General features: G+C 38.0%; 1 long non-coding RNA gene across 1 annotated transcript; it reads left to right on the forward strand.

Moving 5' to 3' along the window:
* The first annotated feature begins 307 nt into the window (after positions 1-307).
* On the forward strand, positions 308-44,670 carry LOC108405176 (uncharacterized). The gene is made up of 3 exons (XR_001855107.3): positions 308-349; positions 21,175-21,288; positions 44,344-44,670. It is a non-coding gene; the product is annotated as an uncharacterized lncRNA (long non-coding RNA).
* Positions 44,671-72,089: the final 27,419 nt, after the last annotated feature.

Consider the following 72,089-nt stretch of genomic DNA (forward strand, 5'->3'; position numbering starts at 1 on the left):
CCATCCCTGGCAACCATGGACAGGCTCTCCATCCTTATAATTTTGCCTTTTAAAGAATACCACATGAATGCAGTCATATAGTATGTAACCTTTGAGACTGGTTTCATTTAATAAGCATAATGTATTTGAGATTCATTCATGTTGTTGTAGTTATCAATAGGTTGTTCCTTTTTTTTTTGCTGACCACAATATGTTTATCCACTTACTTAATGAGGGATATTTGGGTTGTTTCCAGATCTTGGTAACTACAAATATTGCTGCTATAAATGTTCATATACAGGTTTTTGTGTGAGTGTAAGTTTCACTTCTCTAGGGTGAATACCTTGGAGTGGGACTGCTGCATCATATGGTAAGTGCATGCTTTAATTTATAAGAAATTGCCAAGGTGGTTTTCCGAGTGGCTGTGGCATTTTGCGTTCCCACCAGCAACATATGAGAGTTCCAGTTGCTTTGCAGGCTCACTGGCCTTAGGTATTATGAGTATTTTTTATTTTAGCCATTCTAGTAGGGGTATAATGGCATGTCATTGTAGTTTTAATTTGCATATTCTTGATAATTAATGATATTGATCATCTTTTCATGTGTCTGTTTGCTATCCATGTATCTGGTGAAATGTCTATTCAAATCTTTCACCCAGTTTTTAAAATCAGGTTGCTTATTTCCTTACAGAGTTTTGGGATATGTGTCTTTTGTTGGATATGTGACTCTCAGTTTGTGGCTTATGTTTTCATTTACTTTACAGTGTCCTTTACAGAGTGAAATTTTTAAATTTTGAAGAGTCCCGCTTCTTCAACTTTTTTCTTTTATGGATTGTGGTTTGGGGTATCATATCTAAGAAATCTTTGTGTAACCTAAGGTCACAAGGAGTTTCTCCTGTTTTCTTCCAAGAGTTTAGGGTTTTGATCCATTGTAAAGTTGTTTTGTTGTTGTTATTGTTATACAGTGTGAAGTACAGGTCAAAGCTCATTTTTGTATGGATGTGCAACTGGTCCAACACCATTTGTTGAAGACTCTCCTTTCCTCTACTGAATTACATTTTTATCTTTGTCAAAAGTTAACTGACACATTTATATGAGTCTATTTCAGGATTCACCATTCTTTACCATTGGTATATATGTCTGTCCTTTTGGTCAATATCAGTCTGTCTTGATTAATGTAGCTTTAGGCATCTTTTAATACTGAGTAGTGTGAGTCCAACATTGTTTTTTTTTTTTTCAAAATTGTTTTGGTTATTCTGTTTTGGCCATCCTATTTTTTTAAAGTTTTTCATAAAAATTTTTGAATCAGCTTGTCTATAGGTATAAAGAACCTTTGTGGGATCGTCATTAGGATTTCTTAAAATATATAGAACAGTCTGGGAGTATTGACATTTTAACTGTATTGACTCAGTGAATACAACAACATGGTAGGTCTCTCCATTGATTTAGATCTTCTTTGAGTTCTTTCATTTAGTGATTTGTAGTTTTCCACATAAAGATGGCATGACTTTTTTTTTTTACAGCTTTATACCTAAGTATTTAATGTTTTTTAGTGTTATAGCAAATGGTATCCTTTAAATTTCAAATTCCAGCTGCTCATTGCTGGCATATGGAACAGCAATTGTCTTTTGCATCTTCTATCCTGTGACTTTGCTATGCTTGGTTATTACCTCCAGGAGACCTTTTTGTAGCCTCTTTGGGATTTTATACATAATCAGTTCATATATTTAAAAGTCTTCCCTTTCAATCTGTGTACATTTATTTCTTATTTTGTATTATTGTATTACCTAGGAGTTCCAGTAGGATGTTGAGTATGAGTGGTGAGACAGGGCATCCTTGCCTTGCTCCTGATCTTGGGGGAAAGCATCCCTAGTACTTAAGTTCCATCTCAAATATGATGGTAGCTGGAGATATTTTTGTAAATAATCTTTATCAAGGTGACAAATTTCCCTTCTATTTATAGTTTGCTGAGAGTTTTTATGATAAATGAGTGCTAGATTTGTCAAATGCTGTTTCTGCATCTGTTCATATGATCATATGATCTTCCTTCTTTAGCCTACTGATGTGATGTACTATATTGATTGATTTTTGAGTGTTGAATCAGCTTTGTATACTTGGAATAAATCTCATTTGGTCATGGTGTATGTTTTTTTTATACACTGTTAGATTCAGTTTCTTAATATTATATTGAGGATTTTTGCCTCTATGTTCATGAGAGATACTGGTCTGTAGCTTTCCTTTCTTGTAGGGTCTTTATTTGCTTTGGCATTAAGGTAATGCTGGCTTCATAGAATGAATTAGGAAGTATTCCCTCTGCTTCAATTTTCTGGAAGATATTGTGGAGAGTTGATATCATTTCTTTCATAAATATTTGGTAGAATTTACTAGTGAAATTACCTGGGACTGATGTTTTCTTTTAAAAGGTAATTAATTATTTATTTCATTCTTAAAATAGGGTTATTCAGCATATTTATTTCTCCTTTTGTGAGTTTTGGTAGTTTACATCTTTCAAGGAGTTGGTCCATTTCATCTAACTTATCAAGTATGTGGGCATAGAGCTTTTCATAGTATTCCCTAATTGTCCTTTTAATGTCCATGGGATCAGTAATGCTGGTCCATCTTTATTCTTGATATTACCAATTTTTCTTTTCCCTTTTTATTCTTGGTTAACCTGGCTAGAGGTTTATCAATTTTATTGATCTTATTCAAGAACCAGCTTTTGGTTTTGTTGACTTCCCTATTAACTTGCTTTCAATTTTTGTTTCTAAGTTTTATTATTCCTTCCCTTTTCCTTGCTTTATTCTTTTTTTTTTTTTGAGAGGGCATCTCTCATATTTATTGATCAAATGGTTGTTAACAACAATAAAATTCTGTATAGGGGACTCAATGCACAATCATTAATCAACCCCAAGCCTAGTTCTCAACAGTCTCTAATCTTCTGAAGCATAACAAACAAATTCTTACATGGTGAACAAATTCTTGCTTTATTCTTAAGTTGCTCTTCTTTCTTTAGTTTCCTAACATGGATTCTTAGGCAATTGATTATAGGTCTCTATTCTTTTATAATATATGTATTTAATTTTACAAATTTCCCTCTACACAGTGCTTTTGCTGCATCCCACAAATTTTGATAAGTTGTATTTTTATTTTTATTTAGTTCTAATTCAGTTCCTAAACATATGCTTTTAGATTTATACCTAAGTATTTCATGGGGGGCCTATTGTAAATGGTATTCTTTTAAAATTTTGATTTCCAATTATTCATTGTTAGTTTATAGAAATCAGTTGAAGGTTGGTGTTGTACCTGTGATGACCTTGTCAAACTCACTTAGTAACTTTAAGTACTTTTAATATTAATGGAGACTTTCTTTGTAGACAATCATGTCATGAGAGAATATGGATTGTTTTATTTATTCCTTTCCAATCTGTATACCTTTCCTTTCTTTTTCTTGATTCATTGTACTTTCTAGTACTTCCAGTGTGACACTGAGTAGGAATGATGAGAGTGGGCATCCTTGCCTTGATCCTAATCATAGGGAGAAAGCATTCAATCTTTTGTCATTAGGTATGATGTTAGCTATAGGGTTTTTATAGATGCATTTTTATCAGATTGAGAATTTCCCTTCTGTCTTGCTTGCTGAGAGTTTTTGAATGGGTATTGAATTTTGTCAAATTATTTTCTGCATTTTTTAAATATAATTATGTTTTTTTTCCTTTAGTACCTTCAATCCACTGTTTCCAGTGGATTACACTGATTGACTTTCCAATGATGAACCATGCTTGTATTTCTGGGCATAAATCCCACTTGGTGATGATGTATTGTTCTTTTAATATATTGCTGGGTTGAATAGCTAAGATTCTGTTGAGGATCTTTATATCTATTTCATGAGGGATATCAGTCCACAGTTCTCTTCCTTGTCTGGTTCTGATAGAGTGATGGTGGTTCATCAAAAGAATTCTAAGTGTTCTCTTTTAAATCCTTAGTAGAATTCTACAGTGAAATTAGCTGGGTATGGAGTTTTCTTTTTTGGGAGAATTTTAACTATGCAATCAATTTCTTTAATGGATGTAAGGCCTATTCAAGTTATTTATTTTTTCATACAGTGAATTTTTATAAGTTTTTGTCTTTCAAGGAATTGGCCCATTTTATCTAACCTATCATATTTATGTGCATAGCATTATTTTTAGCATTCCTTCATTGTCCTTTAATATCTGTGAGTCAGTGGTATTTAATTCCTGATATTTATCATATGTGTCTTCTCTTTTTCACTTGATCATCAACCTAGAGATTTATCAGTTTTGTTTTGATTTTTTTCATAGTTTCAGTTTCTTGTTTAATTTATTTTTTTCTCTTTCATTGTCCCAATTTAATTAATTTCTTCTCTCTGTTATTTCCTTCCTTTTGCTTACTTTCAGTTTAGTTGTCTTCTTTTTTTGATTTCTGAATGTGGAAGCTTAAGTTGTTGATTTGAGACCTTTCTTTTCTAATATAAGCATTTAATGTGATAAAATTTTCTATTAGCACTATTTGGGGTACAGCTCACAAATTGTGAAACAGTTTTTTCTATTTTTATTCAGTTCAAAGTATTTTTTAACTTTCTTGAGACTTCCTCTTTGAACCATGGTTTATGTACCAGTGTGTTGTTTAATTTCCAAATATTTGGAGATTTTCCAGACATTCTTCTGTTATCAATTTCTAGTTTAATTGTATTATGGTCAGAAAATATGTTTCAAGTAATTTTAATTCTCTTAAGTTTTACAAAGTTTGTTCTATAGCCTAAGATGTGGTTTAACTTGGTGAATGTTTTCGAGTACTTGAAAAAGTATATTCTGCTGTTTGGGGATAGAGGATTGTATAAATGCCAATTAGATCCAGTTAGTTGATAATGTTCAGCCTTCAATATCCTTGCTGATTTTCTGACTCCTTGTTCTATCAATTGTTTAGAAAGGAATGTTGACAAGCCCAAATATAATTGTGAATTTATTTCTCCTTTTAGTTCTGTTTTTGCTTCACTTATTTTGAAGCTTTGTTGTCATTTGCATACACATTTAGAATATTTATGTCTCCTTGATGAATCATTGTGCAGTGTCCCACTTTGTCCCTGGTAAATTTCCTCGTTCTGAGGTCTACTTAGTCTAGTACTAATATGCCCATTCCAGCTTTTTTCTTTTGATGAGTATTTATATGTTAAATCTTTTTTTATCCCTTCATTTTTAATCTATTTGTATCATTATGTTTCAATTAGGTTTCTTATAGAAAGCATACTGTGTGCCTGTGTTTTGTTTGTTTTTAAATCCAACCTAAATATCACTATTTTTAATTTGTTTAATCCATTAACATTGAATGCAGTTACTAATATAATTGTATTTGAGTGTAGTATTTTACTTATAGCTCCTGCTTTACTTTTATGTTTTTCATTCCTCTGTTTTCCTTTACTTGCATTGTCTGAGTTATTCAAATAATTTTTTAGAATTCCATTAAAATCTCTCTACCGGGATTTTGACTATATCTCCTTGATTATTTCTTCAGTGATTGCTGAAGGGAATACAATACACACCAAACTTTACACAATATAATTAACATTAATACATTACCATGTCACAAAAAATAAAGAAAACTTATAAGTATACAGTCATTTTAGCCTTCTCCCTTCAGAAAGTTTTCTTTTATGATTTTTGCTTTTGACCAACATTATATTGTTAAACCAGGTTAAAGAACAAAAAGTGATCTGTTTTATTTACATAGATATCTACTATTTTTGTTGCTATTTAGTCATTGCTGATGTTCCAGGTTTCCTTTAGTTGTTATTTCCTTTTTACTTGAAGAATTTCTTTAAAGGATGTTTAGTAGTGATGCATTCCCTTAGGTTTCCTTCAACTGAGAATGTATTTATTTTCCCTTTATTGTTGAAGGGTGTTTTTACAGGACATGGAATTCTGGGTTTACAGGCCAGTCTTTTCTTTCAGTGTTTCAAAAATGTTGTTTCAAATTTTGTCTCCTAGTTATAATCAACTGGGGAGATAGGATAGATTATATTTACTCAATTTTACTAGACCCAAGATCACCTTCTTTGCTTTAAAGAAACACACAGTATTTATGGTATGAAAAAAAATCTGCGTGGGGGAGGGATTGATTTTTAAAATGCAGATTACCAGGCCATCTCCCTAGACAAAATAAACCAGAATATGTTGGAGGTGGGGACTAAGAATCTGTATTTGCAAAATATCCTCAGGGAATTCTGATGGGACAGTCAAGTAACAGATCTACTATTTCTTATCCGACTTGTAGATGAGATAATGGAAGTCTAGATGGTACTCTAGCTACAGTTCATCCTTTATTGCCTATGGTTTTCATCCTGTGTGTCATATTTTGTGCCAGTTGGGAATATTTTACCACTGCACTAGAGGCCAAGCTCGTGAGTGCAACCTTGGATGTTTAAACCACAAGGCAATGGAAGGGAAAAAAATGAGTAAAAATGGCTACTTGTGACAGTTGCATCTGGTTTCTTGAAAATATTTTCTACTGGAAAAGCTTCACAGACAATAAGCAGAGAAAAATAAGTTTATAGAAATGCACAGAATTGAAAACTTTGAGGGGAAATTGTCTAACTGAGGGAAGCCAAATTGAAAGAATGGACAGGGAAGGAGCTAGAAGAGAAATTTTCAGGTTTGGGCAGAGAAAATAAGGGAAAGATGGGTAAGAAGGACTGATAAAGCAATGCCTAAATATAGCCTAAGGATTAAGGATAGAATAGGACTGGCTGAACTACCTCTGAAGTTACTAACAAAGTAAAGGAAGACCATGATTAATAAGTGGAAGTTATGTCAATCTAGTTTAATTTAATGGGACTGTACTTGTTTGTTTCTTCAGATATATTGTCTTATACACCATGGATGGCTGTGCAGATTGCATACTGTACAACTCCACAGGGTACCTTCTCATGTATATATCCTCCCTGGTCCGTGTACAACTGTATGTGGTAGCCTTTCCTATACCCCTGAGATTTTTTCATTAAGCAGGAAAATGGCACCTCTTCTAGATGACTCAGCGTATACTATGCTTGAAGGTCAGTAGAGGAGGGCTAGTGGTGGAAAATAAAGTGCAAGGGCCTTAGTGTAAATTGATTTTAAGATGTATGGGGATCCAGAAATGGGGAGAACACAACTCTGGACTCTTGCAATTCTCTACTACCACAGCCAACTTTCCTCCCTTCATCATCAACCCCATCACCCCAGAGAACAGATTCCAAAGAGAAATATTTGACCAGAGGACAAGTCTCAGCAAACATATATTCTTTATTACTATGATTCCAAAATAACTTCTGGTGAGCCAAACTGAGTGAAATGGAAGATCCTTTTTTCTAGGCCAAACCCCTAAAACCATTTTTCTCATCTTTCTGTGCTAACACCTAAATCTTTCAAACCGTACCATGTCAGTTGCCTATTCTTGTAAAAAGTAGACTGAAAGCAGGAATGATGGATGGTGTATTGGAAATTAGGGATGCTGTGAAGTGGTGCAAAAAATCTTAAATAAAGCTTGTTTCTCAAAATGCAATCCTCTATAAGTATTATGGTCACCCCAGGATTTTGCCAAAAAGGGTATATGCTTAGCAAGTAGTGTCATTATATATCATGTTGCTACCTACCACAACAAAGGTATATTCTTGAGGGACTGTCTCTGTCTTGAAAAATAATTTAAAAGGATGTTTTGGTTTTGTCAAAAGAAACATTTGCAAGTTACTTGCGGGAACCCAGAACATTAATTCATATATTATGAAATACACTGCTATTTACCCTTTGACCTAGGAATTCCACTCTTAAGTATTTACCCAAGAGAAATGGAGCACATGTTCACACCAAAAATTTGTAAGAATGTTCATAGAAGACTTATTTATAATACCTAAAGACTTGAAACAGTTCAAGTGTCCAACTTTAACAGAGTAGATAAATAGATGTGGTGTATTCATACAATGGAATTCTAGTCGGAAAAAAAGAGGCATGAACTACTGGTATACACATCATCATGGAAATCTCACATATATCATACTGAGTGAAAAATCCCAGTCACAAAATGTAGTAAGAGCATATACTGCATGATTGTATTTATGAAGTTCTGTAATAGGCTAAACTAATCTGTGGTGTGAAAATAATGAATGTCTTTGGGTTGAGGGTGTAAATTGGCTGGGAAAGGACATCTCAGAACTTTCTGAGATGATGAAAATGTTCTATATCTGTATAGGGAATGTGGGTTACATGTACATATTGTCATATATATGTAGTAATATATATTTATCCAAATTAAACAGTTAAGATTTTTGCTTTCCAATATATGTAAATTTTACCTCTATAAAGAACTGTATATAAATAATAATTGAATGGGGAATAAAGAGAAGTGTAAAATGAACCAAGGATGGCGGAATGTTGTAGTTATGATGGCTACGTGAGGTTTGTTATACTATTTATTGAATCATTTGCATAATAAAAAGTTAAACACTGGTCTGGAAGTCTCAGAATCTGATCAGATATTTGTTTTTTTGTCTTCATGATTTTTCTGTTGGTCTGCTTAAAATGTTTCAATATGAGTTTGAGAACAAAAAGATATTAAATCATAAATACCGAAGTAATTGGTGCTCTGAGGTTTATAAGCTCCATCAATGTTAGGTTTATATACTAGCCTTCAGTTTTTATTAGTTACATGCTTATATAAAATTGATTTTAAGAACCAAATCAAGGAATGCTTAAAAGATTCTGAGGATGTTGTTAAAGTTTCCATTAGGAGTGGGTGGACAATTCTTGCTCTTAATAACAGCCAGACTCTTTAATATCTATGCTTTGCAACCAGTCGGGACTATTATGTTGATCACTCAGACAGTTAGACAATTATAGTCATCAGTTTGTATCAGGGTATAATGTCTTCAAGTTCACCATAATGTCTGCCCATTGTAGCCAATCAAATACTTGTTGACTAAATAGCTATTAGACAGGAGGAATGCTTAGACACTGTGTATAGTATAGTTCAATATATATGCATTAAAGAAGGCTTTTGTGATCTAACATAGTGATCTAACTAGTGCATATAATGTTGTATTTGTCAATAAATGCACCAAGGTCTAATAATTGGCTTATATAAAACACACAGAAACATAAAGTGTCAGATTCCTTGGGCTGCTGTGACAAGTACCACAGTCAATTTTACTGGTCAGAAATTGAGATGCCTGTAGGACTGGGCCTCTTCTGGAGGCTCTAGGGAGACTGCATTTCTTATCTGTTCCAGCTTCTGATGCCTGCTGGCCCTCCGTGGCTTGTGGCCTCATCACTCCCTACTCTGCCTTTGTGGTCCCACTGCCTTCTTCTCCATGTGTGTCAAATTCCCCTCTGGCTCTCTCTTACGAGGATACTTTAGGATCATCAGGGTAATCTCCCCTTCTCAAAGTCTATAACTCACTCACGTCTGCAGACTCTGTGCCATATAATGTAATGTTCAGTGGTCCCAGAGACTAGGATGTGGACTTACCTTTTGGAATAGTTATTTAGCCTACCACATGTAGCTGACTTAAATTAAGATTGGGTAATACATGTATCCCACTTGACTTTTCCTCATTAAAGGGAGCTCATGACACTAAGAATTAGTTACCATGTAAATATCAATTGACTGGACAATGTAAATGAAACATGAAATGTCATTATTCAATAAAATGATATTAATCACTCCACAACACGTTTCTGAGACAGATCAGTGTGATCAGTTATAACCATTTGTAAACAATGAAATGAATTGCATGACATCTTGGTACCTCTGGGAACACTTTGGCCATTAAAAAAGACACCAAACAATAAACCAGTAGAAATTTACAAAGTTTTGGGGAAAAAACATCATTATATACTGGTTACCCATGTTCTCTCTGGTTGAAATTCAAGCACAACAGACATATGTTAAATTACCACATTTAGCATAACTCAGTTTATAAAAATGTCTTTTGTCAGTTTGATGCAAACTTGACTGGGGGAAATAAAACAGTAAAATCCAGAATTAATGTTCCAGTTGCAGTTGCTGGAAGCAGGGAAGGACAGCAAAAAGACTCAAATAGAAATGACACTTAAAAACAAATCCTTGAGTGACTTTCAGTCTGTCTGATATCTATTTCCCAAAGCACAGAGCATTTGTTGTTTCTCATCTGAAATAGATGGTTGTGTCTTGCTGGAGCTTACAGGTATGTACATTTGTTTATTCTCTGAAGGTGATTCTTCATCATAAGGTATCAGAAACAGGTTCTCTATGGAAAACATCTGTTCAGCTATAATGCTAGCATCTGCCAAGGTAGGTGTGCTAACAAAAAAGAACTTGATCGTAGTGGTTCAGGGAGCTCAAATCCACAAGCTAATGTAATATCACAGACAGACAGGCTGAGTCTTTCCTCCATCACTCATACACATAGCCTGGCTCTGGCTATGCCAGACATAGAACACACAGTGCGATGGCATTGGGCCTGGGTCAGTATTGGAGGCAGAGGACATGTGGTCCACTTATCAAAAGGACCTAAGACCTAACTAGACACTGGCTGTGCTGTAGCATTTCCTTAGGGCTTTCCTGTTGTTTCAGGTGGGCTTGATTATGGATGTGAGGTGTTGGGCATGGCACCTGAGTGAGGTACAGTGTAGCGGATAGGGGCATGAGCACTGGATCCAGATTACCATGGTTCAGGTGCTTAGCTCTGCCACTAACTGTGTTTTTTGGGAAACACAAGTTAGTATTGGGTAAGTCACTTAACCTCTCTCAGCCTCTATTTCAGAATTGGATGTAAATGGACAAGAGGTGTAAAGGCACCATATGCAATCTGGAAATGTGTGCTCTTAGAACTGTTTAGAGTGAATAGCAAAGAGTTTGTACTAACCGAGTTAAACCTAGGTAATAAGTAACCCTTTGATAAAAGTCATCTTGGGAGAGAGCTCTGAGCCTCCAGAGGATTTTAATCTACATATATCCCTACTTTTACCTTAACTCTCTTTACTCTAACAGAACATACTGGCCTCCCTCACCTTTAGCCTGCAGTCCCTGCCCTAGGGATGGTGAGAAACCTGAGTACTTCCTTGAATTTACAGAGGATTTACAAGACCTGAGTTGATGGAGCTTCAGCTCCCACTCCATTCCCATTCCACAAATGCTTTCCGAACGTTTCTGGAAAGCAAGGCACTTTGGTGCTCAGTAGGATTTTGGTGCTGGCAAAAGGAATTTTTGGTTCTAAAAATCTGTTCACTGTCCTGTTGCTTTTGATCAACCCTTATCTGATACTGCATTACGCATTTAACTCTGTGCTAACAACTTCCCTTGCTCCTTCTCCACTGCTTCTATATCCACTGTGATAAGGATCCATATTGCCATTCCTGGAGGCCACAGTAAGGTGCCAGCTGAGAAACTTAAAAAGTTGACAGTTAAACTTTGAAGGTCATATGGCATAGGTCAGATGGTAGAGTTAGTTGCTTAAAGAGGCAGCATGGCTCTTGGACCAGCAAGGCTGGACAGCAATCAGACCTGCTCTGTTAACATTTCTGAAGACTGAAACAACCTTAACAGTGGTGGAAAGGTAGTCCCACACTATTAGGATCCTTCTAAGCACAGTAGAGTAGAGAGAGAATCTGGGCCAAGTAGAATGGCCAGTAGAGCACCCTTGGTAAGACTCTCCTTGTGCTGGGTGGGGAAGCTCAGCCTGCATTAACTGAGGAATATTTCTCAGGATCTACTAAATTCTCTGGCTCTGAATCCATAGTCATTAATACCTCTGGCCTCCTATGCCAAAGGGAATGTGCTGATCTGCCACTTTGAGTCATCCGTTACTCTATTTTTTTTATTAAGGTCTTATTGATTTACACTTTTATGAAGGTTTCAAATGAAAAAACAATGTGGTTACTACATTTACTCATATTATCAAATCCCCATCCACACCCCAATGCAGTCATTGTCCATCAGTGTAGTAAGATGCCACAGATTCACTGTTTGCCTTCTCTGTGCTACACTGTTCTCCCTATGAACCCCCCACACCATATGTACTAAACATAATACCCATCAATCCCCATCTCACTCCCTCCTGACCCACCCTCCCCCACCCCTCCCCTTTGGTAACTACTTGTCCCTTCTTGGACTCTGAGTCTGCTGCTGTTTTGTTCCTTCAGTTTTGCTTCATTGTTATACTCTACAAATGAGGTAAATCGTTTGGTACTTGTCTTCCTCTGCCTGCTTACTTCACTGAGCATAATACCCTCTAGCTCCATCCATGTTGTTGCAAATGGTAGGATTTGTTTCTTTCTTATGACTGAATAGTACTCCATTGTGTATATGTAACACATCTTCTTTACCCATTCATCTACTGATGGACACTTAGGTTGCTTCCATGTTTGGCTATTGTAAATAGTGCTGCGATAAACATAGGGATGCATACTGGGCTTCTGCATTCTTATGGTAAATTCCTAGGAGTGGAATTCCTGCATCAAATGGTATTTCTATTTTTAGTTTTTTGAGGAACCTCTATACTGCTTTCCACAATGGTTGAACTAATATACATTCCCACCAGCAGTGTAGGCGGGTTCCCCTTTCTTCACATCCTTTCCAATGTTTGTTGTTGTTTGTCTTTTGGATGGTGGCCATCCTTACTGGTGTGAGGTGATATCTCATTGTGGTTTTAATTTGCATTTCTCTGATGACTAGCATTGTGGAGCATCTTTCATGTTTCTATTGCCATCTGAATTTCTTCTTTGGAGAATTATCTCTTCATATCCTCTTCCCATTTTTTATTTGGATTATTTGCTTTTTGGGTGTTGAGGTGTGTGAGTTCTTTATATATTTTCTATGTTAACCCCTTGTCAGATACGTCATTTACAAATGTATTCTCCCATACTGTAGGATGTCTTTTTGTTCTGTTGATGGTGTCCTTTGCTGTACAGAAACTTTATAGTTTTATGTAGTCCCATGAGTTCATTTTTGCTTTTGTTTCCCTTGCTCAAAGAGATGCATTCAGGAAGAAGTTGCTCATGCTTATATTCAGGAGATTTTTGCCTACGTTGTCTTCTAAGAGTTTTATGGTTTCATGACTTACATTCAGGTCTTTGATCCATTTTGAGTTTACTTTTGTGTATGGAGTTAAACAATAATCCAGTTTCATTCTCTTACATGTAGTTGCCCAGTTTTGCCAACACCAGTTGTTGAAAAGGCTGTCATTTCCCCATTGTATGTCCACGACTCCTTTATCATATATTAATTGACTGTATATGGTTAGGTTTATATCAGGGCTCTCTAGTCTGTTCCATTGGTCTATGGGTCTGTTCTTGTGCCAGTACCAAATTGTCTTGATTACTGTGGCTTTGTAGTAGAGCTTGAAGTTGGGAAGCAAGATCCCCCCAGCTTTATTCTTCTTTCTCAGGACTGCTTTGGCTATTAGGAGTCTTTTGTGGTTCCATATGAATTTTAGAACGATTTTCTCTACTTCATTGAAGAATGCTGTTGGTATTTTGATAAGGATTGCATTGAATCTGTAGATTGCTTTAGGCAGAATGGCCATTTTGACAATATTAATTATTCCTATCTATGAGCATGGGATGTGTTTCCATTTATTGGTATCTTCGTTAATTTCTCTCATGAGTGTCTTGTAGTTTTCAGAGTATAGGTCTTTCACTTCCTTGGTTAGGTTTATTCCTAAATATTTTATTCTTTGTGATGCAACTGTGAATGGAATTGTTTTCCTGATTTCTCTTTCTGCTAGTTCATTGTTAGTGTATAGGAATGCCACAGATTTCTGTATATTAATTTTGTATCCTGCAACTTTGCTGAATTCCAATATTAGATCTAATAGATTTGGAGTGGATTCTTTGTGGATTTTCATGTCATCTGCAAACAGGGACAATTTAACTTCTTCCTTTCCCTTCTGGATGCCTTGTATTTGTTTGTTTTTTTCTGATTGTCATGGCTAGGACCTCTAGTACTATGTTGAATAGAAGGGGAGTGTGGGCATCCTTGTCTTGTTCCCAATCATAAAGGAAAGCTTTCAGCTTCTCATTGTTAAGTATTATGTTTGCTGTGGGTTTGTCATTAGGTTGAGGTACTTGTACTCTATACCCCTTTTGTTGAGAGTTTTTACCATGAATGGATGTTGAATTTTGTCAAATGCTTTTTCAGCATCTATGGAGATGATCATGTGGTTTTTGTCCTTCTTTTTGTTGATGTGGTGGATGATGTTGATGGATTTCCGATTGCTGTACCACCCTTGCATCCCTGGGATGAATCCTACTTGATCATGATGGATGATCTCTGTGATGTATTTTTTAATTTGGTTTGCTAATATTTTGTTGAGTATTTTTATGTCTACGTTCATTAGGTTTATTGGTCTGTAATTTTCTTTTTTGGTGGAGTCTTTGCCTGGTTTTGGTGTTAGAATGATGCTGGCCTCATACAAAGAGTTTGGAAGTATTCCCTCTTCTTCTACTCTTGGGAAAACTTTAAGGAGGATGGGTATTAGGTCTTCACTAAATGTTTGCTAAAATTCAATGGTGAAGCCATCTGGTCCAGGAGTTTTGTTCTTAGGTAGTTTTTTGATTACCAGTTCAATTTCATTGCTGGTAATTGGTCTGTTCAGATTTTCTGTTTCTTTCTGCATCAGCCTTGGAAAGTTGTATTTTTCTAGAAAGTTGTCCATTTCTTCTAGGTTATCCAGTTTGTTAGCATGTAATTTTTCATAGTATTCTCTAATAATTCTTTGTATTTCTGTGGTGTCTGTAGTGATTTTTTCCCTTCTCATTTCTGATTCTGTTTATGTAAGTAGGCCCTCTTTTTTTCTTGATAAGTCTGCCTATGGGTTTATCTATTTTGTTTATTTTCTCAAAGAACCACCTCTTGCTTTCATTGATTCTTTCTATTGTTTTATTCTTCTCAATTTTATTTATTTCTGCTCTCAACTTTATTATGTCCCTCCTTCTACTGACTTTGGGCCTCATTTCTTCTTCTTTTTCTAGTTTCGTTAAGTGTGAGTTTAGACTGTTCATATGGGATTGTTTTCTTTCCTGAGGTAGGCCTGTATTGCAATATACTTTCCTCTTAGCATGGCCTTCGCTGTGTCCCACAGATTTTGTGATGTTGAATTATTGTTGTCATTTGTCTCCATATATTGCTTGATCTCTGTTTTTATTTGGTCATTGATCCATTGTTTATTTAGGAGCATGTTGTTAAGCATCCATGTGTTTTTGGGTTTTTTTCATTTTCTTTGCATAATTTATTTCTAGTTTCATACTTTTGTGGTCTGAGAAACTGGTTGGTACAATTTCAATCTTTTTGAATTTACTGAGGCTCTTTTTCTGGCCTAGTATATGATCTATTCTTGAAAATGTTCCATGTGCACTTGAGAAGAATGTATATCCTGCTGCTTTTGGGTGTGGAGTTCTGTAGATGTCCATTAGGTCCATCTGTTCTAATGTGTTGTTCAGTGCCTCTGTCTTCTTACTTATTTTCTGTCTGGTTGATCTGTCCTTTGGAATGAGTGGGTGTTGAAGTCTCCTAGAATGAATGTGTTGCATTCTATTTCTGCTTTTAATTCTGTTAGTATTTATTTCACATATGTAGGTGCTCCTGTGTTGGGTGTATAGATATTTACAATGGTTATATCTTATTGTTGGACTGACCCCTTTATCATTATATAATGTCCTTCTTTGTTTCTTGTTGCTTTCTTTGTTTTGAAGTCTATTTTGTCTCATACAAGTACTGCAACTCCTGCTTGTTTCTCCCTATTAGTTGCATGAAATATCTTTTTCCATCCCTTCACTTTTAGTCTGTGTATGTCTTTGGGTTTAAAGTGAGTCTCTTATAGGCAGCATGTAGATGGGTCTTGTTTTTTTAATCCATTCAGTGACTCTATGTCTTCTGATTGGTGCATTCAGACCATTTACGTTTAGGGTGATTGTCGGTAGGTATGTACTTATTGCCATTGCAGGCTTTAGTTTTGTGGTTACCAAAGGTTCATGGTTAACTTCCTTACTATCTAAGAGTCTAATTTAACTCACTTATTATGTTATTACAAACACAATCTAAAGGTTCTTTTTTTCTCCTCTTTTTTCTTCCTCCTCCATTTTTTATATATTAGGTATCATATTCTGTACTCTTTGTCTATCCCTTGATTGACTTTGGGGATAGTTGATTTAATTTTGTATTTGCTTAGTAATGAACTGTTCTACTTTCTTTACTATGGTTTTATTGCCTCTGGTGACAGCTATTAAACCTTAGTAACAGTTCCATCTATAGCAGTCCCTCCAAAATACACTGTAGAGATGGTTTGTGGAGCTAAATTCTCTCAGCTTTAGCTTATCTGGAAATTGTTTAATCCTGCCTTCAAATTTAAACGATAATCTTGCCAGATAAAGTAATCTTGGTTCGAGGCCCTTCTGCTTCATTGTATTAAATACATCATGTTACTCTCTTTTGGCCTGTAAGGTTTCTGCTGAGAAGTCTGATGATAGCCTGATGTGCTTTACTTTCTATGTGATCTTATTTCTCTCTCTTGCTTTTAATAGTCTGACTTTATCCTTGGTTATTTGCCATTTTAATCACTATATGCCTTGGTGTCATCTTCCTTGGGTCCCTTGTGTTGTGAGATCTGTGCACCTCCATGGCCTGAGAGACTATCTCCTTCCCCAGATTGGGGAAGTTTTCAGCAATTACCTCCTCAAAGACACTTTCTACCCTTTTTTTTTCTCTCTTCTTCTTCTGGTGCCCCTATAATGCGAATATTGTTGTGTTTGGATTGGTCACACAGTTCTCTCAATATTCTTTCATTCTTAGAGATCCTTTTTGCTCTCTGTGCCTCAGCTTCTTGTATTCATCTTCTCTAATTTCTATTTCATTTATCGTCTCCTCCACTGTATCTGATCTGCTTTTAAAACTTTCCATTGGTGCCTGCGGGGCTAGAAAGAGCTGCTTCCTGCTTCCCAGCTGTTCTGCCTGTCTCCACTGCCAGAACCAGTGGGCGGAGCCCACAGGTATAAGCCTTTATACTTTGCATTTGTAGTTGCTGTAGACAGGTCTTCCCTCTGGCTGGCCTAATGCCAGGGTAGGGTTTGCCGGTTTGTGAGCCAGGTGGGGCTGGCCGGGAGAAAGGCGCAGTAGGCTGCATATCACGGAGGGGGTCTTTGGAGCTGTGCAGTCAGCCAGGGAGCTGGAGCACCTGAAGATCATGAATGTTCCCAACCTGCTGGGCAGAGTGCCCCTGGGCAATTTTGTCTACCAGTCTTTTCTCCTGAGCAGTAAGCTCCGTGCAAGCCTTGCCCCTTTAGCAGCCCTCTTGCTGTTAGGAGGTCTCTTAGACTACCTGCCTTTCTTTTGTCCCAGAGCAGCAGGATATAGATCCCTGCTTTCCACAAGTGGCTGGAATCTTAGTCTCTCCAGGAATTCTGCTTGTCTTACCTTTCCAACCCCCTAATCATGAGAGTACCATGCAAGGACCATGAAATGCATGTTTGTGCTCCCAGAGCAGTTCTCCAGAGTTAGGTATTCAGCAGTCCCAGGCCTCCAGTCCCTCCCCACTCCATTTCTCTTCCTCCCACCATTGAGCTAGGGTGGGGGAAAGACTTGGGTCCTGCAGAGCCATGACTTTGGTATATTACCCTATTCCATGAGGTTTATTCTTTTCTCCAGGTTTATGCAGTTTGGAGCAGTCCTCTTTCCTGTTGCTCTTTCAGGATTAGTTGTATTAATTATATTTTCATATTATATGCAGTTTTAGGAGGAAGCCTCTGTCTCACCTCTTACGCCCCATCTTTAATCCTCCTCTTGTCATGTGTTACTCTTGACATTTGTATTTCTCAAGGTAAATAGCTGAGTCAGCATTTTGTTGGGGCTACTATTTTGGTTTCATGAGCTTGATGAGTATGCGGATGAATCTCAGAGTGGGGGCCATGACCAATGTCCAGACAAATCACATTCCTGGGTCTGCCATGTGAAGCCTAGGCCTTGTTTGATGACACTGTTGCCCAGTCCTTCTCAACTCTGACAAAAATTTAACCCCTTGCCTGGGTTGTGACATCATTTTCCTAACAGATTTCCCATTTTCCTGCCTCTCATTTCTTTCCCCTCTATTCCATCCTGTACCTAAATGCAAATGCTTCTTTCTCCACATTTGCATTTTATCATGTTGCCTACTCAAGAAACTATGTAACTACCTATTGCTCACCAAAAGAATTTGAACAGGCATGTAAAAGATCCCCACCAAAGGATGTTTTATCTCATCTCATCTGTCAAACTACCAGAAATGTTACAGTCAGAGTTTCATTCCTTTTAATTTAAAGCCCAGAATTTTGGAATTCTCTTTTAACCTCCACTCATTTTTATGAGAAGTCACACATCATTCTTACTTTTGTTCCTTTGTACATAAATGTGCTTTTTTCCTCTGGCTACTTTTTAATTTTTCTCCTTATTTCTTGTTTCAGTATTTAGCCTAAGATGTGCCTATGTTTGGCTTCCTTTGTATTTATACTGCTTAGGGATCACTGAGCTTCCTGAATATGTGGATTGTTGATTTTTATTAAATGTAGAAAAGTTTGGTCAGTATTTCTTCAAATAATTCTCATGCACCATTGTCTCTCTCCTCTCCATCTGAGACTCATTTATGCTAGACTGACACCATCCTACAGGTCACTGTAATGCAGTTAACTCTTTTTTCAAATTTTGTCTACTCTATTTTTTAGTTTAGGTGATTTTATTGTCCTATCCTCAACTTCACTGACTCTTCTGTTGGATGCAATCTACTGCCAAAGCCAGTTAGCGAATTAAAAAAATTTTTGATACGGTTTTTTTTAAGTTCTATAATTTTTAGTTGGCTCTTTTTTTGGTTTAAGAATCTCTACTGAAACTCCCTATTTTTCCACCATTTATCCATTTTTTTCCTGTAAATTCTTTAATGTATTTATCATAGTAATTTAAAAATCCATGTCTGCTTATTACAACTTCTGGATCATCTGTGGGTCTGTTTATATAGACTGATTTTTTTTCCACATATTCCTAGTTAGTTTTTTTCCTCACATATCTAGTAATTTTTGATTATATACTGTGTGATATATTATACAGATTCTTGATTTGCTTATCTTCCTCTGAAGATTGTTGAGTTTTGCTTTGATTGGCAATTAAATTACTGGTGGATCACCTTGATCTTTTGTGCTTCATTAAGGAATGTCTTAGTTTTGCCTTTTATCGTTGGATAAGTCCTTAACCCTGGCATATGGCATTTATTACAAAGATATAGCCCTGATATGGCATTTATTACAAAGATATAGCCCTGATGGAATTACAGTGTAAAGTCTGAGGTGTTTTTCCAAGCTCTTCTAAGCAGAGAAACTCTGAACTCTTCTCTGCAGTGGGCTAGTTAGCTAGTGTGATTCCCCTGTTTCATGGGCCAAATTTCCTCCAGTTTCTTTTTGCTTTTGGTCACTGTCCAGTGCCTCCAAATAGTCATTTCATGTGTCGTTCAGAGTTTATAGTTGTTATATGGTTAGTACCATATGAGCTACGCCATCATAACTAGAAGTCCTGAGCCTCCTCTTTGCCATTGTAAACTATCCCTACACAGGTTAATGCATGAAGCTCTTATTGCCCATTTTTTAAGAGTTTTTAAGACAGAGGTTGGGGTTCTCTTTGATTGATTGAACATGGCCACTTATCCCCAGTGACCAGCTACTCCCTGCCTGTCTCATCTGCTCACCTGTAGTAACTATTTTGGCACAACATGAGCTTGTGGGGATAATGCTTTAAAAGTGATGTGACTGGCTTTATATTATTATAGTGACTGATCAACAACCATGAGGTTGACTGGGTGAGCATCACAAATATACAGTATGCTCATGGAACTCTTTGGGAGGCCAGAGAGTGTAACCGTTTGGAACAAATGCTTTGGTGTTACACACCCTAAGTTTGATTTTAGGCAATTTCCTTACACCCATGAGTCTCCATTCTGTCATTGTAAAATGGGGATATTATCTTACAGAGTCATTGTGAGAATTATATAAACTGATATATATATATATATAGAAATATCTTAGCCTAGTACCTGGTAAGTGTTCATTAAATAATTATTAAAACCTTGAAGAGTCAAGAAAATATCTTTGCTATCACTACACTGTTAGAGAGGGTGAAAGCAGCAAATTCAGGACAAATTTTCCCTAGATCACTATTTCTCAGAACATAATCAGCAGCCCCCCTGCAACAGGATGATCTGAGATTGCTTATTAATAAGGCAGACTTCCTGGCTCCCATCTCAGAACTAGCAAACTGAAATTGGCAGGGGTGGGGTCTATGACTATGAATTCCTAATTAGCTCCCTAAATAATTCTTACACTCACTAAACTTTGAAAACTACTGGATAATTCAGAGGCAAAGAGAAGTTTCTTGGGGGTAGAGAGACTTCAGGACTTTGAACTCCCACCTTACCATCCAAAAGTCTATATTTTATTGCCTTTCTGGCATTGATGTCTATAAACTTATTATTTTAGACAGACACTGAAAGTTTTTAGTCATCCTTAAGTGTCTGGCTGGAGGGCAATCAGAAGAGTGATTAAATCTAAAAAGGTTATAATTCATCCTTCATATTCATGGTTAAAGGCATTCTGCTGCATAGCTTTTCACCTGTGAAGTACTCCAGAGCTTTAAATCATCTTTTACTAAGTAGAAACCCCAGCTTTTTAGAAGAATAGATATAGTTTTTAATCCTTCCTTTCTCTTTAAACAAACATGTTAAAACAATTAAATTTGGGATTGCAGTTTTCATTTCCTTTTTATTGTGGAATCATGACAGGTTTTATAACCTACTTAATATTGCATCTTACAGCATATGGTAATTACAAGGATCATAGATATAGTTGAGCATGGTTTCTAAAATGTGTGTTTTTTTTAAATTAAAACTCAAATCTCAAAAACTGAGTATTTTGAAAGTAAAACTCAAAAAACCTATCTTCAGTAAACATTAGGCTAAGACAGTGTCACCAAAAGCAGAGGGAGAAGAGGTAAGGATAGGGACTCACCAGGGTGAGTCTTAGGTATCCAGTACATTGCCTGTCACTTAATCAGTACTCACTAGAAACTTACTGCATGCATGAATGAATGAATAAATGCACACTATGCACTTTCTATTTGGGACTGATGGAGTCCTGGAGGTGAATGGGTATGTTCTGTCTTACAGAAATCCTCTCCTCATAGCTTCTCCACTTTCAACCTGATGTACTGGGATGGAAAAACTTGTACAAGTGCCAATTGCAGAAGCTGCTGAATGTCTGTCAGGCTGGGACAGAGTCAGGTATGATCATTCTACAGGCAACCTGCCTGTGTCTCCCTCTGTGGGCATGCTTCTTTCTATTGTACCCTTTATCCCACAGTCCACTTTCCAGAATTTTCCACAATATTCTTAGCTTACTCATCTATATTGCCTCCCAGGGTGCACTAAACTCAGGATCCTCCCCTATTGCCCTCCAAAGGGACCCTTCTGAAAATTTTACCAGACAAATGAGGAACAGAAAACTATAACCATGAAACAAACCCCTTTGATCTAGAAAAAATAAATCCAACATCCAGCAAAAATTGACAGACAATGACTCATGAACAGCAGTGGTGGTGCTATGGATTTGCTTGCTGGCTGTTTCACTTGCTGAGGGAATTGTTTTAATTTTGCAGACCTGGAGAAACATACTCTATCAATGTTTTTCCCATTGCGTGTGGCTTGATGGTTCTCCTGACTTACTGCAATCATATGCGTGAAACTCTGGGAGTTTCAGCTATTTTGTGACACAGAGCCTAATTTTTTTCATTCTAAAAGCTTACCCTCTATTGAAAGAATTTTAGGGTATTGTCCTCATATAGTATCGATATTTATAATAAGCTATGTTTTGTTCACAAAAAGATTTGTTATAAGTGTAAGGGGCATCCCATCCATGTTTAATGTGCTTACTGCTTTTAAAGATCAATTTATGTTTGATTTAAAAAAAACAGCAAATCTACAGTTCTGTATAAGGCAAGTATTCACACTATAAAAATGCATAGAGGAAGAGGAAACAAAGTGGCAATTAACGCAGCACATGAACAAGCTGAAAGCTGATCTTAGATGAATGGTTTGTGCTGGTGGGCCAGGGATGAGAGTACAGAACAGCTTGATGGTGATTGTTAAGGATTACTAGATTGCAGTGGACACTAATAACAAGGTTCTTCTCATATCCCCTCACTCACAGTACCTGTAGTGTGTTGAATATTGGGTCCTAAAATATATGTCCATGTCCTAACCCCCAGAATTTGTGAATGTGAACTTGTTTGGGAAGTGAGTTTTTGCAGATGTAATTAAGTGAAGGATCATGGAACTGAAGGTGATGTGAAGACAGAAGAAGAAACTAGAGTGATGTAACCATAAGCCAAGGAACACCAAAGAATACCTAGAGCCACCAGAAGCTGAAAGAGGCAAGGAAGAAATCTCCTCAGAACCTTCAGAGGGAGTGTGGCCCTAATGACACCTTGATTTTAGACTTCTGGCCTCCAGAATTGCAAAAGAATCCATTCCTGTTGTGTTTAAGTCATGTAGTCTGTGGTAATTTGTTATGGCAGTTCTAAACCAATACACCATGTCAGTGCACACTGGCCAGCTGGACTGCCAACTGCTAGAATATACATTTCTTTACAGAAGGCTTCCTCTGGCTGCTAAGTTGTACTCTGCCCACTTGTTGAGCAGGCTAAGCTAGTTGTGGCTACCTTAGAAGCTCTCAAGTAAAGACTGATGGGGGTGTATAAAGCCACCAGCCCCCTCACTCCTTGGGTGGGGTGACTCTGTGGCCAGCATCCTGTGCTGGCTCCTAGAATTTAGTTCCAGCTCTGCACAGTGCAAACTAGTGTATGAATTCTGTACTGACTTCCCTCCTTTCCCCAGTTTCAATTGTCCACTCCTAGTTTTTGCTGGAATTGTCTCCCAAATAAATTACTTCTACTTGAATGCTTGTCTCAGGGTCTGCTTCAGATGGGGATTCCAAAGTAAGACAAATATAAAGGAAATGACATTGTTTTAGTAGTTGTGAGAAGGTATTATCTCAGTGAGGTGATGTGTTGGGCATTTTCCTGGGCTGTTCCATGAAAGTTGTCTGATTCTAAGTATGTAGGTGTCCATAACAACCTTATGAAAAGGATTTGAAGTAGCACTTGAATTGTGATATTTAATATATCATTTCATATTCTTTTATTCTGTCCACTACAAAAAAACATTATGATGCCTTGACACATAATTGGTGCTCAACACCTACATATATGATAAATGAATGATTTACTTAATATATGCATATTTAGATACAATATTTCAGAAAGTTACCCATATATATATTATAAAAGTTATTTTAGGGACTATTTTGGAAAGGAATAAAACTTTTGTGTTTCCTTTCAAGTGAACACCTTTGACAGATACTGTTTTCTAGACATTTTCTAGACATTCAATGAAACATTTACTTTTAATTAGTATCCTCAAGTTCTTTATCATGTTTCAACTTTGAATTGTTCATCAGTCTATGTTTTAAGCAGATACATGATTAATAAGCTATATCTCTGCCCTCAAAGTAGAGGTCAGTGCCAATAAATGGCAAGTGGCCATTTTTATTTTATGCAAATTTGTTTTCCTCTTTGTTCACAATTAGATGCTCTTTTTTAGAGTGTTCAAAATTCCTTTCTTATCCTCATTGTCCAAGTCCAATTAGTTACTCCTTCTTCCATATACTGTTTTTGTGTGTGTGTAAAATTTGAAAAAAAACTATGATTGAATGATAAACAAAATATCAAAATTAATTTTCCAGGTATTATACTTCAACTTTCCCATTCTTTGTTTTAATTTAGTATGCCCTCTCCTTTTTTGGTTCCTGGACTCTTCCTTTGCTTTCATTTAAACAAGCAAACCAAAAATTCCCAATGGAGAAAAAGGGGTTTCCACATAATAATTTTCACCAAATGCAATGCTATCCTCATATTCAAAAATGCTTGCTTGATGCTGTCTTAAATGGTTAACATGTATCTCTGAATATTGGTAAAGAGTTTTTGAAGCCACTGACTTCACTGCTCTTTTTATCTCTTCTCAAAGCCCTGAGAAAATGACCCAAAGTTCAAGTAAACAAGTTGTAAACAATGGGTAATAGCAATATAGAATTTTTAAAAGAAAACCATTTTAGTGTAGACATGCCTGGTGTAGCCAAAGTGTTTTCATTTCACAAGTATGTAGAAATAGCTGCACATAGTCGTCTCTGTAGAAAATATATTTGACCTTTTAGAAAATACTGCCCACACCAGTGACTTTTTTTCCCTTATGAAAATAGAGGAAATTATGGCAAATTTCAAGTTAGCTGAAAAAGAGGACAACTAAGCTGTGGAAAAGTCTGCTGAAGGCATACAAACAAGAAATGAATATTTCCTTCATTGCAAAAGCAGCAGCCTCCCTGAAAATTATTACTTGTTTCTTAACAAAACACTTTTAGGCCCATGCCTTCCATCAAGAAATCTTTATTGGAAGTTTCTTAGATCTTCAGAATACAGTATATAATCCTTCCTGCTTCCATTTATTAAATTATTATCAAAAACACCATTCACTGGGAAAAAATAAACAAATTTTATATTAATATAACTAGATAGTATATTAACTTTAATCTTTAATAAAAATTTACAGAGCAGAACAAAAATGTGATAATGTTTCAATAACCCATTCTTATTGTCTGTGTTCACAGTGAACTGAATGCTGAATGCTTATCCCTGTTTTTCCCTAGCAGGAAACAAGGTATTTTTGTATCAAAATGAGGCCATTTGCTGACATGTGGATTTGCATGCAATTTTAAATACTGCTGAAAAGTGAACAGTCTGGGGACAAATACTGTATAAGAAACTAAATGGATATATTTTGCGTTGAAGTACAACATCCAGGAATTAAGGGACTTGTTGGTCCAAGGATGAAACCTGTTAAGGTTCCATTATTGTGTCAGTCTTTAAGGGGGGGAAAAACCCATTATCTAGATTTTATCATAAATACTGATGCAAGGAAGTTTTCTGTTGCGGTTATGAACTGAATTTAAAGGAGCAGCACGTGCTTTATTAATAACTTTCAGATTTTATATTACTTGATGCATCAATCTGTCCAGACATCACACAAATAAGAAGGGAAGCCTCAGTGTTTCTTTGCTACAGAAGCAACTATTTCACATGAAGTTTTTTTCATTTCTAGACTAATCTACAGTCAGTATGCTTTCCCCAAGGGCTTACTGTGATTTTTAATGGGATTTGGATGGCTTCTTTTTACATTTGTGATGCAATTTCAGGTGTAAGGACATAACACTTCTTCCCAATTATCTTTTGGAATGGTGAGGATGTACAGTCAATGATAATTTAATAATTCATAGACCACTCTGCAATGCATTGTATGGTATTCTTGCACAGATCTGCTTAATCCTGTTGCTTACTGCGGTAGGATCCTGACAGCTGTTTGCATTTTCTGAGTGGGCCTTGGGCACTGTTGGTGTGTGTGTAAAGGGTAGTAACCAACTAGACAGGCTGTGTGACACAGTGGTAAGAGAAAGCCAGTTCAGAAAGCTCTGGGGCCTCAGCAAAGTGGATTCTCAGGCTTTGACCGTGGGTTTGGGATATAAAGTCGCATTTAGCCATCTAGCCCAGCATTCGAGAATATTGGAAATATTTACTGTTCTTCACTCTGGGTCAGCTCAGTAGGAGCAGTGTGCTAACCAGACTTCTCTCCTAGTCAAACTAAACATGGGGCTGCTGGGCTCCACTCCATATTCACAGAACAAGGGGGAATCAGTGAGAAATCTCATAACAATATATCCTTGCACACAGTGGTCTGGTTTCAAAGTTTTTGCAAAGAAATTTAAAAAGATGGGCAGTCTCAGCTTCTTGCAGAAAAGGAGACCGAACCACCTTTCTTGGTGAGGTGGAGGCCTCAGGCAACCGAATGGACAGGTTGAGCTTTTACACGTGGCTGGATTGTTAGAGCTAGGTGCAAAGCAAGCTTCTTGTGAGCTCTCAAACCCAAATGCTGCATTTTGAATGAAATAGGGTATCAAGAGCCAGTGAACTGGGACTCACTGTCGCCCAGGTCTGAATGGGATGTTTTCAAGGATTCTCTCACTGTTTGTCACTCCTCAGAATGTTCATGAAGAAGGAAAACACTGAACAGAAGAGTCAGGCACTCTTGTACATGGAGTAGGCTTTAGGAGATTACAGTGCAAGCCATCCATCCTTGTCAGCCTGTAGAAAAGAGTGGTGGGGTGGAGACAGCCTTGTTGTTCTTTCACCAGCTTTGCTTCTCTTCTCTCTAAGCCTCACAAACATTACAGCAGAGTTAGAGATGCTGTTTCTACACTTAGAACGGCTGCTTGGAAAGTGTTGGTTGAAACTGAAAAAGCGAAACCCAGTGGAGGTTTTTTCTTAGGGCTTCTGTAGTCAAGCCACTCCGTTCATAAAGAGTAGTTTTAGAGGTTACATGAGACACCGTCATTCAAGACATTTCCAGACACAAACTAGATGAGAGCTTAACAATTCAAATACACATAAATCTTTCTCCCCCTACAGATTTAAACTTTATGATACAAAAGACATCTATATTGTGTTTGGTGAGAGATATTCCATCTACAGAACTAATGACTGATGGCAACTCTATAATGCCAAGAAACCTGGCCAATGTCTTCTGTGTTCCTTGAGGAGCTGGGCCCCCAGTGTAGGATTATAAAGAGCATAAATTGTATCAATTTGTTGGACTGTGCCCATAATCATTCTCCATGACAAGGCTCCAAATTATGTTTATCCCTAGGATTAGCTAAGGTGAATTCCTTTTACCTTATCAAAGCCTAGTTCCACTGTCAAGTATAATTTTCAAAAAGTTAAAAACATGATTCATATGCATATAGTATGAACACATGTTGAAAATTTATTAACTCATTAATGAGAGAATTGGTAACATGGTAAAATCTGGTTCAGAGAAAATACCATAACCTTTGGTATTTTCTTTAGAGATGGATAAAAATTATTTGCACTGTTACTGGAAAAGGTTTATGAGTTAACATGTAACTTCACAGAATCTGAGCTAGTAATTAACATGGTAATTAGTATAGCAAGTAACAAAGTCAAAGTTATCTTCCTGTAGGTAAGTAAACAAACAATCCTTGGTAAGTTTCTTGCGATATGACATTGATAGGACTTCATTTCCAAGGCTTAGATATTTTTTCTTAACACCTTGTGTTACATTAATAAGATGCACTGAGATTTCATTTACTCCTGCCTGCCTCACCACCCCTGCCCCAGTTTGATTTAAGGCCTAGTGGAAGTAGCCCTATGCCAAGGCATAAGATATGTTGAGAAGAACATGAACTGGATTTCAGCGTATTTCATCCTAGGGTGTCTGACTGCATTCACCTTCCTATCCAGAGCAATGCTGATGATCCATCCTTGTCTACTAACTTTAAACCAGACCTTTAGCTTCTACAAGAGTCTCTTCAAAACAGAACCTTTTTCAGATCCTGTTTTGAAGGAGAGATGCTTCAAAGGCAGTCCCTTTCTTAGAACCTGGGAAATGCAGCGGGCTGGCATTAGCCCTATGAGGCCTAGATGCCCACTCCCTGTCCCTATCCCAGACCTCTGTAACTGGCAAGCAGTCTCCAGACATTTTTTTATTTTTGCCTACGTCCTAAAATAAAAATAATTTCAATAAAACCATGTAGCTCCTAAGACATTTTAAAGTTAATGTGTAAATTTTTTTCTTAAACCTAAATAGCTGCAAAAGATATAGTTTGTGGTATATTATAAATGTTGACATTTAAAAATAAAACTTACATCACCCTTTTGAATGTGTCATAGTCTATTTGGACCACTGTAACAAAATACCATAGACTGAATAACACATAACCAAAAGAAATTTATTTCTCATGTTTTTGAGGCTGAGAAATCCAAGATCAAGTGCTGGCAGGTTTGATGTATGGTGAGAGCTCCCTTCTTGGTTCATAGATGACCATCTTTTTGGTGTGTTCTCACATGACAGAAGGATGGAAGGAGCTCTCTGGAATCTCCTTTTTAAGGGCACTAATCCTGTTCATGAGGGTTCTGCCTTATAACCTAATCATCTCTAAAAGGCCCCACCTCCTAAAAACATCACATTGGGAATTAGGTTTCAACATACGAATTTTGGGGGGAACACATTCAGTTTATAGCAAAATTATCCAAAGGAATCTAAATAAAGCAATTCTATACCAGTCATCACCCTTTTAAAAAAAATATGTGAAAAGCTTTTCTTTAACAGACAGAAACTTCTTATCCTTCCTTTATCTCATTGAACTCTGTTTCATTCTGCTTCCCTCCTGGGACTTTATTCTAATGTAATATATTTTTGTGTTTGAAAGAATTTTATGAATCACTGTATTATGCTCTCTACAATAAAATATATAAATATTAACATTGTTACTTTTATTTCCTATGATTACAAGCCTCTTAAGTGTTTAAAAGTGTGTTCTGGATTGAGTCATTGTTATAAAAATTAGTTGTTCCCAACTGATTAAAATAGCATATCACAAATTTTGACAACCATTAAGCATAGAAAGAAAAATTTTATGAAAATGCACTTCCTAATACAGCAAATGGGGATCTTTAAAAACATATTTCATGAATCCATGGGTAATTATTTTTCATGGCTAAAATGAAATAAGGATTAGCATGATTTTATTTGTATCTTTAAAAAATGATATCAACCATAAATAAGATGAAAGGAAGGGTTTTGTTATATCAGTTTTAGTCAATTTTATTCAGATGTTTAAGCTCCTTCCAAGTTATGCACCAAAAAATTACACAAAAATCTATTTTCAATAATAAACTTAATGATCTATCAGCTGACAACTCAATAATCTCATAAAAGCAGGAACCACCTAAATTATAAAACTTTTGTGATCTAGTCTTGAGAATTCTTCATTTTTTCAATGCTAACCCCAGTTATTTTGAATTGTACCTCTGGCATTTTGGAGATTTTCACACCCTAGTGCAGTACACCAGAGTAATATTCAGGAAGGAAAAGAGGTACTCCTTTCTTTTATAAGTGGGAGAGAGGAAACTGGAAGAGGTGGGAAAGTGGGGCACACAGACTCAGTCTCAGGCAGATTTAGCAAATGGAAGAAAGTACAGGACATTATATTTGATTTCATACAGACAACCAATACTTAATTGGTATAAGTTATGTCCCATAAACTAACTATAACATGCAATATTCAGGGCATACATATACTAACAAATGCCTTGTAATGATTTGCAAGGCTATATACATGATTTGGTCTCTGCTATCTCTCCGATCTCAATTCCTACTACTCCCCCTATCCTTAGTTCTGCTCTAAGCTTGTTTTACTAGTTTGTAAAACTGTAAGAAAATATGCACACTGATTCTCACCTCAGGGCTTTGCATTTTCAGTTCCTTCTGCCTGAAATGTTTTCCTCCAGAAATTTACATGTCTCCTTCATCTCATTCAGGTCTTTGCTCAAATGCCACTTCCCTAAGGAGACCTTTGTTGACCACTCCAGTTGTAAAAGCTCTTCTCCTCCCTGCATCTTGAAGGCTGTCTTGGCTCATCTAATTGTAAACAGATACTTGGATTTCTGCTAAAGATGCTAGAGAAAAATCCTCAAATGCTTGCATGCCTGAGCTTGCCAGTCCAAACAGCTCAGAGGCAAAGTGTCTCCCCCACTTACACCTTTCAAATTTCATGTGAAATATTTGGTTTTTGGAGCTTTAATCATACCCCAAATCCTAGCTTCAGGGGAGTCTGGGAAATGTAGTTTGTAGCTTTCCAGTTGCTGACTTCAGCAAGATACAAAAGAGGGAAAGTAGAATGGATGTCATATCCATCATGGTCATCAAAACTATGGGACATTACCAGTAATACCAGTATATGTGAAAAAGTTTGTAAAACAGTAAAAAAAAAAGTACTTTTTTTTTTAGTTTGGAATTTTTGAATTAAAGTATCATTAATATGCAGTCTTATGACAGTTTCAAATACACAACACAGTGGTTCAACATTCACCCATATTATCAAGTCCACATCCTCTCCATTGCAGTCACTGTCTATCAATGTAGTAAGATGTTTTAGAGTCAAAAAATACTATTACTGTTTTAAAATTTAATGTGCTGCCTATGTATATATAACCTGAAAGAATATATACCAGAGTTAATGGTATTTCTGAGTAGCAGCTGTAATATGTTGATGGAATCAGTTCTTGAATAAGGTGGAGATGGAGATGGGGTTCAAACATGTGATGAGATTAGGCTTGGGACAGGAGAAGGGCCATCCTCCTTCTCAAAGATTGGAGAGGAGAAAATAAGGACAAGTATTTGAAGACAAGTCATAGGTAAGAAAGGGAGCTATGAGATGCTTCTTCATTTTTGGCCTCCATTTTTGCTTTGAGATTGAGAGTGAAAGGAGGCACTACAGGGTTGAAGATGTTAGATTAATGGTGAAGGTTCCAGACTACAGATATGGGGAATGGTAGAGACAGCTGATTGAGCTCAGGCACAGTTGTTTCTAGTGGACAATGAGAGTCCAGCTGATATAAGAAGCTGACGTGTTGTTGAGGTCATTTTTCCAGCAGGACTAAACAGCCGCCAAGGCTGATTATGGTCTGATCTGTTAAAAGCTTCAGAATTCACTTATTTGCTAAGTTAGGTAAAGTTTCCTACCAAGAATCATTGAATTTGGCCACATCTAATATGGTGTGCATTCTAATAAACAAACATTTTTTCAAGTTATGGAAGCAGCTGTACTGTAACTGATAGTTTGGATTCTCAAATACAATTGTCTGGATACAAATCCAGGCTGCATCACTCAGCAGAGTTGTGTGATTTTTGTATGCCTTAACTTTCTCATCTGTATAGTGGAGGCAATAATAGTGTTTATTTCATAGAGTTGCTGTGAAATTTAAATGAAATAATGCAAAGTGTTTAAAACAATGTCTGGTACATTGTAAATCCTTAATATGTCATATTTGCCATTGCTATTATTATTATCTGTGTTAATAAAGAAAAGTGTGAAAAAAAGTATGACTTAATTTTATTACCTATTTCCATCTTCCCAGTAGACCTGATCTCAGGCCTGCAGGTTATACCAACATAGTTGAGAAGTGGGGCTCTTTAATTAATCAAATATTCTGATTAAGAGATCATGGCCATATATTGATTAGCAATTTCTAAAAGCAGAACTGTACAATAAAACATGCAGAACATGAATTTTTTTTGCATGTAATCTACTCTTTGATGGATGAGGAGGCCTTAAGCACCTGTTACAGACTGTGTTCCCTGGGAAAACAATTATGAGATGGAAATTAACACATAGGCATATTATAATGGAGTGTTCTTGGGATCACCACCATGGGGTTAGGCTATAATGCGGCCTCTATTGAAGGTTCAGCCCATCTCAGGTAGGAGCTCTGAGCCTTGCATGGCCCTTCAGAGTTGTCTTGAACTGGAGTGAGGCAGTCCAGCCTTTATATCTGTGTATTGACCAAACATGTGATGCAGGCTACCCCTGAAAAGAAGCATGATCCCAGGCAAGGGAGTTTACTTTAGCAGAGGCAATCCTCAAAAACAGTTAAGAGATGAGAGCCACCTACTTAACAGCAGTACCAACAGTGAAGGGAGTAGTCGCTCCCTCCTTCAAGGGGAATCTGGGTACCACATCAGAGTGTCCACCACCTGAACCTTTGAGCACCATTATTTGAATGTCAGTTACCCCAATATGGTAGATGTACAGTTTTGTTAAAAGAGAACCTTGACCAATCAAATAACAGGTGAAAGAGATTGCACAGTGCTTTGACTTTTCCATGGAAAAAGAATTCAGGTGGTCTATTTATTGCCTGTGAAGTGATGTCACCTTTCTGCTGTGGAGTTCAGAGAACACAAGTGTCTGTGTGTGTGTGTGTATCTTCCAATACAATCTGGAGGCACTGTTCCCTTTCTCTCTCTTCCTATAAACCACCTTTCTACTCTCCTAGTCTTGCTTTATCTCTCTCTTCTCTTCACTGTTCTTTAATACTACATTTCCTAGTAACAGAAGAGAATGTAAGCCAGAGCCACAGGGGAACTGACCTTCTTACGTTGTTTTTTACAGACACCAAGGATTAGCTGAAACAGGCACTTTTGAGTGGAAGGATTACCTGAAGGACATGGTAGGTTCCAGGGGAGGAAGGTCAGTGCTCTGGCAGAGATGACAGTTATAGCAGCTGGTATCATATGGCAACAGTGACCTGATGGCAGTGGGCTGAACACTTGCCACAGGGCCTCTGTTTGGGAATAGTGGAGGAGTGGCCATCTCGGTACCTGACCGTAGTATTTCACTGTGTCCACTGTCCACTGAGGCTATGGATTAAACCTGGGGCTGGCACTAGCTCAAGGCTCCCTTCACCTTTGTGTTAACTTGTTCTATCTGGGACTTAAAAGTTTTTCAAGCTATTGAAAAACATTTTTTCTTGCCAGGGCTACTTGTTAGTGAGGGCCTGAGGAGGAAGGCAAGACACTGTTATCACTCCTACCACTGTTCAGTCCTGACGGCAGTGTAGGTGATTACTCTTGGAAAGCATTTACAGTAAAGTAGAGCAAAGAAAACCATAGAGATGACCTCACCTGTAATGAATAGGAAATGGTGGCAGTAAATACTGGTGTTCAAATGAAGGGCTCTACCATTGTTTCCCCCTCTACCCAACTAGGGTTTTCTTATTTTCTTCTCTTGTATCCAGGTATTGAGAATTGGGAACCAGATGGTAAAATACATGGCCTTTTAATGGAGGGAAAAAAAATACTAGAGATAGTAGGGAGTAGGATGTGGTAATGAAGGATGCAAAGTCAGTCAGAAAACAAATATTTGTGGAATGCCTACTGGTGGCACACAGTGCACCAAGGACACACAAGAGGAGAGCAAGGGGGCTTCCAGGAGCAGAAGCTGTCTATGCCCTGTCCCTGGATCTTGATTTTGCTACTTCAGGGGACACAGGTCCCTGTGCATTGACCGAATATATGATGCACGCTACCCCTGAAAAGAAACATGATCCCACTTAAAATTGTCAGCATGTGTATTTTGTGGCCTGGGGTCTTTCTCTAGCTGTTACAGCTCCCTTGCCTGCATGTAGGGCATGCCAGAAGTGCTAGGAATTGTTAAAAAACAAAATTCAAGCAAACAAATTTGAAGATCTAACTGGTTTTAATAAGCAATTCACCAACTGGGCAGCATCCCATCTAGCAAGTGGAGGGAGGCTCTGGGTAGTTGTACAAAACAGAACGTTTTTATGGGAAAGAGGGCAGGGCAAGGCAGTTATTAGTAAAAGAAAAGAAGGGATTGTTTCAGGCCAGGACAGCTTTTTGGGAGGAAGGGAGAGCAGGTAATCATGCAGATTACCTCACTAGTGCTGATCAGGAAACTTCAGATTGACTGTTAAAAGGTCACTCTCCTGGAATAGACTGAAAGTGTAATCAAGTCTTGGTTTGCAGTCGTGGGGGGCCAGTGACTGCATTTTGGGCTTGCTGTTTCTTTTGGAGTGCTCCCTGGGAGAAGCGCTCAATCATGACTGACAGGAGTGGGTGTATAAATAGCCCACCTCCAGCTCCCTCTATACATGGTCCCGCTGGGTTAAGCTCAGTGTAGCTGCCTCAATAATGGACTTCTATTGGCTGCCTTGTTTTCCCCTGTCTCACTTGCCCACATCTCTGTGAGTGTTTGCATACATCATCTCCCCAATAAACTACTTGTACTGGATTCCTTATCTCAAGGCCTCTGGGAAACTGAAGCGAAGGCCCAGTCTGTTGGCAAAGGCCGACTTTCAGAGAAGTACAGTTTGCTTCAAGGTTCAATCTTTCTGCTTAATTTTCTGTATGACATTCACGGTTCTCGATGAAAAAGAAGAGAAATAGGTAGAGAAGTACTTGTTCTGCTATATAGCACAGGAAAGATGTTTCACTGCTTTACCGAGAAAGGAGGAATATTGTTACCAGCTGAGATGCTGTTTTTCCCAGGCTCATGTCTTGGAGGGGATGAAGAATGAAGCCAGCACATTCTGGAGCAACTAGCAAAGTTTTTAATGGGTAAAAAGGAAAGAGTAAAAGACTCCATTTAAAAGGGAGGGACCACAAGAGTAGATGCCACTGGAACTTCAGTGTCTAGGCTTCATAAGCCAAAAAGGAAGTTTATAGGACTGGCAGGGGCTTGTTGCTAGGAAGACCCCTTTGTTTTCAAATTGACTTCTCCAGATGTTCAGGATGTAGCTCCTTGTTTCTCACACTGATTTCTCTAGGTACCCAGGATGTAAGCCTTTGTTTCTCACCTGGATCATCTATATACCCAGGATGTGGCTCCTTGTTTACTGAGAAGCCTTGATCCTAGTCCCCTCCTGACTTCCCCTTACCGGGACCATAAATTCTAAGGCTGCCTACATCCCAGTAATTCCTGCCTCAATATAATTATGAACTGAGCCATGAGCATGATGCCTCTGTCATCTACTGAGAAGGTGCGAACGCTTCTGAGGTATACCACAGAATCTGACTAGGCGTGAGGGTCAGGGGCTCTGCTAGGCAAAGACAGGCAAAATGTGAGCCACATTTCCAAGACCTTGTGGAGGACTCGGTAACCTTAAACACACATTTGATGGCTTGACATTTAAAGCTCTTTGTTAGCCTTTAAAAGTAAAAGCAAAATGACCCAAAGTAATAGAGTGAGGAACTAAGAAAAAACGTTTTCCAGGCAGTTGCTGACCATTACAAAGTGGCTTCCTTGTGTTAATAGTGACAAGCCACCAGCCTCAAGTGGTTCATTACAAGGTAACAGCTGCAGTTCTGGGGGTGTGCAGGCATTCCCTCAAATCCCTAACCTTTCTTTCAAATAGTGATTTATCAGTATCAGTGGTTGTCTCTATTGAGTAGTCCAGCTTATCAGGAGCTGTACTGTTTATCTTTTGTGAGGAAATGTTGCTTAAGCAATGCAAAGGAAAGCCATTTTGTTTTGTGTACAGTGGCTCAAATCACTGCTCTCTCTATTATAACACCTGCTATTTATCTAGTGTGGAAACAGGGGTACTGCAGAGCAGAAATGAGGAGTGACCTGTAAACTCCTCTTTCCATGCCTGGCCTCCTTCCTGAACTCCTTTGGCACCGTAGACCTACTTGCCTCCTGAAACAGAGGAAGCAGGTACTAACAGTGTATGGGGTTAAGTGCGCTCAAAATCTTGCTCTCAGGGACATGGCTGCCAGTCAATTCAGCCACTGTGGGCTGGTGTTTCATTTCCTTCCCTCTCAGCTGGAGGGAAATGTTGTCCCAGGGTTCTACCAGGTAGGGAGGGGCTTCAAGGAAAAAGACTGGATTTGAGCTTCGAATCAAATGCTCACCAAGGTGCAGAAAAACGATTCTGTCCTCTGCACAGGAAGGATCTTCTCTGTAACCATGTCCCCTTTTATCCAAATATGCGGAATGTGCAGAAAAACCCATTTAGTACCTAACACCAATAGCACATTAGTGTAGCTTAGTCCATCTAGTCGCTTTGGAGAAGAATCTTTCTTCTTCTGAGTAACAGTAGCAAGTTGTTGTTTTCCTGTAGGGAGAAGATACCTTGACATGACAGAGTCTGTGTGCTGGGAACCCTGACAAACTGAGCCCACTGATTTCCCAGAGAATAACTTGATTTCCAAAATTGTTATTTAAAGAGCATATTGGTTTGTTTATTGTTGTTGTTGTTTAATGAGGATTCCACCTGCAGTATAGGGAGGGGTAAAGGAAAGGGGCCGAAAAAGGAAGGCTGCGGAGGGAACTTAGAGATGGCTGAGTATTGTTAAGAAGTCACATCAAACATTGGACGCAAATGCTGGTGTTGGAAAGGGGCCAGCCTGAGAAAAAGGGGCTGACTGTACTTCTTGCCAACTCCAGTGGACAGAGCTAGCAGAAGGGAAGCTGAAAAAGGGCAGTTGAGGCAGATAAAAGTGAATAGGAAGGAGATTATTAATTCAGAGTCTTTAGGAATGATTTGTGCTTTTACACTGCAGCTGTTATTTAAGTTAAGGGAACCAAAAGGGAAAGAAAGGATAGAACCACAAGTCTTCTGGAAGAGTTACCAATAAAGAAAACAGCCCTTTCTCTGTCACTTCATCATTAAGCTTTGTTTGTTCACTGCACAACTCTCCCTGGATCTTGTTCCTTTATGACTGCATCTGATGAATTAAGCGACACTGATGTGTTACTGAGTGCTGGACACTCATTGTGTTTCTCTGCACAAGCGGTATATTTGTATTTAAAACGGGCTCCAAACTTGAGGAAATAATTTGTCATGGGAGAGTGGTAAACTCAATTAGGTAAAAGCCAAGTTTTGTCCTCCCTACTCTTGACAAGATCCATTTGTTCTGAGCTCAAAAAATATGATCTCTCCAGCTTTCTGTTGAACTGTCTGTGTTGCTTAAATGTGTAGAGTAGAAAACATTAAATATTATTATTGTAAAGAGTAAAGAAATAACAGACACAGGCTACAAGGCTGAATGGCAGAGCTATGCGAATTTACCAACATTCTTATTCTAACCAGTGCCATGCTTAGGTGAATCTGTCTTCAGAAGCCCCAAGTTTTACAATTCTGTGAGGTCTGAATTTAACAGCAACAGAAGACTCGACCTGGAAGGGATTCAGTCAGAGTTGCCCTCTGGCCATAATTTTCCAGGACACAGTAAATTATCCTGGAGTCTGACAAGGTGACTGCTCAACTCATAATTTACCTCTGGAGTACTAGCTGATGTATAAAACCCACCAAATTTTAGTCTCCAATGAACAGATATATTTCAATGTGCTTTAAGATAGTGCAGCCCTTTCAACAGAACTTTCTATGATGTTGGAAATGTTCTATACCTGCACTCTCCAATACATAGTCACTATCCATATGTCATTGAGCACTTGAAATGTGGCTAATATGATAGGGGAAGTGAATTTTAAATTTTAGCTCATTTTTATTCATTTACATTTCAATAGCCACATGTGGCTAGTGGCTACTGTATTGTACACAGTGCAGAAGTAAACTGTGGACAATGATAACATGGAATAATTGGCAACATTTATCTCTAACATTAAAGAGAAGCCTGTTGCCCTGGAGTCACCCATTTAAGTAGCTATTTATCCTGGCAGTCATGTATGGCTGTGAGTTTGAGTGGCCACGATGCTACTCAATGTGTCTTTGAGGAACGTGTAAATTTGGTAATGAGGGTAGGGTCCCCTTGTCCTCTCTTTTGGCCTCCAGGTCAGACTAACATGGAGAGCTGCTTTCTCCTTCAGACAATAAGCAATGGCTTCCAAAGCTGGATCAGTTTTTTTCAGTAAGAGCAAGAAGCTGGAGTCTTTCCAAAGAATAAAAGCTTTCCTTGAAGACAAGACATTCTCTAGACACTGGTTGTGGAAACAAGTGGAAGCCTCTTAAGTAGAAATAATGGTGGTCCTTCCTTCCTTCAAAGCTCCCTAGGAATAACAGCATTAGTGGTTTGAATACATTAAAGGCTGGATCACTCTATGCCCACTTCAGGAGGATCGTATATATACATATTTTTAATTCCTTGCCCTTGGTCACCCAACAAAAGGGAATTGGGACTGAAATCTCATGTGAGCCTCCTTAGAATTTAAAGACTACTTTGCTAAGACAGGATTAGGCAAGATAAAGGAAAAAGCAAGAAAATGAACACAAACACAGACTAGACCAGCCGTGGAGTCAAGGGATGTGTAATTTCCAATACAAAAAGATTTAATTATGCCATCATGACCAAAATCACTTATTAAGTGCCCATTTATATGTGATGCTGGACTGGGAAGATACACAGAAGAAGTCAGACTCGGTCTCAGCCCACTAGACAGACAATAATGAAACAGAAAGATATTCAGAATGGGAATTAAATACATTAATGAATATTTACAGTCAATGCAAATGTAGCCCCCACAGAGCAGACCTGAAACTCAAATGACTAGAGAGCAAAGCTCTGGACTGTTCTCACTTGGATGCAGGTGGGGGAGGCTGTTTGGATCTCTTATTCTGTTTGTGACAGGCATGCTATTTGACCCTTGGGAAGGGTGTGTGTCTATGGCAGAGGGTGCAGTCTCATGACTTTCACAGCCTTTTCGCAGACTTTTCTGCTCCAAACCAGAAAGACACAGCGAGTCATTGCCTCTCCCTGCAGCATGCACTAATATAGTTCACAGAAGGTGTCTGGAAGAGGAGTGAGAGAGAGAAAGAGGTGCTCTGTTGGAGGAAATGGAAATTGGAACAGCCATTATTGAAAACAGTATGGAGATTCCCCCCAAAATTATAAATAGAACTACCATATGATCTAATATTTATGCTTCTGGATATTTGTCCAAAAGAATTGAAATCAGGATCTTAAAGAGATACTAACACTGTTATGTTCATTGCAGCATTATTCACTAGAGCCAAGATGTATAAACACTTTAAATGCCCATTGATTGATGCATGGATAAAAAGAATGTATACACAATATCATTCAGCTTTATGAAAGAAGGGGGTCCTGTCATCTGTGACAACATGTGTGGACCTTGAGGACCTCATGATAAATGAAATTAACCAGTCACATACTGCATGATTCCACTCATATGAAGTACCTAAAATAATCAAACTCATAGAAGCAAAGAACAGAATGGTGGCTGCCAGGGGAAGGGCAGAGCAACAAATGGGAAGTTGCTAATTACAGGTATAAAGTTTCAGTTATGCAAGATGAGTAAGTTTGAGAGAGATCTGCTGCACAACATTGTGCCTGTAGATAACAATACTGTATTGTACACTTAAAAATCCGTTAAGAGAGTAGATTTCATTTTAAGTATTCTTACCACAGTAAAAAAGAGAAAGTGTTCTGGTATGAATAATAAAGTATATGATCACTCTCCATCTAACCCATATCTCCCCTTGGCATGACTTACAAGACTCTGAATGATATGGCTTTGGCATTCCTTCCCACTGTCATTGCCCATCTCCTTTCCCTGCTCTTTTAACTCCAGCCTTTTTCACTTGTGCACTCTGCTATACCCCACCTCTGGGTGGCTCCAACTGGAATATGTTCCCTGCCTTCACTGGCTCACCCCTCCTGTCTTTTGGTTCCTAGATTTCTTTCTTATCTCTCCCTCTGGAAAGTCTTTCCTCACCATCCCAGCCTAGGTTCACAGCACTCTGTACTTCCTCCATCATGACACATGACACATTGTGATTGCCCAGGAAGGTGTCTGTACCCCTGCTAGACTATGAACTCCATCCAGACAAGGACTGTGCTCTGTTCACCTTTCTGTGCCCAACACCCAGGGTAGCTTACATTCTGTACACTTTGGTCTCTTAGGAGATATTTGTGGGAAAAGTGAAAGTGTATAGAAAGTTGACATATAATCTCTATATGTGTTCTATAGTTTGCTAATGCTGTACGAGAGTCAGAAGGATGAATTTAACAGTAAATTTAAAATGATTACCAGGCACTTCAAGTACAAAACTGCCTGAATAGACAGTGAATGCTGGTTATAACTTGGAGTGGGTTGTGCAGCCTTTGTGGGGAAGAAAGGACTTGAAGACTGAATTGACTTGAGAAGACTAAAGAAAGCAAGGACAGGTCCATGAGAACAGTGGAATAGGCCAAGTATGCCGACCAGAAGGCACAAGGAATGCTTAAGGGACAGTGAGCAGAGGAATCTTCAAATATATTTAAGTAACCCATAGGAAGGAAAGGAAATATAAACACAGAAACAAGAAGCAAAGGAAACAAACAAAAATCGAATAATAAAATGATATTCTTAAGCCTGAACCTATTAATAATAATCTAACATGTAAATGGCCTAAATACACCAATTAAGAGACTGGCAGAGTGAACAGAAAATGATCCAATTACACTGTCTACAAGAGGCTCATTTTAAATGCAACAGCATATATAGATTGAAAGTAAAAGGATAGAAAAAGTTATACCATGTGAACATTAACTTTTTAAAAATGTAGGAGTAGTTATATTAATATAAAATAAACTTGAGAGCAAAGAAAATTACCAGTGATAGAGGAGGTAATTATATAATGATAAAATAATCAATTCACTAAAAAGACATAATAATCCTAAATGTATATGTACAAAACAACATACAACATCAAAATCTTTGAAGCAAAATCTGACAGAGCTTAAAGGAAAATTTAGGTCAATCCACAATTATACTTGGAAACTTCTACACTACACTCAAAAACTGATGGACCTACTAGACAGAAAATTGGCAAACATGAAGAACAGAATATAATCAACCAATAATTTAATTGACATATATAGAACATTCTACTCAACATCAGTAGCATGCACATTTTTGAAGTACCCATGGAAAATTTCAAGTGCCCAAGTTACACTAAATCTCAAGCCATTAATTAAGACTCAACAAATTTAAAATAATTGAAGTCATATATACTATATTTCCTTTTTTCTTGAAGTATAGCTGATATACAATATCATATTGGTTTCGAGTATAAAGCATAGTAATGACAGTTATCTACATTATTAGATGATCACTCCAACTAGTGTAGTTGCTATCTGTCAACATAGAAAGATGTTGCAGAATCATTGACTATATTCTCTGGACTATACTTTCATCTTCATGACTAATTTATATCATGATTGAGATTTTGTGCCTCTATATCCCCTTTGCCTATTTTACTTTTCCTCCCCTCCCCCTCCCCCATGGTAACCACTAGTCATTTCTCAGTGTCTCTGAGTCTACTGCTGTTTTGTTCATTTTGTTTTGCATTATTTTGTTTTTTTTTAGATTCCACGTATAAGTGAAATCATATGGTATTTGTATTTCTGGGCCTGGATTATTTCACTTAGCATAATACCCTTCTAGGTCCAGACATGTTGTCACAAATGGCAAGATTTTTTCTTTTTTATGGCTGAATAATATTCCATTTCACTATGTACCACATCTTCTTTATCCATTCATTTATTGACAGATACTTTGGTTCCTTCCATATCTTGGATATTGTAAATAACATGGCAGTAAGTGTTGGGGTGCATATATCTTCTCAAGTCAGACATTTTGTTTTTGTTGAGTAAATTCCTAGAAGCAGAATTACTGAGTTGTATGGTATTTCTGTTTTTAGTTTTTTGAGGAACCTCCATACTGCTTTCCAGAGTGTCTGCACCAATTTACATTCCCACCAAAAGAGTAGGAGGGTTTTTTTTCCTCCATATCCTTGCCAACCCTCATTATATCTTGTCTTTTGGATAGTGGCTATTCTAACTGGTGTGAGGTGGTATCTCATTGTGGTTTTGATTTGGATTTCCCTGATGATTAACAATGTGGAGCATCTTTTCATGTGCCTGTTGGCCATCTGTATGTCTTCTTTGGAAAAATGTCTGATGTGGACCTCTGCCCATTTTTTAATCAGGTTATTTGTTTTTTTGTGTGTTTGTTGAGTCATATGAGTTCTTTATATATTTTTGATGTTAGTCTCTTATAGGATATATCATTTGAGAGTATATTCTATATCGTAGGTTATCTTTTATATTGTTGATGGTTTCCTTTGATGTACAGAAGCTTTTTAGTTTGATGTAGTCCCACTTGTTTATTTTTGCTTTTGTTTCCCTTGTCCAGGGAGACATATCCAGAAAAAAATTACTCATGATTATGTTCAAGAGATTTTTCCTATGTTTTCTTCTAAGAATTTTATGGTTTCTTGTCTTATACTTAGGTCTTTAATTCATTTCAATTTTACTTTTGTGCATTGTGTTAGATAGCAATCTAGTTTCATTCACTTGCATGTAGCTGTCCAGTTTTCCTAACAACATTTATTGAAGAGACCTTCTTTCCCCATTCTGTATGCTTGCCACCTTTGTCATATATTAATTGCTCATATATTCATGGGTTTATTTCTGGGTTCTCTAGTCTAGTCTGTTCCATTGATCTATGTGTCTGTTCTTGTGTCAGTACTGTACTGTTTTAATCACTGTAGCTTTGTAATATAGCTTGAAGTCAAGTAGTGTGATACCCCCAGTTTTTCTCTTTCTCAAGATTGCTTTGGCTATTCATGGTCTGTTGTGGTTCCGTATAAATTTTAAGATGATTTATTCTAGTTCATTGAAAAACACATTGATATTTTGATAGGGATTGCATTGAATCTGTGAATTGTTTTGGGCAAGATGGCCATTTTGACAATATTAATTCTTCCTATTCATGAGCATGGGATAGATTTCCATTTATTTGCATCTTCTTCAATTTCTGTCATCAGGATCCTACAGTTTTCAGAGTACAGTTTTCAGTTTTCACTCCTTGGTTAGGTTTAGTCTTCCTAGTTATTTTATTCTTTTTGATGCATTGGTAAATGGAATTGTTTTCTTGATTTCTCCACTAGTTAATTATCAGTATCTAGGAATGCAACAGATTTCTGTATATTGATTTTGTATCCTATGACTTTTCTGAGTCCATTTGTTAGCTCTAATAGTTTTTTGGTAGAGTCTTTAGGGTTTTCCATATATAACATCATGTCATCTGCAAATAATAACAGTTTTACCTCTACTTTACCAATTTGTATGCCTTTTATTTCTTTTTCTTGTCTGATTGTTATGGCTAGGATTTCCAGTACTATGTTGAATAAAGGTAATAAGAGTGGGCATCTTTGTCTTGTTCCTGATCTTAAAGGAAAAGCTTGTAGCTCTTTACCACTGGGTATGATGTTAGCTGTGGTTTTGTCATATATGACTTTTATTATGTTGATATATGTTCCCTCTATACATATACAGTATGTTTTATGATGATAAGAGAATCAAACAAAAGACCAGTAGTAGAAAGACAACAGGAAAATATCAAAACATTTGTAAATTAAACACATTTAGAAATAATCCATGGGTCAGAGAGGAAGTTTCAAAGGAAATGGAAAAACAAAACATAATGAAAATATAACATATCAAACATGGGGAATGCAGCTAAAGTAGTTACAAGAGAGAATTTTATAGCACTAAATTATTACATTAGAAAAGAGGATAGGTCTCAGGTCAATAATCTAACCTCCTACCTCAAGATACTATAAAAATAAGAGTAAAATAAATCCTAATCAAGGAGAAGGAAGGAACTAATAAAGGTAAGAGCAGAAATACATGAAATTAAAAACAGGAAAAGAAGAGAAAATCAATGAATCAAAAAGTCAGTTCTTAAAAAAATCAATTAAATAGATAAACATCTAACGTGATTGACAAACATTAAAGAAGACACAAAACACCAGTATCAGGAATGAAATGGGATATCACTGCAGATCCTACAACCATTAAAAAGCTAATGAGGGAATACTGTGAACAACTTTACGCTAACAAAATCAATATCTTAGATGAAATGAACTAATTCCTCAAAAAATACAAACTGCCTGAACTTACCAAGATGAAATAGACAACATAAATTGATCTATAACCATTAAAGAAACTGAATTTGTAAGTGAAAGCTTTCAAAAACAGCAATTTCCATGCCTAGGTGGTTTCACTGGAGAATTCTACCAAATATTTAAAGAAGTAACTCTAATTTTAGACCCGCTCTTCCAAAGAATAAATGATTATGGTTGGTGTAAGCCACTAAACTTTGGGGTGGGTTGTTATATAACAATAGATAACTGAAACACTGGGTTGCCTACATTCTTTTCTCATGGCCCTATTCTATTCTGTAAGCTATGCTAGTCAAAATGGAAGAGCTATTATATTAATTGTAGAAAATTCAGCTGGTCTATCTGCAGTTATTCAGTCCCTATAATTGGCATACATTTGACCAATGCCTTACTTACATTGCTCTGTTATTTCTGTTTCTAAATGATTTATCCCTTAGTTCATGCAATGTAGAAACTCTTCCTAGGATACACTGAAGTAAAGTAAATCTCAGAGCATGCTCCGGATACCTCTCATCCCAAAGTCCTTTATCTGTCTGCCTTAGGCCTCTGTTCTCCTCAGAGTGGCCATGGAGCCTGTTGTGCCTTATAGTACAGTGATATCACAGGTTATATATAACAGGTTACAACTGTTACTTATTGTTAACATTTATTGAGCTCTTATTATGTACTAGGAATATTTATGTATTCTTTCATTTAACTTTGACAATAATTCTATAAGGGAAGTACTACTATTGTCCACATTTTCAGGTGAGGAAACTGAGGCTTAGGGGGTACAGTAAGATGAATACTGTACCCAAAAAATTCATGTCTACCCAGAATTTCAGAATGTGATTTAATTTGGAAATAGGGTCTTTGCAGATGTAACTAAAATGAGGTTTTACAAGAGTAGGGTGGATCCCTAATCCTATGATGGGTGTCATTATAGGAAGAAGAGAGGACACATAGAGACACAGAGAGAAGAATCCTTGTGAAGATGGAGGCAGAGATTGGGATGTGTTGCTACAAACCAAGAATTGCCAACAACCACCGGAAGCCAGGAGTGAGGCATGGACCAATTTCTTCCTCAGATCCTGCAGAAGGAACCAACCCTGCTGACACCTTGGTTAGGACTTCTGCCCTCCTGGCCTATGACAGAATACATTTCTGTCCCAGTTTTTGGTAATTTGTTACAGTAACCCTAGAAAACTAATACAGACATGTTAAGTAGTTTGTCCAAAATCATACTGTTAGTAAAGATCACATTTTTGTTGAAGCCATGGCTTAAAACAAGGACTGTCTGATTCCAGAGCCACAATGTTTAACAGATACACTCTCTTCTTTCTTTATAGTTCAAGATCAAGACATTCCCCCATGACCCAGAAATTTCCCCCTTTATTGTATCTTAAGGAAGCATTGAACATCCTTCTTAGCTCTAGGAGCCTGGGGTTTGGTGCTGGAACATTTCATGCCCACTCTATGTGAGTTACACCAATTCCTCTGGTTTAGAGCATAGGTAAAGGTGGAAAGGGAGATGTGGATACAGATACAGATAGATATAAATAAAATTCAGTGTGAAGGAGGGCTTTCTGTCCTGTTTACCTTGTTTCCTAGGTACATGGTGTAGTATTCTTTTGCATCTAACAAAAGTTCAACAGTGTCTGTTAATAAGCTAGAAAATAGTGCCTATCTTTTCTTGAGGGCCTTGTAATCGTATTTAAAAGATTAAGTAAATCTCTAATCCCGTCTGTGCACCTAGTTAAATAAAATGAGGACAGTTTGGAAATTAATTTTTTTTAATGTAGCAATTAGCAGCATGGACTTTGGAATCACTGGTCTGGGTTCAAATCCCATTCCCACCACTTATTAGCTATGTGTTATTGGGCAAGTTGATTTATCCCTCCAAGCCTCCTTGTCTGTATTTTCAGGATCATGGTAATAATAACTATTGCATAGGATTTTGTTAGTATTAAATGAGTTAATGAATACAAATACTTAGCACAGTAGCTGGCGCATACAAAGTGTTCAAGATACGGTGGTTCTGAGAGTTTTAGATGTACATTTCACAAATACATATAGCATGTGCAATGCTAGGATTTTTATATCACATGACTATATAGAGAATCATATATTTTAATTGCTATCAAAGTTGAATTCAGTTATTTTCAATGTACTTTTTGGATTTCTTCATAAAGTTCTCTATTAATGAATCCCTATAGGTCTCATTAAATGTAACTAATTCAGACAGGAAGTTCCAGAATGGCAATTGCTGCCAAGGTCTGGGTGCACTCATTGGGCAGAGGAGGTAAGCAAAAACTCACAGAAAGCTGGTGCGTTCATTAACCACCTGGACACCCATGGTATTGCTACAGTGCCTACACATAATAGATAGTGTTTAAAGGTGTACATGGCCTGAACTGAATTCTTATTAATACCAGTCTCAGAAAATTCTTGGTTGGGGATTGCAAGCAATTCCATTATCTAAAATATTTCTCAGTAAGGAAGAGTTGGGTAATATCACTTAATTGGAAGATACTAGTGATCTGGCTGTGACTGTGTTTGCAGAAGGCATGGCATCTCATCCATTTCTGGGCCTTCAAGATTAAGCAAATGGCTGAAATTCTGATGCTCTGAATGCAAACTCTCTGGTCAGCCAGTTACTTTGATGCAGGTCCAGGTAATTCTCCAGAGTTCTGTTTCCCTTCCTGCAAAATAAAATTCTCCTTCCTCACTTCTCATTTCTCTTGCTGAGTGGAGAAAGTGATATCTTTATGACCCTTAGAGGCAATGCATGATTTAGAATAGCTAAGTAAAGAGAGCCATAAACAATGGTTGGGATGCAGAGCATTTGCCACCTTCTAATTTATTTCCTCTCCACCTGACTTCAGATGGGAAAGAAAAAGTTGCTGTTTATTTGCAAAAACAATATTTTTATGGCTCAACTTTATCAAGCTAGGTTTTTAGTCTAACATAAATTTCTCAGAGATGAACCTCAATACCGTTTAAATTTTCTAAGAGGGAAATATAAACTAAATGAGAATTGGACAAGGTAAATATTCCAATAAAGTCACCTATATAGTGCCCTCTGTTGAGCTTTGGGTCCAGCTGGGCTGAACTTACCTAGAGGAAAGAGGATAGACCCTCTCCCCTGTCCCTCAGACTCTAGTAAGTGGAGCTGTATTGATCTTCCACCTTCTTTATCTTATGGGATGCTTGCTATTTTAGACTTCTTCTCACCACTATTCTGCATGTCTAGGCTGCTATCTTGGTTTGGTTCATCCTCCACCATTCCCAAAAGCAGACCAGACCCTGAGATGGGGATTTTGGGGCAGCTTCTTTGGGTGGTGACTGCCAGCAGCACAGTGAAGGAGAGAGGAAATGAGACAGGGAAGGCAGGATACCAATAAAGGGGACATAGATGAGCCATTCACCTCTGTGGGCAAGTGTGGTGGGCATATTCCCACTGAGGAATTTCTAAGAAACTGTAGAAAGTGCCTCAGAATTGAGAGGCAGGAAATGAGGGTATTTACCTGCCAACTCCCATCTATCTTTGGTTGAATTAACTTCCTGGACACTTCCAGTCTGTCCTGCAGGGGAGCAGAGCATTCTCTTATGAGCCAGAGAAAGCCCTTGGGCAGTCAAGGTGTTTGCCATAGAGTCTTGTAGATGTGCAGTGACAATAAAGAAACTGTCCACTGAAGCTTCCTGGGTGGGTCAAGGGAATATGGATGGGGAACCAACAACAGTGGTAACACTTAACTATCCTGCTTCCTTTTCCTCTGCTCATCCACCTCCCACCCTAATAACAAGCCTACTCATCTTGCCTTGCAAATCATTCCAATCAGCTCAGCTCCATCCAGCAGCATTTCCTATCATTTCACACTGCCCCACCTCACAGATTTAAATTGCTTGGTCTCTATGGTCATTTTTTTGTGATCCCTGGAATAGCAAAAGTGTGGATAAGGTTGATAACTGATAAGGTTTGGAGCAGTCAGAAGTTTCATTGTGACTGTGGGTAAGAATGGCAGATGTGGGAACTAGAAGAGGAGATTGGAGCTGGATTGTGAGGCTTTGGAAACCTTGCTAAGGAGGATGTGGCTCATCATCTTATGATAAGTCAGCTGGGTATGTTTCATCAGAAACATTTGGACAGAAAGACAAAGAAACTGTCCACAGGGAACCTTTCAGTTTAGAAGTTTCTCATTCACAGGACTCATCGGCTGCCTGGCAAATAACACCGACAGTGTTTAGATACTATGCATTCAATGGACATTTTATTTTCTGCCTTTCCTTATTTGTTTTCATTGCTGAAATAACAAGCTTTGAAAATATCATTGCTGTCAGAGACATATGCCTTGACCTTCACCACTGGTTCCTGGCAACCCACAGGGAAAGCAGACAGCACAGTGAACAAGGGCTCAATGCAAAGCAGGATTTTAATTTATCATTTCTGGAACACAAACAGAAATGGACACCATCAGAGGTAAGAATAGGTGTGACTGCTGCTTAATGAGTCTAACCACATATATCTTCTTAGTGGTCAAGCAAAAAAGTCACGACCCAGAACATTTAAGATAATAAGCTTTGAGGAAAAGTAAAGTTATGAAACATACTTTTCCCACTAATTCTCCAACACTACTTTTTCTTTCATCTGGTTGAGTAGGGGAGTGGTTTTTATGATGTTACTTGATTCATTCTTTAAATAAATGTTTATTGGGCACCTACTATGCACAGAAGATTATCCCAAACCATTGTGTAAATGACAGTAGCACAAGGACAAATATAAAAAGTGACAAATGGCATTCAAGTAAGGGAATGAGCACAGATTCTTCATCCTCCCTGCCTTCATCTTGTGCTAATGATTCTTTTTCTTCACTAATCTGAAAGGGTATACTGGTAGCCTCCCAACTTGCAACATTCCTTCTAATCCCCTTGCGATTTCTGTGGCAAAGAAGCTCTTAGTATTTGTGCTGAGTGGAAAGTGATGGGTGCCTCCTCACCAGTAATATTCCCTAAGGCCTGAGGGTAACTGAATGGGAAAACATCACTTTTGTCCAGGAAGCATTTGAATTGATTTTGGTGTGCCCACACCTGCTTCAGTAATATACCATTTTCTAGAGTGCTGGCTTTCAGGAAACAACTATGGTGAATGGTATGACATGCTGGCCCCCTTTAGGAAAGAAGCACTTACTTGCCTCAGCTGCAGATAGCCTTTGGCTGTTAATCTCTTTAGAGATTACCTCCACTGAAAAACACTTCCTTGCCCAAGATCTGGCCTCCTTCCAGAGTAGTCTGCATCCAGTTCTGGGACTGACTGAAAGCTTGAACATTCTTACCCTAACTTTGGATGACATTGAAGGCCACCCCAGTTCCATAGCTACCTATGGGGTTGGCTGAACCTTTGGAGGACCTGTAACACAGCCCAGTTTCTCTCTCTCTCCTCTATAGCTTCCTCCACCTCCCTTCTTGGGCTGAATCCATAAAATACCCACCACCACCACTCTCAACACAGGTGGGGCTTGGAGGCCACCTGCCAGAAATGCCAGAGAAAGAATACACACTGTAAGGTAGAGTGGATTATAATGACCAGTGCTTCTCAAACCAGTGGAATCAATTGGAGATCTTTTTAAAATTCAGATACTGATTCAGCAGCTCCGGGGCCCAGATTGTGCATGTCTAACAAGCTCCCAGGTGATGCTCCAGCTGCTGGTGGTCCTGGAGCCCCACTTTGAGAATCAAAGAGATAGATTATCTCCGAAGTCCCTTTCAGCTCTGACATTCCATCTTATACCCTATCAAACTGATAAGAATCACACCTACACCTCAACTGACACTGCTAAGGTAGGTCGCAAACAAGAGTTCTCTCTGAAGGTCCTGGCAGTGCAAGTTGCAATATAACAGAAAGGAAAATGGCTTTTCTGTTAACACAGGATAACATTTCTAGCTTTAAGAAGCATAGTGACTAAATATGGAATATAAAATATGATCAAAATCCTGTAGAATTATCTCTATCCCATGTCAGTTGATTAATTTCTGGGGCATGTTTTTATTTGACTGATATTTAAGTGTTATTTGTGAATGAATGGTACATAACACCATTTTTAGGAGTTGGCAAACTGGGCCAGGAGCAAAAAAAAGAGAGGAGCACCATGATCATTTTTATCTCAACCATTGATTTGCAACTTTAGAAGTTCAAGGGAATAGAATTGATAGATACCCAGGGTATACTAATTATTATCACCACAGTTATTATTACTTTTATTCTTATTTTAAAACAGAGTAATCCATGAAAATACTTTAGAAAGTCAATTGGTGCAGAAAAGTCTGCAATAAAAAGCAACCACCCCTGGTATCACCCCTTCCCAGTTGCATCTACTTTTAAATGATTTCATCCCCGTTTTTTTGTATTTGCCTCCACATGCCTAAATACAATATATGTTCTATTATTTCTTGGTTTAACAATTATATCTATTATATATTGACTCTCTGCTTTAGGAATGAGAATGTCACTCACTTAGGTGTTTTTTTCTCTCTTCAAACAGTCAATAAATAAATATATTTATTTTGGTTCCACTATTAGTTACTTCTATAGCTTTAAGTAATATACTTTAATTTTTATTTTATCAATGAAAATACAAAGCATAGTATCCTTCATTCTTCATTTTTTAAGATGAAGATCTTACTGATGTTATCTTCCTCTTCTTTTGCATGTCTACCTCCTAACTTTTACCATAATACACTTATTTATACTTACTCTTGCATTTGAAGGTTGTGATAACAACTATCAATACAAAATGCAAATAAATAAGTCATTCTTTTTTCTACAGGTTGACTCTGCAAGTGCAAAATCAAAACCATTCACATTATTGTGGCTATGTAAATATTGTTTATTGCTGGCAAAGTAGTATATTATTTGTGGGTAAAATTGCAGTATTTTCAGAATCTCTCACCTGGCCTTAGTGCATGTCCACATCAATGGGTGTTTCCAAGGAGTGGAGAGAAATAGTCTATCTCCATATCAGTAGGTAATTAAAAGGGGGAGTGAGACCATATCTGGACCAGAGAGGTTGGGTGGGGTCCCTTTTGCAGCCATGTGGTGAGAGACATGGGCAAACAGAAGTGGACAACTGCTTCTAAGCAATAAACGGGTTTCTCCCACTTTTTTCTCCCTTTGACTGATTTCCATTTCAGAGGTAATTTGCCCCAGGCTAGGAACACATTTTCCCCCAATTTATACTACCATTGGGAAGGATTCCACATGTGTCATATGCTACTGGGAGCCTGTAAGGGGAGAGATTCTTTATGAATGGCAGTTCTCATCAAGAGACTTAAAATGTGTATATTCTCCTGGTGCATTGCTCCTGGCAGGAAACTTCAGGTCTCCATCAGCCTCATGCCTGGTGTACTGACAACCAGACCAGAGCATTTCTCATCAAAATTATCTCCAGTAATAATCATGAAATAAATGAATTAATAATACTAGCTAGAAAAGAAATGTAGGCAGTGAACATTTTCCTTTACCTTGAATTTATTATGCCAATAAAAAAGTAAATAATAAAATAAATATTGCTGTACATAAAAAGACAGAAAGTACCAGATCAATACTTTTTAATTACATTACTGTCATTTTTTTAAAAACCACAAACAAAGAAAAGGAAGGCACAGGAAGAAATACTTTCAAAAGGTGACCACCTCAGATTCAGCAGTTTCACTGGTGGAATGACAGAATTGAATATTTCTGTTCCTTTAACTTTAAAATCATTTGGCTCTACTTGTTAATTTTGAATCTACTGTTCAATGTGGGGATGTGCAGTCCCATGGGGATTGGAAACAGGAATTGCATTCAAAGTGAGCTTGAGTGATTTGAAGCCTCTAGAAATGAACACATGTAGTAGTGGCTGCGTGTGTCAGGGCTGGCTGTAGAACTGGTAGTTTCTGAATTCACTTCCTTGTAGGATACCATGTTGATTGACGGATGACCACTAAAAAATTCTGTGTTAAAGTTTACATATGTATTATATCATTAAAACTTAAAAGTAACAGCAGGAGCAAAAAAACATGGTGGCATGAGAAGCGAGGCAGAAATCTCCTACCAAAACCACATATAATATGAAAATTCAGCAAATACAACTAATCTTAAAAGAGTGATCAAAAATAAGATTGCACCAGCCAGACTACATCTGGGAAAAGACATCTCACAGAAAAGGGTAAAGTAACAATGCCATGATCTGGCAGAACCTGAGCCCTACCCCCACCCATCTACAAGAGAAACAGAGTGTGGAGGGAGTTGAAGTACAGGACTGCTAAATACCCAACCCTGGAGATCTACTTTGGGAGCACTAACCCACACTGCATGGTGCTCTGGAGATTAGATGGACTGGAAAGCAAAGTCAGGCAGAAGATGGGGAGAGACTGAGATTCCAGTTGCTTCTGGAGAACAGGTTCCCACAACTGGACGCTCTTGGACAAAAGAAAGGCAGGCACTTTGAAAGACTTCCCAACACAGAGGGCTGCTAAAGGGGCAATGATTATACAGAGTTTGCTGCTTCGGAGAAGGAACAGGTGGACAAAGTCATCCTGGCACACTCAGCCCAGCAGGTTGGGAACCTTCAGGAGCTTCAGGTGCTCCATCACCCTGGCTGGCAATGCAGCCCCAAAGACCCTGCCATGATAAGCAGCTTGCCACTCCTTCCTCCGGGCTGGCATCTGCACACAAAACTGCTGCACTAGCCATTGCTTAAGGCCAGCCAGAGGGCAGCCCCACCTACAGCAGCTACAGGGGCTTAATGTAGAGCCCACTCCCTGCACACGGCTCACTGGCCCTGACAGCAGAGGCAGGCACTGCAGCCAGGAAGCAGGAAAGAGCTCTCTCTTTTGGGTAGGCACCGGTACTGCTTGCCTATGACCCCTGCCATCACTCCAGGATTATGAAAAGGGAGAAGAACCTTATTCAATCCAAAATCCTTCAAATACCAGAAAGAGGGCTCAGTGAAACGAAAATTACCAATCTTCCTGAAAAAGACTTCAAAATAAAAGTCATAAACGTACTAATGGAGCTATAGCAAAATATTCAAGTGTTAAGTGACGAATTTAAGAGACAGACACTTGGAAAACTACAGTAGCTGAAATGAAACATACAATGGAGGGATTTAAAAGCGGATTAGGTGAGGTAGAGGAGCCAGTAAATGGAATAGAAATTAGAGAACAGGAAACAAAGAATCTTAGGCACAGAGAGATAAAAGGATCTCTAGGAATGAAAATATTAAGAGAATTGTGTAACCAATCCAAACAGAACAATATTTATATTATGGGGTACCAGAATAAGAAGAGAGAGAAAAAAGGATAGAAACTGTCTTTGAAAAAATAATTGCTGAAAACTTCCCAAATCTGGGGAAGGAAATAGTCTCTCAGGCCATGGAAATGCACAGATGTCCCAACACAAGGGACCCAAGGAAGACAACACAAAGACATACAATAATTAAAATGGCAAAGATCAAGGACAAGGGCAGAGTATTAAAGGCAGCCAGAGAGAGAGAAAAGATCACCTACAAAGGAAAACCCATTAGGCTAACATCAGACTTCTCAGCAGAAACTTTACAGGCCAGAAAAGAATGGCATGATATATTCAATGCAATGAAACAGAAGGGCCTTGAAGCAAGAATACTCTACCCAGCAAGACTATCATTTAAAGTTGAAGGAGGGATTAAACAATTCCCAGATAAGCCAAAGTTGAGGGACTTTACCTCCCACAAACCATCTCTATAATGTATTTTAAAGGGACTGCTCTAAATGGAAGTGATCTATGGCTAAATAGCTGTCACCAGAGAAAATAAAACCACAGCAAAGGAAGTAAACCAATTAAATACTAACCAAATGCTAAATTAAATAAGCTACAGACAAAGTCAGTCAAAGGATACACAAAGAGTACAGAATATGATACCTAACATATAAAGAGAGGAGGAGGAAGAAGAAAAAGGAGAAAAAAAAGAATCCTCAGATTGTGTTTATGATAGCATAATAAGTGAGTGAAGTTAAACTCCTAGATAGTAAAAAAGCTGCCCTTAAACTTTTGGTACCACAAATCCAAAGCCTGCAATGGAAAGTACATACCCATCAATAATAACCCTGAATGTAAATGGATTGAATGCAGCAATCAAAAGATACAGACTTACATAATGGATAAAAAAGCAAGACCTATCTATATGCTGCCTACAAGAGACTCACTTCAAAGCCAAAGACATACATAGAATAAAAGTGAAGGGATGGAAAAGATATTTCATGCAAACAACAGGGAGAAAAAAGCAGGAGTTACAATACTTGTATCAGATAAAATAGACTTGAAAACAAAGAAAGTAATAAGACACAAGAGGGACATTATATAATGATAAAGGTGTCAGTCCAACAAGAGGATATAACCATTATAAATATCTATGCACCAAACATAGGAGCACCCAAATATGTGCAACAAATACTAACAGAATTAAAGGGGGAAATAGAATGCAATTCATTCATTTTAAGAGACTACAACACACCACTCATTCCAAAGGACAGGTCAATCAGACAGAAACTAAGTAAGGAAGCAGAGGCATGGAACAACACATTAGAACAGATGGACCTAACAGACATCTACAGAACACTCCACCCAAAAGCAGCAGGATACACATTCTTTTCAAGTGCACATGGAACATTTTTCAGAATAGATCACATTCTAGGCCACAAAAAGAGCCTCAGTAAATTCAAAAAAAACTGAAATTGTACCAACCAACTTCTCAGATCACAAAGGTATGAAACTAGAAATAAATTGTGCAGAGAAAACAAAAAGGCCCACAGACCCATGGAGGCTTAACAATATGCACCTAAATAATCAATGGATCAATGAACAAATTAAAACAGAGACCAAGCACTATATGGAAACAAATGAAAACAAGAGCTCAACACTCCAACTTCTGTGGGACACAACAAAGGCAGTTTTAAGAGGAAGGTATATAGCAATCCAGGTCTATCTCAAGAAAGAACAATCCCAAATGAACAGTCTAATTTCATAATTAATGAAATTAGAAAAAGAAGAACAAATGAGGCCCAAAGTCAGCAGAAGGAGGGACATAATAAAGATCAGAGAATAAATAAATAAAATTGAGAAGAAGAAAACAATAGAAAGAATTAATGAAACCAAGAGCTGGTTCTTTGAGAAAGTAAACAAAATAGATAAACCCGTAGCCAGACTTGTCAAGAAAAAAGAGAGTCTACATACATAAACAGAATCAGAAATGAGAAAGGAAAAACCACTATGGACACCACGGAAATACAAAGAATTATTAGAGAATACTATGAAATATTATATGCAAACAAACTGGATAACCTAGAAGAAATGGTCAACTTTATAGAAAAATACAACTTTTCAAGACTGACCAGGAAGAAACAGAAAATGTGAACAGACCAATTACCAGCAATGAAATTGAATTGGAAATTTTAAAAAAACTACCTAAAAATAAAACTCCTGTAAAAGATAGCTTCACCGCTGAATTTTATAAGACATTTAGAGAAGACCTAATACCCATCCTCCTTAAAGTTTTCCAAAAAATAGAAGAGGAGGGAATACTTCCAAACTCATTCTATTAAGCCAGCATCACTCTAATAACAAAACCAGGCAAAGACACCACAGAAAAAAAAATTACAGACCAATATCTCTGATGAACCTAGATGCAAAAGTAATCAACAAAATATTAGCAAACTGAATTTAAAAATACATAAAAAAGATCCTATTCCATGATAAAGTGGGATTTATTCCAGGGATGCAAGAATGGTACAGTATTCAACAATCCATCAACATCATTCACTACATCAACAAAAAGAACAAAAATCACATGATCATCTCCATAGTTGCTGAAAGAGCATTCGACAGAATCCAACATCCATTCATGATAAAAACTCTCAACAAAATGGGTATAGAGGGCAAGTACCTCAACATAATACAGGCCATATACAACAGACCCACAGCCAACATCATACTTAACAGTGTAAAGCTGAAAGCTTTTCCTTTAAGATTGGGAACAAGACAAGGATGCCCACTCGCCCCACTTTTATTCAACATAGTTCTGGAGGTCCTAGCCACAGCAATCAGATAACACAAGGAAATAAAAAGCATCCAGATTGGTAAGGAAGAAGTTAAACTGTCACTGTTTGCAGATGACATGATACTGTACATAAAAACCCTAAAGAATCCCCTCCAAAACTACTAGATCTAATATCTGAATTCATCAAAGTTGCAGGATACAAAATTAATACACAGAAATCTGTTGCATTCCTATACACTAATGATGAACTAGCAGAAAGAGAAATCAGGAAAACAATTCTATTCACAATTGCATCAAAAAGAATAAAATACTTAAGAATAAACCTAACCAAGGAAGTGAAAGACCTATACCCTGAAAACTACAAGACACTCTTGAGAGAAATTAAAGAGGACACTAATGAATGAAATTCATCCCATGCTCATGGGTAAGAAGAATTAATATTGTCAAAATGGCCATCCTGCCTAAAGCAATCTACAGATTCAATGCAATCCCTATCAAAATACTGACAGCATTCTTCAATGAACTGGAACAAATAGTTCTAAAATTCATATGGAACTACAGAAGACCCTGAATAGCCAAAGCAATCCTGAGAAGGAAGAATAAAGCAGTGGTGATCTTGCTTCCCCACTTTGAGCTCTACCACAAAGCCACAGTAATCAAGACAATTTGGTATTGCACAGGAACAGATCCATAGATCAATGTAATAGACTAGAGAGTCCAGATACAAACCCCCACATATATGGCCATTTAATATACAATAAAAGGAGCCATGGATATACAATGGGGAAATGACAGCCTCTTCAACAACTTGTGTTCATAAAACTGGACAGCATGTAAGAGAATGAAATTGGATTAATGTCTAACTCCCTACACAGAAGTAACCTCAAAATGGATCAAAGACCTGAATGTAAGTCATGAAACCTTAAAACTCTTAGAAGAAAACATAACAAAACTCTCTTGAATATAAACATGAGCAACAATTTCATAAACATATCTCCTCGGGCAAGGCAAGCAAAAGCAAAAATGAACACATGGGAATATGTCAAACTATAAAGCTTCTGTAAAGCAAAGGACACCATCAGTAGAACAAAAAGATATCCTACAGTATGGGAGAATGTATTCATAAATGATACATCCAATAAGCATTTATCATCCAAAATATATAAAGATCTCACACACCTCAACACCCAAAACACAAATAACCCAATTAAAAAGTCAGCAGAGGATCTGAACAGACACTTCTCCTATGAAGAAATTCAGATGGCCAATAGGCACATGAAAAGATGCTCCACATCACTAATCATCAAGGAAATGCAAATTGAAACCACAATGAGATATCACCTCACACCAGTTAGGATGGCCAACATAAAAAAGACTAGGAACAACAAATGCAGGTGAGGATGTGAAGAAAGGGGAGCCCTCCTACACTGTTGGTGGGAATGTAAATTAGTTCAACCATTATGGAAAACAATATGGAGGTTCCTCAAAAAACTAAAAGTAGAAATACCATTTGACCCAGGCATTCCGCTCCTAGGAATTTACCTGAAGATTACAAGTTCTCAGATTCAAAAAGACATATGCTCCCCTATGTTTATCACAGCACTATTTATAATAGCCAAGAAATGGAAGCAACCTAAGTGTCCATCAGTAGATGAATGGATAAAGAAGATGTGGTACATATACACAATGGAATAGTATTCAGCCATAAGAAGAAAACAAATCCTACCCTCATTTCAATGAGGGTATTATGCTCATTGAAATAAGCAAGCATAGAAAGACGAGTACTAAATAATTTCACTCATCTGTGGAGTATAACAACAAAGCAAAAACTGAAGGAACAAAACATTAGCAGACTCACAGAACCCAAGAATGGACTAGCAGTTACCAAAGGAAAAGGGGTTGGGGTGGGTGGATGGGAAGGGAGGGAGAAGGGGATTAAGGGGTATTATGATTTACACACATAATGTAGGGGAGGCACGGGGAAAGCAGTATAGCACAGAGAAGACAAGTAGTGACTCTATACCATCTTACTATGCTTATGGACAGTGACTGCAATGGGGTATGTTGTGGGGACTTGATAGTAGGGGGGAATGTAGTAACCACAATATTGCTCATGTGAAACCTTCATAAAAGATTGTATATCAATGATACCTTAATAAAATAAAAGGAACAGCAGCTACAAAAGGATTTTTAGAGGAGAAATATTTTATCCCTGACTTGTTTAGAATTGCCAATGCATAGTGAACATAAAGCAGACCCACTCCCTTGCTGGTGTTACTGTTTTGAAATTGTCTACAAACAATGCATCCCTTGTTGCCTGCACCTGGGAGTGACCGTTCCCACTGCCCCACCTGTGGCACAGCAAATTCCAGAAAGAAACGTATTTCCCACATGTCCACAAGTTCTTTTGATAATTTGTTTAGAACCCTTGAGTAGTATTAGGGAAATAAACGTGTGAAACCCAAGAAAGTGATTCTTGCTCACAGCTAGCTGGTCATTTGCTCTTGCTGGGCTCTAAGCCAGGAACCAGGTTTATGGACTTCTCTGGGTTGTAAGGGAGCACTCACTGCATGCATGCACATATGTGCTTGCATGCATGTGTGCATGCATGTGTGTGTGTGTTGAGGGGGTTGCTGAGGAAGGAGGATGAGTGTTGTGTAGAGTGAGGAAAACACAGGAACCCAAATTTGGCTACACAGTATTCATAAGGTATACATATATTTCAAGTGAAAGGAAATCCCTGAATATTCAATAATATTCCTAAAATAAAATACAATCAGAATCTTGGGCTAGTTTTTTTGCCAATATACAGTGACCCTCCTTTATCTAGGGGGGATCTATTCCAAGACTCCCCCATGGATGCCTGAAATTGTGGATAGTACTGAATCCTATATGTACTATCTTTTTTTATGCATACATACCTATGATAAAGTTTAATTTATAAATTAGGCACAGTTGAAAATTAACACTACTAATAAAATAGAACAAAAAGAACAGTGTGCTGTAATAAAAGTTTATGTCAAAGTGGTCTCTCTCTCACTGAAAATATCTTACTGTACTGTGCTCATGCTTTTTTTGTGATGATGCAAGATAAAATGCCTGCATGATGGGATAAATTGAGGTGACTGACAGGCATAATAACATAGCGCTAGGCTACTACTGACCTCTGACCATCCCTCAGAATGAGGATCATCTGCTTCCAGACCTGCGTTATGGTAGGTAGCTGAAACCACAGAAAGCAAAACCTCAGGGGCGGGGGGAACTACTGTGGTTGCAAGTTCCCATGGTCCTTCTTAAGTACTGTCTCTGCTTCTCATCCCCATTTCCTGTTGGGTTTTTCTCAGTTACAAAAAGCAACTCAAAGTAAACTTTTCCCAATTCTTTCATCAGAGCCATAATTCCATTTGGTTTGCTCTTGCTTTTATTTTTCTTCACTTTTCAAACAGGAGAACATTTGAGACTGACTCAATCTGCCTCCCCCATTATAGATGCACCTGCTAGCTTACTTTCACCTGCTTTGACAGCAGTTTTCCTAGCTTTGTACACATGTGGCTTACCACATTAAGTCCTTGCAGCCTGGCCTGGCATCAGCACCCGATGGGGGGATTTCTTCCAGAGGAAACACAATGCTTAAAGAAGAGAACAGCCTGGTACCAATGAAATCTTTTGAAGCAGTAACTCCCTGGCTTCAAACAGCCTTCCTTTCTTATTTTGAGCCCTTCTGTCTAAATTCCAGGTAAGAATCAGCCTGGGCTTGTGCTTCCCCTTCAGGTTCAACTAGTGAGGAAGGCCCTCTAACCTTTCAAGTTTTAGCTTTGTGTCTGGGCCTTCCATGCAGTCTATTGTTCCAGCCAATGTTTCTTTGTCCTTCCTCTACACTCCTAAGCCCTTTACTTCCTTATTGCCCAGGTGACTTGCATAACTCACTGCTCTGTCCTATAGACTGCCGCCCCTGGGTCTCATGCAGCCAATGGAGTGTAAGCCACTCGAGAGCAGAGTCTATATATCTTGAACAATATTGTGTCTAATATAGTGTGCAGCACATATCTGTGAGCATAGTGTATGTACAATACATTTCTGTAGTGAACAAAAGTTTTAAAAATAGAATGAGAGTCACAAAATGTACTCCTGTGTTAATTTGAGGATGTGTGTGTTTGTGAAGTTATCATTTAAAAGCCTTCCATGATTTTAATATAAAGCAAAGCCTTCCAAAACAATAAGAAAAGGACACACATTCCAATAGATAATTTGTGATTGTGAACATTTTTTTCTATGTTTATTGGATATTTGTGGTTCTTCTTTTGTTGAACATTTATTGACTATCAATAGCAGTCAGAGAAATAGAAATTAAAACAATAGTATGAAATCACTTTTAGACCTATCTAAGTGGCAAAGGTTTTTAAAAAATGTGTAATGCCTACTTGTGGGTAAAATTGCAATATTTCCAGAATCTCTGACCCAGCCTTAGTGCATGTCCATATCAATAGGTGTTTCCAAGGGGTGGAGAGCTGTCGTCCATCTCCATATTAATCGGTGATTACAGGGCAGGTAGAGAGGCAGGTGCCCTGGGACCAGAGAGGTTTTGAGGGGCTTTCGCAGCCAAGTCATGAGAGACATGGGCAAATGGGAGTAAATGACTCCTTGTAAGCAATAAATGGGTTTCTCCCACTTTATTTTTCCCTTTGACTGATTTCAGCTTCAAAGCTTTATTTGCCCCAGGCTGGGAATACATTCCACACCCCCTCACCCTGAGTTATACTACTGTTGGGAAGGATTCCGCATGGGGTATCATATTCTACTGGGAGACTATACAGGGAGAGAATCTTTATGAATGGCAGTTTTCATCAAGAGACTTAAAATGTGTGTCTTCTACAACTACTTTGGCAAAACTATTTGACAGTATCTACTGAAGCTGAACATTTGCCATCTTTACAACCTAGCAACTCCACTTTTAGGTACATATCCAACAGAAATGAGCACGTATGTTCACCAAAAGACATGTACTAGAATATTCATAGCAGCACTAGCCCTAAATTGAAAAGTGGTCAAATGCCCATCAATACTAAAATGGAAGATAAGCATGGCTTATGCACGCAAAGGAAAACTATTTGGCCGTGAGAACAAATAATTGCTATACCCAACTATGTGGATTAGTTGCACTAACTCGACATACTATTGAGGGAATAGTATTTGAGCCAGATAAAGAAAGAATACATACCATATGAATGATTCTATTTATATGAAGTAAAAATTTAGTTAACATGCATTCATTGTGTTAAAAGTCAGTATAGCCATTACCTTAAAGATGTTTAGGAATTGGAAGGGTGGCTTCTGGGGTGCTTTTCATCTGGATATTGGTTCCATCGATGTGTTCACTTGATAAAAATTCATCAAGTGGTACACTTACGATGTGTGTAGTTTTCTGGATATATGTTGTACTTTAATAAAAACAATCTAAAGTCTGCATACCCTTTCACATAGTAATTTCACAACTGGTGCTTTATCCTGGTGAAATAATTATAGATATCCATAAAAAATTGTATGCAAGGCTTTTCATTCAAAGTGTTAATAGTAACAGTGAGAAATTGGAAATTATAGAAGTGACAAATGTGAAATGGCCAAATATATTATGGTAGGATATTTACAGCCTTGGAAAGTCATGTTTATGATGAATATATAATGACATGGAAAAATATGACTTCATGTAACGTGAAAAAAAGCAGGCTGCTAAATTGTACACAGAGAGTGATCACAATTTCATTAAGAAATGTATCTGCTTTCAACAACACTGGTTATTCTGGAATGATAGGCTTTTCAGGAGATCTTTTCTTCATTATACTTTCTCTTTAATTTATATTCTAAGTTGTATGTGATTATTACATTATAACTTTATAATCACAAAATGCATTTAAAATTTTTAAAAATTCATGATCCAAAAAGGATTCTGCCATCCTCAGTCTATGCTTTCTCAAAACCTGGGGAAGTAGAACAGTCAAACAGGCAAAATCTATTTTCATTGCTTTGGCACTCAAGACAATCTTCTCTCTCTGGGACTACTGACTCCAATAGAAGTATCTGATGCCAATGGAAAATCTCTCAAATCCTAGAGGGAGTTAAAGAGATAAGTGAGTTAACCTTTTTTCTGAATAATGAATGTGGACTGGTCTAACAGATAGGAACACAGGAGGCAGGAAGCCCAATGAGATGAATTTAGTATTTTTCCCTTTCCCAAGCTGATAGGGAAGTTAGCTGTTTGTGGGGTTGGAAGAAGCACTGCTGTAACAGCTGCCTGTTCTCTTTTGTCCTCAAAGTTCCAAAACTGGACAGTGACAATGGAGGACAAACAGTGGATGATTTTTTTCTGTTTGTGAGGCTGGATGACAAACTAGCTGGTGCCGGCACTGGGGGAGATTGCCCAATTTTCATGACATTCTTGAAGCCAATCAGAGACAAAGGAGGGTGGCATTTCTTAGACTGGCCTGGGCATTAAGACTTTATCAATTGACCTATATCATAAACAAAATATTCTACTTGTTAACTGTAATATAGACAGTTCATCTTAGATATGATAACTCACAGAGCACTTTAAAATCAGCATACAGAAGTTTATGGTAATTCACAAGGAAGCCCACCATACCTAACAGTTTGTATGGTCAAAGGGACACTGTAGGCAATTATTTGCAGAATGTCTAAAACATTTGCCCATGTCAAAGTCCCTCTGCCAAATGGAAGATCTCAGCCAAAACTGTCATAAAAGGTCAAAACTATTCCTATTCAAATGCTCAACATCTGTGATTTTATTCATTATAAACATTATAACATTAAATACTATGTGAAAGATGTGGCTACATGAGGCAGTACCCCAACAATTTGGTAAGAAGATATAAAACAGAAGCTATAAAACTCTCTGTGAGAGTAAAACAAGCAAAATCTAAAAATCTAAAAAAATGTACATATATATATACATATGTATATATATATATATATATATATATATATAGCAGTTGGTGAAGAGGAGGGAGACCATATGATGGAACAGACTATATCCAAAAGGAGGGGTGGTTAGCTTAGTGCGTCAAAGAAGAAACATGGAGAATTTTCTGGAGGAAGAAAATGCCCTTCTGGTTGACAAGAACATCAGTCTGCCTGCAGGTTCTATATCCCCACTGTGGCAGGATTCCAGAAGTTTATCGAGGCCTGATGCCATCCAATCATACACCTTCCCACAACCAGCTTTGAGTTTCCATGAAGATGGAGACCATGCCGTTTTGGTGGCACTATATTCCTCATACGCACACAGCTGGCACACAGTTGCGCTTGTATTAGTTTCCTGTAACAATTTACCACAAACTTGGTGTCTTAAAACAACAGAAATTTATTCTCTCATGGTTTTGGAAGCCAGAAGTCTGAAGTTGGGTGGGCCAAAATCAAGGTATGCATAAAGTCAGGACTATATTCCCTTAGGGAAGAATACATTCTTTGCCTCTTCCAGCTTCAGGTGACTGCCCACATTTCTTGGTTTGAGCCTGCATCCCTCCTGTCTTCAAGGCCACGGTCTTCAGATCTCTCTTTGCTCCATCTTCACATGGCCTTCTCTGTGGATGTATAGCAAATTGCCCTCTGGCTCTCTTTTATAAGACTACTTGTGAAAGCATTAAGAGCTCACCTGGATAAATCCAAGATAATCTCCCTGTGTCAACATCCTTAACTACATCTGCAAAGATCCTTTTTTCAGATAAAGTAACATTTACACATTCCAGAAATTTAAGACCTGTTTTCTTTGGGCATCATTATTCAGCCTACAACAGCGTTTAATAAATATTTGTTGACTGAGCATTGGTTCTGCCAATAAGATTTTTCAATCTGCCTGAAAGTTTTATTTTCATTGGAAATTAATACAACTTTACTATGAATTTACACATCAATCCCTAATGAGCTTTGTTAGTCAGAGGTAACTTCTAGCATATCATCCTCTCAAAGACTGAGAAATCTGAGTTTGCTGAAGAACACCCCTGGACTGTGGAGCAATCACTAAAATGCTTTGTGAACATCAATCACGTTCTGAATTTGGTTGAAGATAGCTTTCCTCAAGAAAATACCTCCTAAACTGGAAGTTCTACCTCTGCCATATTGTTTTGAAAAACTTTTCAACAAGCAATTGGATAACATGATTCAGAGAAACTTTGCAACTGGGTCAACATTGCTCAAAAATTAATTTAAAATGTATTTAAAAACTCACAGCAAAATAAACATGAAAATACATGCATGTACTTTTTCTTTCTCTCAGGGGTTAGCCTGAAGTACATCTCCTTGTTTGCTGGTAGGATAAAACTCCCAGTTCAAGTCCTGTCCTTTGTATATGAAGGCAAGCTGAAGAGTGGACTATTTCTGGGCTCTGTGTCTCTCTTTCTGTTTTCAAACATGGAGAAGGTGACTGGGCTGTTCCGTCCCAGCAAACATCTCCGTCCTTTCCTGGTCTGCCTCTGCACCTTTCATTCTTTCTGATGCTGGGTGGGGATGGTGTCACTCACTAGCATGGGCTCTTTGTCAAAGTTGAGCCCACTGGATGAGTGGCTTTTCTTATTACCACCACTGATACCTTGGATTTTATTGAAGGTCTTCCTTTGAGGATTCTTAAGCATTTACACAGACATACTTGTTATCCTCTCTAAAATCCCTCCAAGAGGCAGAGACTGTAGACATTTATAAAGGACAGAGACAATGCCAGCCCTGTCCTCAAGTTGACTTAAGCATATCATGTCTGTGTCTGGCATTCTGTAACCAGGACTCTCTATTAATCAGTGGATCCAAACATTAAAGTAGGTTGAGATAAAAATCCATGTTATTCATGTAATGCTAAGTCATTTAAGAACCCTGAAGGGTTTTGAGAATTATCTGAGAAAAATTTTGCTATATTCATCACGGCTTTAACAGTCAGTACAGATTTACAATAGTCCAAATCCTCGAGAATTTTTAACCCCCAAATGACATATTCTATTGCTCGATTAACAAGAATGCCAAACAACTTGGACTTTTAAGAAAATTCAGATATCTAAATTCTGCCCCAGCCCCACTGAGTCAGGACCTCTAGGGTGGAACCAAGGCATATCTATCTATATATTCATCTATCTATCTATCTATCATCTATCTCTCTATTTCTGTATCTCTCTCTATATAGCATAGTTACATAAATACATATATAGTATATTTGTTCAACTTGTTATCATGGAATTTTTCAAACATACACAAAAGTAGAAAAAATAGTATTCCCCATCCAACTTCAATATTTATCTACACTCTATTGTTCTACTTTCAACTCTTTTTGTTTACTGTAGTATTTTAAAAACAAAAGCCAGACTTCAGGTCACTTATACTAAAAAATATGTCAGTATGTAGCTCATATTTTAAGAAAACATGACCAAAATATCCTTATTACGCCCACAAAGTTAACAGTCTTTATTATCTGATGTCAAGTCGTGTGTTTAATTTTCCCTGTCTCCAAAAAATGTCTTTTATATGGTGCATTAAATCAGAATACAAACAAGGTTCATACATCACATTTGGCTGATATGTTTCTGAAGTTTCTTCTATGATAGTTCTTCCTGCACTTTCTAGCACACTATGCACTTTTCTCCACCTAATAGTATATAGAGATAGTCCTACTCCTTATCATAGCTGCATAGGACTCCACTGTGTACAGGCACCAGATTTTATTCAACCTTTCTCTTGGTGATGAATATTTGGGTTGTTTCTACTCATTAAATATTACAAACAGTATATTTTGCCAGTGTATTTTTGATATATATTCTTTGATTTAGGAATGTTGGGTCAATCACTGCGTATTTAATTTTGCTCTATCATCATGAGATTCTAGTGCTTTGATAATATATGTTGCCTTTATCTCAACTTTCATACTTGTTATGGGGAATGGTACAATTGCTAACTTGCTGCTTTGCTGTTCCTAGCTTTCCTTTTGCCCCCTGTGACTTCTTTCACTGTGATAGATGACTCACTTCAGAGTCTTGAGGTCTTTGTTCTTCATGGCCACCTGGTTCTGAAGACCCTAAGGCAGACCAAAAGCTAACTCACTTATGATGCAGTTTATTGGCATTGTGAAATTATACATGTTATCCATTTGTTTAAAAATTTCCTAAACACTTCATGCCTAAGAATTGGTTTTCATATTTCAAAATCCACAAGCAATAGCCCTGTGGGACCCCTATCCATCACCACCCTCACTCCAATGTTATCACAATTAAGATAATTGCTCCCAAGAAATTTGCAAGAACAACAGTTATTCTGCCTCAGAGTTCCTGATGGAATCTGAATGATTCAGCAAATTTATGAAAAAGATAATAAAAGTATATTTTTGAAATTAGACTCATTATTGATAGCAAAAACATATTCAAGCTTAAAGAAGAGATTGGGAGAACTGAGGACTTAAGAAAATAAGAATAGAAGATGAACAACACCTATTAAAATACTCAAAGCAAAAAAAGGAACAAGTTATTATGGATAAGTGACAGTCCAAACATTCAAGAACACCAATATGCATATTAAAATTTCTATGTTAATTTACCTAAGCTGCAGCTGTACTTTATGTGGGACTGTGCTAGACTGGGCCAAAGCACAGCTAAATGGGCTCAGTAGGGAGCAAGGCAAATGAGGGAACCTTGGCATGAGCCAACAATGGCTCTCTCCACCCCCTGATGTGAAGATTTGTGGTCATTCCTTCCAACTAAATGCTGGTGACTCAGGCATGTGAGGGAGAAATATTCTGCTGTACATTGATTTCAGCCAGAAAATGGTAGTCTTTTCTTTCTATTCTCATACTTCCCAGAAATCACATTGAAATGTTGGTTAGAAACTGACCATGTCCCATTAACCATTTGCAAGTGAAATGCAACTTTGAGGTCAGTGAGAGCAGAGTTTAACCTTAACCTCTCAGTGGCTAGTCCATGATATAAGCATCCTGAACTCCATTTCCTCATTTATAAAAATGTAGATAATGATGCATATTTGTAGTAAAGCTTAAAATTAAGACTCAGTATTATGTGCTGCCTTGACATTTGGTAAAATTCGGAGGGCTTTGAATGGTCTAATCACAGATTCCCTCTCTACTCTGCCCTGGTGGATAAGATCCTTGAGGCAAACAACCCTCTTGATCATAAGGACCAGGCACAGTTCCTGCTCATCTCTAAGTAGTGAGTTTCAGTTCTCCGTCCACCAATGGAATGATACAAAGAAGCCCATCACACTCTCCTGTGGAAACCAGCTAGCATCCACCCTCTTGATACTACAAAGCCGGCCTCCTGCAGCACTTGAGGTTCACTCTTCCCAGCTGCAGCCACTGTGTAACCCTGCCTGGCATGGCGTCCTCTTCCTCCGGGCTATGAGTATATGTAACTAGTAAACTGCTGTCAATCTCATCTGTCCTGTGTTGGGTGTCAGTCATCTCCACCAATGGGGTAAATAGGATAAAACAATACCTTATAGGGCTGTTGTGAAGAATAAATGGAATTAAGTGCAATACGTGCGGAAAAGATCTGAGTTACTTCTCACAGCATATTGAGGTACTGAAGAGGAGAGAAAAAAGGGTTTCTGCTCTCAAGGCATTCAAAACGTAGTGGAAGAGAGACATCACATAGCATTGTGATCCTTGATTTACATGTGGAAGTGAAGATGTAGAGGTAAATTCAGAGTTTCCCCTGAGCTAAAGAAAGGCATACAACTCAGTAACTTTCTTCACTTCATCTGTAAAACAGAGGTAGTATTACCTGACTCATAAGGTTGTTTTGAGGATTTAAACCAACAGTGCATAAAACCCTTATCCCAGTTTCTGGCATTTGGGAAGGGCTTAATAAATAGTAAATTGAGTTGGGTTTAAGGACTAATAGGCATTACTAAGTGAAAAAATTATTTTACAAATGCAAAGCCCCCAATTTTTTTCCAGAGATTGCCATTCTTGTTTGTTTGTTTTCCCCAAAATATCTTTCCTAGGTGCAAACAGCCAATTAAGATGTACATAATAATCATGCCTCTTATACTAGGCAGTGCCACAGTGTAAGTGCTAATACCAGTGGCACAGAAGTCCCCAAAGAACCATACGAAAACACATGGAAGCCAACCATTTTGGTAGCCCTGGCATGTTTCTTAGACAGCTAGTACTGGATGAGTCCATGGATTTTGTTTGCTTGTTTCTTTCCTTTGGTTTTTTAGAGGCTTCTTATAGACACTGAATCATTTTGTTAATGATTAAAGATACAGGCAGTGGTCAGGGTACAGTCTGATAAAGATCACTTCTGTCTTATTGATGCCTTTTCAGAATGAGCCAAATGCAGTGGATTTTGCAATTGAGCTATCTTACTGTGAACCTAGGTTTAATTGACAACAACCTGAAACCTTTGGCTGTTTATTTCCATTTATCAGATGAAAGGGCAGCATGGCAGAATAGAAAGTGACTGATTCAGGTGTCACCATACAGGGTCTTTTGTCTCAGATCTGTGCCTAGCTAATTGCAGAAGCTAGAGCATTTCTCTTAATCTCTTCAGTTCTCTCTTCCATGAAAATAAAGTGTTGGGTTGAACTCAACTATCTTTTAAAACCCAACAGGCTGGGAGTGGGAGGGCTAGAATTAGAGGGGTAGTGCTTGACAGATTTGGCTTGGAATTTTGATTTGTCACTCATTAACTCAGAGATCTATCTAGATTAGAGGTCAGTTGACTTGAAGGTCAGTTTCCTCATGTTTCATTAATTTTATTACCCTTATTTTCCTGATGGTTTTTTTACAAAGTTTAAATAATATAACCAATTTATCAGTAATCCTCTTTGCTCTATCTTCAGAATAACTGCAGACACTTATGACATCTCATTACCTCATAGCCACCATCATCTTCTTGCCAGGATTATCCCAGTGGCATCCTAAATTGACTTTGTAGCTTCCATCTTGCATTCCCCACTGCCAACAGTCTGTTTTCAATGCAGAAACCATAGCAATCCTTTTAAAATGTCAACTCATGTCATCCTTCTGCTTGAAAATTCCGTAGTGGTTTCCAGTCTTACTCAGAGAGCTCAAATCCTTACCATGGCTGTTGAGGCTCCACATGGCGAGGCTTTCCACTGCCTCCTCTCCTGTGATTCTCTGGTCACTCCACTCCAACCATGTGACCTCCTTTATGTTCCCTAAATATTTCTCCTTCAAATATCCTCTGGGGACACTCCTCCACTTTCTCTGGGTATCTTTTCAAATTTGATCTTGTCAGAGAGGTTTTCCTATCTTTTTTTTTTTTGCAATTGTGTTTATAAAAGTATAGTAGAGATGCCAGGGATCAAACCTAGGGCATCATACATGAAAATTTGCCCATCTTCTTTAAAACAATATTCCCCAACCTCCATCCCATCACTCTTTATCACCCTTACACACTTTTATTTTACTTCACAGCATTGGTTGTCATTTGCTGTCTCCCACTAACTAAAAGGAAAAGAAAGGGCATGAACTCCACAATCCAAGCAGGTTTACTGATAATACTGACAGGGACCTCTGTTCTGGTGAGGAGAACAAAGAAGGTGTCTCTTACAGGCTAAGAAGCTTTTTATGGCCAGGTTTTTTGGCGGGCTTTTGAGGGAATGGGTCAGAGAAAAGGTGGGCTTATGACTTGCTGATGTGTCATCCTCCAGAAAATGCTTGTAGCCTAAGTAAGATGAAACCTAGATCTCTCTGAGATGGTAGATGGGCTTTTTCAAAATGGCGTACTCCTGCCTGGGTTCTATCACTGACTACACTGTTGGTTTCATGAAAGAGACTTTTTTTTGTTCACTGAGGTGGTCTTACCCCCTAGAATAATACCTGGCACATACTAGGCACTCAATTATTTGTTGGTCAAATTAATAAGCTATGTAAATTTTGAGGCTCTGGATAAATGCCATTTCCCAATATCCTACTTAGAAACATAGTATTTAGTATCCTTTAGTCATATTATTTGATTAAAATGCAATGCTGGGCAGACCCTAGTTTCAGCTCTGACATATAAAGAGCTTGGAAGCCCTCATTCTTGTCTTTATGAGAAGAAAAATCTGAACAAACTGAAAATCAACAACTTTTCTTGGACTCACTATGGAGTCCAACTAAATTTGTTGGACAAACCATCACTATGAAATATGTATTGACAGGTACATCCAGATAGTCAGAGCTGGGATCTGCTAAGCTGAGGCAGAAGCCTTTGGAAATGTAAGCTAATAGGAACACTTAAATGGTAATTCTGATGAATTGCTGGAGGCAGAGTGTGGACTAGTTAGAGAGTAAGAAGGGTCTGCAGTCTTAAAGGTCCCCACAATTGTGTGGGTTTTACCTCCAGGAGCCCACTAGATTCTCCTGGTGAAGACTGGAGAAAGGTTGCCTAGGTTCTGGCAGGGGGAGGGACAGAATGATCAATGTGAAATATCCCAAGGCTTCTCCATAACAAAGGCCAGCCCTCCAGGGCAAAGACATTTCCTAAATCTTATCTAATCTGGAGGAAGAACATTCCTCCCACTTCAGCCAGGCCTCTCTAGCCCTCCTGTCTCATCTAGAGGGGAAAAACATAGTCAACAGGGTCAAGGCTTCAAGGAAATAGACTGTGAATACTGTAGCCAGGAAGAGAGTAGGTGGCAGGGAAAGACAGCTATGCCACTGGAGAAATACTTGTGAATACTCTGAGACACAGGACCACTAAAACCCTGAGATTCAAGCAGTTCATGGCATGCTCACCTCCTACATACTCACTACCACACCAATGGGGCTCTAGTGTAATAATGGTGAGTTATAGCTGAAAGAGTGGCAAGACACTTTCTCTGAGGAGGAGTACTTTGGGACTTTGGGAAGTGTACTTGTTTTTGTTTTTGGGAAGGACACTAGAGGATTTTGAAGTCCCTGGCACCTGTAACTACAGAAAACATTAAACAGAACCCAATTTCTAGCCAGATTAACATTAATTCTCACACTAAAGGCCTCTTCCCCTCAATTCCTATTACCCAATATAACATGTCTGGTTTTCAACAATATATTTCAAGGCATGCCTAAAGGCCAGATAAAACACAGTCTGAAGAGATAGAGTAATAATCAGAACCAGACTCAGATATGACACAGTTGTCAATGTAAGACTGGAGGCACTGGAGGGAGAAGCAAGCATGTCGAACACTGATCACGTGCCAAAGTCCCCGGCTGCTACCCCCTCCCACGTTGGACACTGATAACGTGTCAAAGTCTCCGGGGCTGTTGCTCCCTCCCAACCTGAAAAAATGTGCCTTGGGCTAGCAAATTCTCGTGCCGCTGTAAATCTAAGCTCTGCCTCCCCCTACCTTCTTTAAAAACTTGCTGCCTGTCTACTTATGTGCGAATTCCCCAGCCTCCATTTCTGGGGACTGGGAAATCTCACCCGGGTATTGCATTCAAATAAACTACCTGACCCTTTGTTGCCTCTCTTCGCCTGCTTATTTTGGCTAGAATTTATCTTACAGTCAGAACTTAAAATAACAATGATTAATATGTCAGGTGTCTAATGGAAAACAACATGTGTAGAGAAAATGGAAACTTTATGACCAGGATTCTCAGCTGGCTTTAATACTGCCCATCGTACACACAAAAGAGCTTGTATGCATACCTATGGGTGGCAGAATGTTTACCGGCCAACAGAGCAGCCTGGAGTGAACCATCAGTCATGAAAATACCAGCCCAGGGAAGGGGTGGAGATGAAACACACAAGGGTCTGGATGTAATTGGTTGGGCATCTGCCAGTCATCATAGAGACCCGCCCACAGAGTTCATCCTGGTACTAGGGGTGGGGAGGGAGAGAGCCAAGAGAGAACAGTGGGACCAGAGGAGCAGAGAATTTAGGGAGCTGAGAGAGGAAGCAGGAGGGAGAAGCTGCATGGCGCCTGTGCTAGGAAATAGGTGAGAGGGCTTGCAGGCAGAGGGAAGTCATGGAGCCCCAGTGCTAGAAAGGAAGCAGCAGGGAGATGGAGCCACCAGCAGGAGGCAGGGCTGGGGAGCAGAAATGGGCTTGCTGCTTGTACATAGCTGGGTCACTGCTGTGAGAATAAAACATAGTATGAGCCCCTTTTAACCCCCAACTTTGTGTTGTCTTTATTCTGTCTCACCAAATGTATAGTGAACTTGCTTGGGGAGGGAACTCCCTCCACTCAGAGCAACAACAAGTAGGACTCGATGGGTAGTGCCAAGTACAGGAAACTCCAGAAAGAATCAAAAGAAAATGCTAAAATTAAAAGCATAAAAGAAAGAATATCTTTGATGTATACATCAGTAGATTTAACATGGCAGAAGATTCAATGACTGTTAGGTTAATAGGTTAATAGAACCTTCTCAAACTGAAATGCACAGAGATTTAAGAATGGAAAAAAAACAGGAAAGAAAATCTAGGAACTGTGGAACAATTTCAAAAGGTATAACTTACGTGTAATTGGAATACCAGGATAACAGAGAGAATGGAATGGAAGAACAATTTGAAGTAGTAATGGCTAAGAACTTTCCAAAACTAATAACAGACAACAAATCGCAAATCAAGGAAGCTCAGAAACACTAGCAGGAAAAATACCAACCTCCCCACTATCCCCTCCAAAAAAAGTT

Source organism: Manis javanica, chromosome X (genome assembly GCF_040802235.1).
Source record: "Manis javanica isolate MJ-LG chromosome X, MJ_LKY, whole genome shotgun sequence".
NCBI classification, from domain to species: domain Eukaryota; kingdom Metazoa; phylum Chordata; class Mammalia; order Pholidota; family Manidae; genus Manis; species Manis javanica.